At 52.4% G+C, this 68,600-nt stretch overlaps 2 protein-coding genes across 2 annotated transcripts; both read left to right on the forward strand.

Annotated features, from left to right (window-relative positions):
• The first annotated feature begins 7,052 nt into the window (after positions 1-7,052).
• IFNAR2 (interferon alpha and beta receptor subunit 2) lies at positions 7,053-48,633 on the forward strand. Its single transcript, XM_055126145.1, has 9 exons — positions 7,053-7,388; positions 24,834-24,921; positions 26,334-26,375; positions 27,387-27,510; positions 29,947-30,119; positions 32,592-32,746; positions 35,648-35,807; positions 41,605-41,735; positions 45,890-48,633. The coding sequence occupies exons 2-9, from the start codon at positions 24,867-24,869 to the stop codon at positions 46,589-46,591; spliced, it is 1,542 nt and encodes a 513-aa protein (XP_054982120.1). The 5' UTR covers positions 7,053-7,388; positions 24,834-24,866; the 3' UTR covers positions 46,592-48,633.
• A 948-nt stretch (positions 48,634-49,581) lies between these two features.
• On the forward strand, positions 49,582-66,056 carry IL10RB (interleukin 10 receptor subunit beta). Its single transcript, XM_055126146.1, has 5 exons — positions 49,582-49,803; positions 51,010-51,133; positions 59,061-59,221; positions 61,539-61,705; positions 65,916-66,056. The coding sequence occupies exons 1-5, from the start codon at positions 49,755-49,757 to the stop codon at positions 66,009-66,011; spliced, it is 597 nt and encodes a 198-aa protein (XP_054982121.1). The 5' UTR covers positions 49,582-49,754; the 3' UTR covers positions 66,012-66,056.
• Positions 66,057-68,600: the final 2,544 nt, after the last annotated feature.

Raw genomic sequence — 68,600 nt, forward strand, 5'->3', positions numbered from 1 at the left:
CCCTTCAGGACCGTTATCCCTAAGGATGAGTGGTCCCTAATAGGGTCCAGGACCTCGGGCTGAATCCAGGCACCTTGATGGACTTTGGCCTGCCTGCCCTCAGGTCGACTCTGGGGAAACACAGCCCCTGACGGTCTGTGAACGGGGGGTGCACGTAGCTCTCTCCACAGAAGGCTGCCAGTGTAACTCAGGCTGTCCGAGAAAGCCGTGACGGTGACGTTCCAGCTTCAATGCATCTACTTCTCAGTGGTAATTCACTGGACGATGTTCTTTCTCGAGGAGGTGCAGGATTAATTCAGAGCCACAGGCACCGTCTCCGATGGTGTAACGGAAGCACGTCATCTGTGAGCGAGCGGGTTCCTATTCTTTCACTTCCTTTTTTTCTTCTTCAAGCCCAGGTGGCACTTGTCCCTCAGGCAAGCTTGAAACAGGACCTGTGTGGCACGTGACTCCATCAGCCTGGGAGCCGTCATGGGGCGAGGTGGTGGTGGCGACACACGTGGTCTTGAGCAAAGTCAAGCTTGAGTGCGTAAAGGTTTAAAAAGGGGGAAAGGAACAGTTTCCACGGATCTTTCCTCCGTCCTAATCGGAAGCCACATTTTCCATCGGCGTTGGATATATCTTTCGGGTTTGGGTAGCACTCAGGGATCACTCCTGGTGGTGCTCAGGGGCCACATGTGGATCTGGGGATTCAACTGGGGTCAGCTGTGTGCCAGACAAGTGTCTGGACACTTGCCCCCTGGATTACCTCTCTGGCCCTGATCTCAGTTTTTTCCCCCCTTATATCCTGACATCGTTGATCTCAGGTTGTGAGTCTATTACATCACCTTTCTTTACAGGGTGTTGATTTTCATTTTGGTAGAAATAAAATAATAATGATTTGGGGTATGGTTAAAAAAAAAGCAAAAAGGAGGGTGTAAAGAAAAGAAGGCTGAAAGAGGGAGGAAGTGAGTCATTCTGAGAGGAGGTTCGGGGGAAGAGGGTCACATGCAGATGGTCTGGCCAGGGCTGTGGTTGGGTGGTGTTTCGGGGATTACTGCTTCTTTGTCCAGAACAAAAGTTCCCAAACAATCTTGGCCTACTGCCCCTTTTCAGGGGGTGGAGGGAATAACTACGCAGCGTCCCCCTTGATGCACCTTATTTAAGCAAACAAACTGAGAGCATCCCACAGTGGTCCCCAAGGCCACCTTCTCTCTGAATTATTCCAGTGCTCAAGGCGGAAGGTGGGGGATGGGGAGGGGGTGGTGGGCAGGTATCACCCACACTAGGAACCCAGAGTGAATCTCTAGCCTAAAGACAGAAGATATCTGTAGGATAACATTGGTTTGTCTTTTCTGCCTTGCCACAGGGAGCAAAGGTTTATTGGCTTACTCCCATCACAGTGCTCCCATTCTTCTATGTTTATCTGTAACGTTTTTCTTTGTGCTCTGCTTCTCCAATCAATCACCTTTATCTCTTAATCAGTCTCGTAAATGTTATAAAACTTATAAATCTTGTAAAACTTAATTTTTAAATATTAAATATTATAAAATGTTGTAAATATTGTAACTTATTATAAAACTTGTAAAACTCATAAAACTTGTAAATATTGCTTTCCCTTCTCCTTAAGTCTTCTCCTTAAGTTCTTTGCATAGTTAATTCAGAGCAATGTCCTTTTTTGTATAGACACAGGAGGACAATTAATTCTATGCTTTTGTAACTTGGGAGTTAATTGACTCCGAATAATATTGATTCCTAGGTATCTGTTTTCTCAATTGAAACCTCAATTGCCCTTACTTTCTAGAACCCCAAAAGCAGGGTCTCCATGAGGGACCGGGGGCAAGCAGTGAGCTACCCTCACATCGAATTGGGCCAGGCCAGAGTGCCATAATACTCAAGTATACGTTAAGAGCATGGTCATGGATAAATTCTGTCATGATCCAAAAAGTAACAGGTGGATTGGGACGCTGCTAAGGTTAGGAAAGATTAATCTGGCCTGAGCACTGTAGTCTGAGATCTACGGATGTCCCCAGGAGAGACACCCTACAAGCTTAATGTATCTCTTACTGTGTCCATACAAAATAACTAATATTAAGAAGTAGAATTAAGATGTTGATTAAGATGTTAATGGGGCCGGAGCGATAGCACAGCGGGTAGGGCGTTTGCCTTGCACGCAGCCAACCCGGGTTCGATCCCCGGCATCCCATATGGTCCCCCAAGCACCGCCAGGAGTAATTCCTGAGTGCAAAGCCAGGAGTAACCCCTGAGCATCGCTGGGTGTGACCCAAAAAGCAAAAAAAAAAAAAGATGTTAATGAAGTCATTGGACTAAGGAGAGGAGAAACACCCCTAAGTGGTATTTTACTCTTGAGTGAAGAAGGATTTTGATGTGCCGATTGTGCTTCCCCCAATGCAGGGGAGTTGGGGAGAGACTAGGGGGAGACCAAGGCAGCGAGTGGGAGCACAGAGAGATGAGCAGGAGAGACAGGAGGAGGGAGAGACAAGAGACAGGAAGGTGAGACTAGAATGAGGGGCTTACTGAGACTGGAACAGGCCCGTGGGGAGAATGGAATAAATGGCAGCTGACCACCAACCAGCCTGGCCCTTGTTTCCTCCTTTGTCCACCCATGGCATCAGCTGTCCTGGGTGGGGGAACGGCGCGAGACCACTGAACGCAGGTGGCAAGAGAGAGAGCCGGGGTCCCCGGTGATTACACAGACATCCAGGCCAAGTGTCCTACTGACAGAAACCCAAGGGGATCAGCTAGAGAGGAAAAAAACAGGTAACTAACCCCTCCCTGTACTCTCTCCTGGGCCTGGGCCCCGACTGAACACAGAAGCAAGCACAGCTCGCCCGGGCAGAGCTCCCAAACAAAAACAGCCGCAAAGATGCAGTCAGCTTGGGCCCGAGAGAGCTGCAGAGCACAGGCTTTGCATGCGGGAGGCCTGACTTGAACTCCCAGGATCCCAGGGTCCCTGGAGCACTGCCAGGAGCAACCCCCACGTCCAGAGCCGGAAGCCGCTGCTTGACGAAAAACCAAGCATGGAGCAAACACAGATGTCTTGGACGGGGCTGGAAGAAACACCTGTCGCTGGCGGCATCTCCCCGCTGTCCTGTGTGCTGACGAGGGCCCTCAGGGCGGGAGGGTGTAAGGGCAGATTCTGCTTTGGGGTTTCTCCAGCAGATACTCAGAAGGAAATGGCACCTCCCCCTCCCACGCACTTCCTCCTACTGGGCATGTCCACTGGGGTGAGAATTTGTGACTTCTCATGGGCGTCGGAACTCCCCCCACCACCTGCCAAGGGCAATCTCGAACTGGACATTCTCCCGCATAAGTCATCTTGACCCAGGACTCTCGATGCCCGAGTTGAGAACAGATGCAATTCTCTGAACGTCCCACTGCCCCGACCCCCACAAATAACCCAGGAAAGAAGATGATATTAGAGCGTGACAATAAAAGTCAACCTGTACCAGCCTTCGCTCCAGCCTCTTGAATGCCTCCGCTAGGCCAGCTCCCATCATGAACATGTTGAAAAATAAAAATGTTCTTTGTCTACAAACCTTTCTGTATGCCTCAGCAGCAGCAGAAAACTTTGTCACATATTTTCTGCAAAAAAAAAAAAAAAAAAAAAGTTACCAAACTTTCTACTTCTAAATCTTCCCACATTTTAAGACCTCCTTTCTCCTGTGACAAAAGACTTAAGTTCTAGTGGGGCCCTAAAACCAGCCCTGGTTGCTCGTCCAGCCCTCTGTGCATCTCAACAACTTTGCATCATCTCGGACCACTTAGCAATTGGTCCGTCTCTGCAGGATCCTTCCAGTACAGTGATCAACATGCCCGACTGAGCTCCCATCTTAAAAGGATCCACCCCTGGGACAGGAGTGTTTGCACAGAGGCAGATCACTTGCCTTGACCCAGGTTCAATCCCTGGCACTCCATATGGTTCCCTAATTTGGCCAGAAGCAGTCCCTGAACACAGATCCAGGAGGAAGCCCTAAGTGCTGCTGGATATGGCCCCCAAACAAAGAAACAAAATCCCATCCTGTGAAACAGTAGCCATTGCCCAACCCTGAGAATGGCCCAAAGGCAAAAGTAGGACAGCGCCAGACACTGCAGAGGCTAAGCGGTGGTAAGAACTCTCATTTATGGGTGGTGGGGATGCACAGTGGTGCAGCTTCTTCAGAAGAGGGGCTGGCAGTTGCTTATGAGACAAAATCTGCTCTCGGAATAAGCCAGCTATTCCATTCCTTGGTACTTACCCAGATGAACTGAGAACAGTTTCCCATAAAAGTTTGTAGTGACTTGTGTACACTTGCAAAATTGCAACAATAGCCAAGATGTATGTGGGAGGGGGAGGGGGCGGCGTTGTAAACGGATAAACTCATGGTGGTCTATCCCTAGGCAAAATATTGTTTAATACAAAAAAGCTAAGAGCTTAAATGTCATGAAAGGGTTTGTGGAAACTTCTTTTGTGGTTGTTTTTGGGTCACCCTTGGTGGTGCTCAGGACTTACTTCTGGCTCAGGAATCCACTCCCAGTGGGCTTGGGGTACCATATGGGGTGCCGGGGATCGAACCTGAGTCAGCCACATGTAAGACAAGATCTCTACCCCCTGCTCTATCCCTCCAGCCTCAAGGGAAACTTCCATGATGTGAGCTCTCAGTAGAGCGAAAGACAGTCAAGCAGAAAAGGCTGGACTCTTCCACCCTTAATTTCCCCAATTTTCCCAACATTCTGAGTCCAACTCCTTCAGACAAGATGGAAATCACAGAATGGAGATCAATGGTCCCCAAGGAGGGCTGAATTGGTGGAACCCGGGGCATATTCTATGCAGTGATGCTATAATGACACAGGCCATTCCCCTGTGTGGGAAGGCATACCATGTCTGACGCCCTGCTACATTCTACAGACTTGGCTAGTGAAATTGGATCAACATTAGCTCATCAGTTGCGGCAAAGGTTGCCATGCACTTGTGAATGCCCCATTCAATTCCTTTTTTAAAAAGTTTTTAGGGTTTTGGACTACATCAGCAGTGCTCGGGGTTTACTCCTAGTCCTGTGCTCACAGGTCACTCCTACCTGGGTTTGGGGGACCATATGTAGTGCTGAGGATTGATCCTGGGTCAGCCGCATGCAAGGCAAATGCCTCAGCCACTGTACTATATCTCTGACCCTCAATTCCATTTTTTTCTGGATGCTCTAGGCTTACTCCTGGTGGTGTTTGACAACTGAGGTCAGCCATGGGCAAAACAAGTGCCTTAACCCTTGGCTATTTCTCCAGCCCTATTTGTATGTTTTCTATTTACCAAACTTGTTCTTCACTTTTTTTTTATCCTCATGTCCCCTTCTGCTTCAATCTTATGTGACTCCATTGTATCTCTTCCATCATTATATCAATTATTTATTTATTATTATATCAATTATATATTTAAACCTACCCTTAGTGATAACACAAGAGTTTTCAATGCACATTTACAAGTGACTTAAATCCACTTTGAGTAACACTATGCCACTTCATGCTCTGGGCAAGCACCTTACCCCTCCTGTCTCTATAACAATACTATCGCTCATTTCACTTATCCTTAAGCTATATGCACCCACTATATTGCTGAAGCTGTTGGGGTTGTGTGTGTGTGTTATTATGGGGGAGGGGAAGGGCTTTTGTTGTTGATTTAGTTTGGAGGCCATGCCCAGTGGTGATCAGGGATAGAAGTTTTTTCTAGCTCTGTGCCCAAGGATCCTGGCTATTGCTGAAGGACCATTCGTGGTGCCAGGGATCAGACTGGGTTTACCACCAGCAAGGCAAGCGCATTAATTCCTTTACTGTCTCTCTCATCCAACTGTTATTTTGAGCAATAATCTATTAAATTCTTTTGAAAATTCCCACCAAAAGCCAACAACAACAAAGCAAGCAGCATAGCAAAAACACTGTTTTAATTATGCAAATGGACCTTGTTGAGCTCATGCCCCAGAACTGGGTCCAGAACAAAGATGAGAGCTCTGTTTTATGGACTATCTGGTGGGAGAGGAGCATTTGAGGCAGCTGCAGAAACTAAATCAGTGAAGCAGAAATTACTATGCAGGTTATTCTGCAAAGCAGGGTCTGGATCCCCTCAAGGACATAAGCATATTGGAAGGACATTCCAAAGTGACAAAGCAAGACTGTGACCATCTCAAGGCCATCCCGGATGCACTCCATGGTTTTGTCATGGCCCCAGACTCAGCTGCCCCTTGGCTGCTCTTGTTCGCTGGTATTATTAGCCTTCTTGAATTGAGCCTGTTAGAAATGTGGGTGAGCATCTACTTTCCTCATCAAGATCAATTCTGAATCAAAAGTTAAATTTCATATGGCTTCTATCGATTTTTTTTTCTCTAGTGGTCTTCCTTTCGTGTAAATGCCATTTTCCGACCTAAATTGCTTTTCCTTTTCTGTGGAACTCCTTGGAACAGCATTTTTCTTTAACACTTAAAGTGTTAAAGAAAAATCTTTAACACTTCTTACAAGGACGAGCGATTGGCAATGCATTCTTTCCATTCCATTTGACGGAATAAACCTTCGCTTCTCCTCACTTGTAAGGATGCTTAAGAGGGAGACTCGTAAATGGGAATACTCATTTATTCAGTACCTTGTTTGTTTGTTTGTTTGTTTGTTTGTTTGTTTGTTTGTTTGTTTGGGGGCCACACCCAGAACTTACTTCTTGCTGAGAGAACACTCCTGCGTGCTCAGCGGACTACAAGTGGTGCCGGGAATCGAACTCAGTTTATTTCAGTGCAAGGCAAGCGCCCTACACGCTGTACTCTCTTCCGGCCCTTTATACAATACAATTTTTTTAAGCCGGTTCTAAAATACAGTTCTGGCCCTGCATTCAAATTAGTCTTTCTTCTGCCAAAAAAAAATTGAGCTGGGAGCGGGTGTTGGTAGGAGGAAAACATCCTGAATCTGCAGATTAGGTGATTCCCGTCTGCTCTATCCAGGCCCCGCCCCAGCCCCGCCCTTACACCCTAGGACCCGTCCCGCCTCGCCCCTTTCCCCTTAAAGACACGCCCAGGCCCCGCCCCACCCCGCTCAGGACACGCCCCGGTCCTACCCACTTCTCCCGGGCCAGTGCCCGCTTTGCCCGGGAGCCCCGGGGCCTACGCTCTGGGCACGCGGGGGCACCCGGGGCTTTGTCCGCTGCTCGGGGAGGAGGACGCCGCGGTGCGCCCGGGCCGCCGTTCGCTGCACTCCCCCGCGCTGGCCCCGCGGAGGTGGGGACGGGCCTCCGCTGCCGGAGACCTGCCAACCCGCTCGCAGCCCCGGGTGCGGAGAGAGGCGACAGCGGAGCCCCCCGCCCCGCTGCCAGCGGCGCGGGGTGCGTTTGAGCCCGAGGCGAGCACCCCGAAGGGGAGCGGCGAGACGAAACTGCCAAGGTACGTGGGGCTGACGGGGGCTGGGAGGTCGCCAGTAGGGGGTGACGGCCGGGTCAACGCCGCCTCCCGGCGGCCGCTTCCCGGAATCCCTGAAGCCTTCCCGCCCTGCTCCGGTCATCTGGCGTGTATGTGGGGCGTCGGGGGGGTCCCCGAAGCCCGCGCCAACGATGCGCGGGGCCGTGGGGCGCCACGATCTGCCTCCCGGGCCCCCCTAACCCTGCATCAAGGACCTGCGGGCCGTGGGGCGGCGCGATCTGCCTCCCGGGCCCCCCTAACCCTGCATCAAGGACCTGCGGGCCGCGGGGCGCCGCGATCTGCCTCCCGGGCCCCCCTAACCCTGCATCAAGGACCTGCGGGGCCGTGGGGCGCCGCGATCTGCCTCCCGGGCCCCCCTAACCCTGCATCAAGGACCTGCGGGCCGCGGGGCGGCGCGATCTGCCTCCCGGGCTCCCCTAACCCTGCATCAAGGACCTGCGGGCCGCGGGGCGCCGCGATCTGCCTCCCGGGCTCCCCTAACCCTGCATCAAGGACCTGCGGGGCCGCGGGGCGCCGCGATCTGCCTCCCGGGCTCCCCTAACCCTGCATCAAGGACCTGCGGGGCCGTGGGGCGCCGCGATCTGCCTCCCGGGCCCCCCTAACCCTGCATCAAGGACCTGCGGGGCCGTGGGGCGCCGCGATCTGCCTCCCGGGCTCCCCTAACCCTGCATCAAGGACCTGCGGGGCCGTGGGGCGCCGCGATCTGCCTCCCGGGCTCCCCTAACCCTGCATCAAGGACCTGCGGGGCCGTGGGGCGCCGCGATCTGCCTCCCTGGCCCCCCTAACCCTGCATCAAGGACCTGCGGGCCGCGGGGCGCCGCGATCTGCCTCCCGGGCCCCCCTAACCCTGCATCAAGGACCTGCGGGCCGCGGGGCGTCGCGATCTGCCTCCCGGGCTCCCCTAACCCTGCATCAAGGACCTGCGGGGCCGTGGGGCGCCGCATGCCTCCCGGGCCCCCCTAACCCTGCATCAAGGACCTGCGGGCCGCGGGGCGGTGCGATCTGCCTCCCGGGCTCCCCTAACCCTGCATTAAGGACCTGCGGGCCGTGGGGCGGCGCGATCTGCCTCCCGAGCCCCCCTAACCCTGCATCAAGGACCTGTGGGGCCGTGGGGCGCCGCGATCCGCCTTCCAGGCTCCCTCAACCCTGCAGCAAAGGACTCTCCGGACACCCGGACTCTTGGGGCTGCGGAGATGAGCCCCAAACTCAGACCCTCTCCGCCTTGCAAAATTCTCTGGCATCAGGTCCGGGTCGGGAGTCTCAGGCCCGCCTGCACCTGGCTTGAGCGGCCCTTTGCTTCCCTAGGGAGCCGGCCACGCCTGCTACACCTGCTGGCTGGGGCCGTGGAAAGTTCTGACTCACCCTGGCCAGAGCTGACCTGGACCATAGGGAGGTACTGGAGGGGCGAGGGGGGAGGGGGCTGACACACTGAGAACCAGGGGCCTCGGCAAGGACCCTGTCACCGACCCTTTCAGTACTCTCCCCCTATCTCCCCACCCCCCATCTTATTGGCTTTGGCAGAAAAGGGACAAGAATGAGACTGCACCTTGACCAACTTTTTGGTATTTTTATTATTATTATTATCATTATTATTATTATTAAGACACCGTGTTTTGCAAAGCTATTGATTGCTGAGTTTTAGACTACAATGTTCCAGCACCCATCTCCCACCAAGTCAACTTCCCCCACCAGTGTTCCCAGGTCCCCTCCCACCCCCAACCCCCCCAGTCTGCCTCCTGGACAGGCACATTTTTTTAAAAGTTTTGTTGCTGTGGTTTGGATCTCCCGCTTTCGGTGTTGTTGGTCCTGGGTTTGGATAGATGGCTATAGCACCCTCCTACACCATGGATAGGACACCCCCTGCCCCACCCCCCATGCCCCATCCCCCTTTACATTCTGGGAAGGGAAGATAGTACAGCCTGTAGGTAGGGCACTTGCCTTGCATGTGGCCAACCTGGACTCACGCCCAGCAACACATATGGTCCCTGAGCTTCATCAGGAGTGATCCCTGAGTGCAGAATTAGAAATAAGCCTTGAGCACAGCTGGATGTGTCCCGTCCCTTACCCCCGAACCCCCCCAATAAAAAACCCAAAACGAAACAAAAACAATAGGCCAACTTTAAAGGGAAACACTTCAGAAACTTGACTAGATTCTAGACAAATTAGGATTTGACGGTTAGTCTCAGGAAGTGACTCGAACTTTTCAGTTCTGTGGTTGCCAGTTTTTTTTTCTATTTTAAATTAGAAAGCTCCATCATCTTTTTGGGGGGGCTGACGGGGTAGCCACACCTGGTGGTGCTCAGGCCTTACTCCCAGCTCTGTGATCAAGGATCTCTCTAGGTGATCCTGGCAGCGGGGCTGGGGAGGGGGGTCTCTGTGGTGTCAAGGATCAAACCTTGGTCAGCTGTGGGCAAGGCAAGCACCTTAACCCCTGGACTAGCTACCAGGCCCGATCTATTTTATTTCCATTTGCATTTCCTTTCAAGTTTTTCCTGTATTTTAAAGTAAAAGATGTCTGTCTGAGATTTGGTTCCTGTTATTTGATGGTAATTTTTCGAAAGGAAAATAAAAAAGTGGGAAAAGAATTCTAACCCCAGAGATTCTCTCTTAGAAGTCAAACTTGTGTTTAAAATTTTTTTCAAGTAAAATGGAACAAAATTAAGAGAACACATATGAATGGATTATAGCTTAGTTCACAGTCTAGAGACATTTCTGCAAGGAGCTGCTGATACCAAACGTAGTCTAGCTGGCCTCCAGATTGTGGTCAGTCCATAGCAGAGCGGGCTGCACACACATGCGACCACCCGGATTGCATCTCGGCTGAGAGCAGGCCAGTATCATCCCCGTCCCACGCGTCCTGCTGTTGCAAGTTCGTACCTTTTTTTTTTCTTCCCGCACCTCCAAGTTCGTACCTCCATAATGGTCCTTATAAGATGGCAGACGTCACGCCATCTTTCCTCGAAAGAGGAAAAAAAGCCGAGAGAGAAAGACCTTTCCCCTCCTTGGCCAGCGTGGGGCTATGGCTTAGTTCACAGTCTGGAGACATTTCTGCAAGGAGCTGCTGGTACCAAAAGTAGTCTAGCTGACGTCCGGATCGTGGTCAGTCAGCAGCAAAGTGGCTGCACACACATACGACCACCTGGGTTGCATCTCTGCGGAGCAGGAATGGATTATAAAGGGACACAGTTGAACATGGGTTGAAAAAGTTGCTGGACTTGGTGTATCTCTGACTTAGTATCATACGCTTAGGATATGCTAAGCACTTGACCTAATTTTTCATGCTGGCAATTGACAATAACTTTACTATGACTTTACATTATTTTGAAGATTTGCTGAGACTAAGTCAGGGCATTATAAATTATTTGCACTGTAGCACTGTCATCCTGTTGTCCATCGATTTGCTCGAGCAGGAACCAGTAACATTTCCATTGTGAGACTTGTTACTGTTTTTGGCATATCGAATACGCCATGGTTAGCTTGCCAGGCTCTCCTGTAAGAGCTGGATGCTCTCGATAGCTTGCCGGGTTCTCCGAGAGGGATGGAGGAATTGAACCCGAGTCAGCCACGTGCAAGACAAATGTCCTACCCACTGTGCTATCGCTCCAGCCCTATAAACTATTATCTCTGAATAAATGTAAAAATAGTTGAACAAAAATAAATATTTTTTCAGTCTTCCCATAAGCATACAGAGCCTTAATAGACTCCTTTTCCTCTTTAATTTATAAACTTTAAAGGTATTAAAGAATCTGTGACATATATATTCTTTGATATCAGTTATCTTTATTAATTAATTTATTTATTTTGCTTACACTCAGTGGTATGCAGGACTTACTCTGGCTCTATGCTCAACACCCCTCCTGGCAGTGCTCAGGGGACTGTAGGTAGTGCCAGGGATCAAACCAGGCATGACTGCATACAAGGCAAGCACCTGTAACTCTAGCCTATCTCTCTGGCCCTCAGTCCTTAGACTTTATCAAAAGTAAAGCTGGAGGTTGTATAAGGAGGACTTAAAATGTATGGGAACAGGTGAGAAAAAACACTATCCATTGTGTTCTGCCACTCCCATGGGCGAAATGTTTCTAGTCTAGTGATGCCACGGAAGGAATGTTTGTTTTCTAGTTGGTGCTTAGAATTCTAGATCCTTTCCTTTATCAGATTTTCATCAGTGATCATTGATGAAATGATCTGAGCCCAAGCAGGGCTTGAGGGGACTTTTTCCTGGTGGTTTACTGTTTCTTCCAAGAAAGCATTGGGATTGAACTCAGGGAAGCATTCCAAGAAAAGTCTTGGGGAAACATGTTGACTGAAGGCAGGATGGTGAGCAGTGGAGAAAAGAGAAAATGAAAGAGGAAGGGAGAGGGGTAGGGGTGAGGGGCATGTAAGAAGGGAAGTAGTTCAGAGCTGCTGCAGATTATTTTCTGGAGCCAGCGAAAGAATGAGAACTCGCCTTTCTCCCGACCCCAGCCCGGCTCTCACAAACCAGGCGAGTGATCTTGAAGTATGCTGCTGGTTATTGGCATTCTGAAGTTTTTTTCCCCAAAAAATAAATTTAAAAGTCTAGTGTGTTCTGCTACCATAAACTCTATTGGTAGGTCAACCAAATTATTGAAAAGGCTTCTTTTATTAACCAGAAAGAAGAAAAACCGCATCTAGAAGTAGCACAGCGGTTGGGCTTTTGCCTTGCACACAGCCGACCCGTGTTCGATTCCTCTGCCCCTCTCGAAGAGCCCGGCAAGCTTCCGAGAGTATGGAGCCCGCACGGCAGAGCCTGGCAAGCTACCCATGCGTATTGGTTATGCCAAACACAGTAACAATAAGTCTCTCAATGAGAGACGTTACTGGTGCCCGCTCGAACAAATCGATGAGTGATGGGATGAGAGTGACAGTGACAGTGACAGAGGTTTCTGTAGTTATTGTTCTCTGACATAAGGCCATGTGTCCTGGTGCCAGAAGTGAGCTGGGAAGAGGGAATGCACCCCAATCGCCACCCCGACCCTCCTACCCTCCCTGGAGGCAGTGAACTTGCAATGGGACCCCAAAATCTCCCGCTGGGGCTGACCGGACTCTGGCCAAAGGCCAGCGATGTGGTATGGTGGTCAGCGCAGACCTTCCATGCATGAGACCTGGGTTCGATCCCCAACACTGCCAAAAACATAAACCTCAGATCAAACCCAAAAAGCTCTTGGCAGACAATAACAAGGAAATGCAACAAAATATTTAAGAACGAGGGCTGGAGTGATAGCACAGCGGGTAGGGCATTTGCCTTGCACGCGGCTGACCCGGGTTCGATCCCCAGCATCCCATATGGTCCCCTGAGCACCGCCAGGAGTAACTCCTGAGTGCAAAGCCAGGAGTAACCCCTGTGCATCGCCGGGTGAGACCCATAAAGAAAAAAAATATTTAAGAACGAGACATGCAGAGAGTGGCACGCCCTGGGCTCAGTACCCACATGCCAGCACCCATCCCTTCTGCTCCAGCCCCGTCTGTATGGACCAAACTGGAAAGGCGTCTAGTCGGGGGCCAGGGAGGGGGTGGAATTATTTCCACCACATCCTCGCAACAGGCAAGGTGAACAGAAAAGGTGTGGAAAAGAGGAAAGAAAGGAAGAGAAGGGACATGGCTTGAGAGGAATCTTGCTAGAACAACCTCTTCTTCCTGGAGCAGGAGGGCATCGCTCACAGCCTCTCCCCCTGCTGAACTGATCAGAACACGGATTCAGTGGCTAGGGAGCTGCCTCTGAGGGTGGGAATGTGGATTTCGAAGGCTGAAGCTTCAGGTCTTCAGAACAAGGGCTGGCGGCAGTGTCCAGGGGCTTACTGAGCCTGGTCTGATCCTGGCACCGCAAGGTGTCCCTGTCCTGGCATTGCTGGTTGTAGCTCTGGGTCTGAGAAACATCACATCCTCAGGTCCAGCCCAGCGCGGCCCCTGGACCTCCTGAGCACTTCTCAGGAGCCCCCACCCCTGGGGGAAAAATTAGTAAAATCAAGTCAACGATGAGAAAATTGGGGGGGGGGGGGCGGTGGCGAGAAAGATAGCACAGTGGGTAAGGCACTTCCTTGCAAGTGGCTGGCCCCAGTTCTACTCCCAGCACCCCATTTGGTTCTCTGAACCCCGCCAGGAGTGATCCCTGAGCACAGAACCAGGAGTAAGTCCTGAACACACCATCTGCGTGCCTGCCCCTCCCCCTACCCCCAAAGCAAAACAAAAAGATGAGAAAATTTTGAAATCAAGAGGTAAAGTGAGTTTGGACACCCACCTACCGGACGACGGGGGACAACATTCAGCTTGTCCCGTGGGGCCACCACTCAGAAGAGAGCAAATGCTGGGCAGGCAAATGCTGCCCAGAGCTTGGGACATTGCTGGGGTGTCATGCAGGGGTCTAGCGGACAGTTCACGGCGCACCCGCCTTCTGCAGGCATGTCCTGGGCTTGACAGGCGATCTTAGAGAAGCCAGTGCAAATAAAGGCAAGAAAAGAAGAAATTTTCACAAACTAATCATTGTCATTCCATTGCTCATCGATTTGCTCGAGCGGGCCTCCATTGTGAGACTTACTGTTACTATTTTTGGCATATCAAATACGTCACAGGTAGCTTACCAGACTTTGCCGAGTGGGTAGGATACTCTTGGTAGCTTGCCAGGCTCTACGAGAGAGATGGACTAAAGAAAAATCAAAGATGTGATGGCCCAAAAAACAGGACGTGTTCCTGGGTAAAACAAGTCTGTCGGGGTTGGAGCGATAGCACAGCGGGTAGGGCATTTGCCTTGCACACGGCCGACCTGGGTTCAATTCCCAGCATCGCATATGGTTCCCTGAGCACCACCAAGAGTAATTCCTGAGTGCAGAGCCAGGAGTAACCCCTGAGCATCGCCAGGTGTAACCCAAAAAACAAAAAAGGAAAAACAAAAACACAAGCCTGTCTTGTGGTCTACCCCAAGGTATATCTTAAATGTTTTCAATTCAAAGAGGAATTAGGAATCCAAGAAAATAAAACAACTGAAGGAGCAGAAGAAACCAAATGAAGCGACCTCAGGCTTCTGCAGTGCCCCATGAAATTCCAGAATATTAGGGTTCTGAGGTAAGGTGCAAAAAGGGAAAGAAACTTTTCAACCCAGGGTATTGTATGAAGCTCGGCTGTTGTTCAAATTGAAAGCTTTTCAAGGGATTGGTGTTGGAACATTGTATCAGCAAAACCCAGTCATAATTAACCTTGTAACTGTATATCATGGGGAGTCAATAAAAAATAAAAATAAAAGAATTTTTAAAAATAATAAAATTGCAAATTACTTCCCAAATAATGTAGCACTGTAGCACTGTTGTAGCACTGTCATCCTGTTGTTCATCGATTTGCTCCAGCAGGCACCAGTAACATCTCCATTGTGAGACTTGTTGTTACTGTTTTTGGCATATCGAATATGCCACAGGGAGGCATATTCCCGTGCGGGTGGGATACTCTAGGTAGCTTGCCGGGCTCTCCAAGAGGGACGGAGGAATCGAACCCAGGTCTGCTGCATGCAAGGCAAACACCCTACCTGCTGTGCTGTCGCTCCAGCCCAAATAATGTAAAATTTTAATTTTAATAGTATTTTAATACAATTTAATATATATATAAAGGAAAGTTCTCAAATATGAGTAAGAGAAAAGGAATGCAGTAAGTCAACTTTGAGTGAACCCTTCTGGGAAAAAGAATCAAATGTTAGATAATAAAGTTCAGCAAACAGTAAATCAAGAGAGAGAAATCAAAGAACACAAGGAAAGAGAATTTGAGAATTCTGAAATTGTGGAAAGGAAGATTGGTGAGTAAGTGTAGAAGTAATAACATCTTTGGAAGCTGCAGTGGGGTAAGATGTGATTGTTATCTAATCCCAGACAGCAATAAATAAATAAATAAAAGGAAGCAGAGGGGAGAAAATGGAAAGAAATAGGAGTTTGAGCGTTCTACAAAAGCATGGCTATCTCTGTAAAAGCATTGGCAGCTACTCTCCAAGTGCAGAAACTTTCATTCTGAAGGACATATGCACCCCTCATCCATGGCAGTGCTCAATACAATAGCAAGGATTATGGGAAGCACCCAGATGTCCAAGGACAGACCAAGGTTAAGAAAGTGCCATCCAGATACTCAATGAACTACTATACAGCTGCAACAAATGATGAAATCGTGCAATTTGCCACAACTTGGATGGCACTGGAGATCATATTAAATGCCGTAAGTCGGAGAAGGAAAAAATACTGGGTGACCTCACTCCTCTCTGGTCTACAGGGATAACAACAACGCACTAGATAGAATTAAACAAGGACAAACCATTGGCCTTGGATTTCAAAATAGGTTACCAGGCAGGGGGAGGGGAGGAAGAGGCAGAGTAGAAGTAATGGACTGTGGTGGAGGGTTGTGGGCACTTTGCTGGTGGCGTGCAGTAACTGTCTCTGTCCAAATAAACAGGAGCACTACTGTAACTGCGTTATCTAACAACATCTGCCTTTTCAAATAAATGAATTAAAGAGGTCTTTAAGTCACCAGTAGGGTCAGAAGAAAATGAAAGCACAGATCAGCAAACCAGTTTAAAGATGATTATATGAGCATACTATACTCCAGCTTCCTGATATCTGGGGGGGCTGGGGGAGTGGGAGGGGGCCCCAAGTGGTGCCTGGGAGGCCTAGGGCAGTGATGTTTTAAGGCCCTGTGTTACCCGGACCTCAAATAGGCTGTGTGCAAGACGAACGCCTCAGCTCCTTACTGCCTCAGGCTCCTTCTTTCCTTTTTAAAGGAAACTGTAAGGAATGTTTTAGGAACTAATGTTTTGTTATGGGGAGAAATAATTTAAATTTCAACAATACCTTTAGCATTTAGTTCATCTTTTATCCCTAGCAAAATTATATTCAGGGCTGGAGCGATACCACAGTGGGTAGGGCATTTGCTTTGCACGCGGCCAACCCGGGTTCAATCCCCAGCATCCCATATGGTCCCCTGAGCACCACCAGGGTAATTCCTGAGTGCAAAGCCAGGAGTAACCCCTGTGCATTGCTGGGTGTGACGCAAAAAGCAAAAAGAAATTATATTCAGACAGAAACACTGTGTATTTGTGTGTGTGTGAGTGAGAGAGAGAAAGAGAGATAGAGAGAGAGGAGAGGGGATGGGGAGGGAGAGAGATTTGAATACCTAGAATTATGTTTACCTCATGTTAATGAGGAAATACTTGGGTACCAGGATTTTCACCTCTCTCTCTCTCTCTCTTTCTCTCTCTCTCTCCCCCTCCCTCTCTCCCTCCCCCTCTCTCTCTTAAATGTGATGGTTTGGGGGCCACCTCTGGCTATGCTCAGGGCTTACTCCTGATACAGATTACTCCTGGCAGAGCTTAGGGAACTATCTAGGATGCCAGGGATCAAATCTCTAAGGCCAGTTGGGTCAAACTGGTCACAGGGATCAGCCACATGCGAGGTGACATCCTGCCTGCTATACGCTGTATGACTTCTCAGACCCCAGTATTTCATTTTTGTGCCCATGGAAGAAATGTGACAATATAAGAAAGCAGTTGGAAAAACCCTGGAGACAGCTAGGCAAGATGTTAACAGAAGCTGATTGGGAGAAACAAGGATGATTATCGCTTTCTTCTTTGTACTGTGTGTGTGTGTGTGTGTGTGTGTGTGTGTGTGTGTGATAAATGACTCATTGTATTTATGTCATCATTGTGAACTGGATCCTTTCATCATTCATTGCTTGCTAGACATGTGCCAGGCGTTTGAGGGTGCTGGAGAGAAGAGACATAGCTGTGTTTTCTAAGGGAGTTTCCGAGGGCTGTCTGTCTGTCTGATTGTCTGTCTGCAGGAGCTGACTTCAGAGAAGAAGCAAGTCTGCAGGGTGCAATCCTCATGGGTCAGCCTTGCCCTTAGTCATTTGGGGCTGGAGAGATAGTCACTGTCATTCCCGTTGCTCATCGATTTTCTTGAGCGGACACCAGTGATGTCTCCATTGTGAGACTCATTGTTACTGTTTTTTGGCAAATGGAATATGCCACGGGTAACTTACCAGGCTCTGTCGTGTGGGCGGGATACTCTCGGTTGATTGCCGGGCTCTCCAAGAGGGCAGAGGAATCGAACCCGGGTCGGCCGCAAGCAAGGCCAACACCCTACCCTCTGCCCTACTGCTCCAGTCGTAGAGAGATAGTACAGGGGATAAAGCACTTGCCTTGCTTCCCACCTGACTCCCTTGATCCCTGACGCCGGATAAGATCCCCCAAGCACCGCCAGGGGTCACTCCTTACTCCTGAGCACAGGGCCAGAATTAGCCCTCAAGCGTGGTCAGGTTTAGCCCAATCAGCCTCCCCCCAAGAAAGTCAGTTGTGTTCATTTGGGTATAGGGGAGAGTTTGATGCTTTGGCATTTGGGCCAGTAATTCCTGGGAAAACAGCCCTGAATCCCCCTGAGTCCCGGGCGAGCTAAGGGCAGGAAGGAGAATCCCCCAGGCTTCTGACGTCGAATCCTTTTCCCTTTTTGCCACAGTCTCCATCCTTCCCATTGCCACTTGTCTTTTTTTTTTTTTTCAATTCCCCTTTGATGGCATTGTCAGCAGCAGCCTGACCTGTTGGTATGACTTTGGCGATTCCCCTGTGAATCAAGCAAAGCTAGACACCAATGCAAACTCTCTGCTCAGGAAACAAAACAGGAATTTCTTTTTTTATTGAATCACTCTGAGATATAGTTACAAAGCATTCATATTTGAATTTCAGCCAGACAATGATCAAACATCCATCCCTCCACCAGTGCACATTCTCCACCATCTAATGTCCCCAGTATAACCTCCCTTTCCCACCCTACCCCTGCCTCCATGGCAGACAGTCTCCCCCATACTCTCTCTCTCCTTTTGGGCATTATGGTTTGCAGTACAGATACTGAGAGGCCATCACGTTTGGTCCTTTATCTACTTTCAGCACTCATCTCCCATCCCAAATGATTCTTCCAACCATCATTGTCTTAGTGGTCCCGTCTCTATCCCAGCTGCCTTCTCCCCAGCTCATGAGGCAGGCTGCCAACCATGGCCCTTGTGTCTACTGTCCTTGGGTGTCAGTCTCCTATTATATTATTTTATATTTTATATTTTATATTCTCCAAATGAGTGCAGTCCTTCTATGTCTGTCCCTCTCTTTCTGACTCATTTCACTTAGCATGGTATTCCCCATGACCATTCACTTATAAGCAAATTTCATGACTTTCTCTTTCCTGACAGCTGCATAGTATTCCATTGTGTAGATGTACCAAAGTTTCTTTAACCAGTCTATTCTCGGGCACTCGGGTTGTTTCCAGATTCTGGCTATTGTGAACAGGGCTGCAATGAACATACAGGTGCAGATGTCATTTCTACTCTGCTTTTTTTGCACCCTCGGGATATATTCCCAGAAGTGGTATTGCGGGGTAATATGGAAGCTCAGTTTCTAGTTTTTGAAGGACTGTCCATATTGTCAGGGATGCTTTCATGCGCAAACAGGGCGACCTCCACACCTCAAATTGGCCCAACGGCTCTGAAACAGCCACTTCAGGCCAGCTCGGGAAGGCTGCAGGAAGGAGGGTCCAGACTTAACCCCAGGGGTGACCCCTGTGTCAGGGTGGCAACCCACTGGCTATGTCTGTGCCCTGCACAATCAGTGCCTTACTCTGCAGGACCCCCAGATCCTGGCCCTGCCCTGAGCTCGGGGAGCAGCACGGCCGCCCCTGAGAGTCTGGCTCCCCGCCCACACCCTGCTGTGGCCACATCCCAGTTTCTGCATCAAGGTTGATCTAAATGTCCACCCCCAGCCTTCTGCTCGCTGCCTCCAGGGTGAGTCGGGGGCATTACTGGGACCCCCAATTCCTGCACATACACCAGAGAAGCCTGCGTGCATCACGGCGCTCTCTCCCAGACGCGTCCCCCACCCCCGTGACCCCATGCAAAACATCAGTAGTTGCCAAGGCACAGAAAAGGCCAGGCAGGGCCCAGACACCGCATCCGGCTGGGGAGGGGGGCTGGAGGGGGTGGCTCGAGGCCCAGTCGAGCTGTGACAGCCGTTGTTCCCTCAGACTTTCGGAGCAAGCCAGGCCGGCAGAGATGCAGTGGCAAGCAGTGAGTACGGCCAGCGGGGGGCCTCCCGGTCCCTGCTGCCAGGACGCCAGGGCCCAGAGCAGAGAGGAACCAGAGCGAGGCTGGGGGAGAGTTGTGTGCACCCACAGAGCGTTTGCAGGCGCATTCGTGATGCAGGCAGAGCACCAAGAAGAAACTGCAGGAAGCAGGAATCCTGAGAAAGCAGGAATCTAGCCATCTGGCATCTGGCTGGAAGGGGAGTCTGGATCCCCGAAACAAAAGAAGGGAAGGATGCTGCTCCCTTTCCCGGAAGCAGGAGGCGGGGTACATAAACATGAAGTTGTGTCGTTGTGGGCGCACACTTGTGTGACAGTGTGCGCCTGCGCGCCTGCGTATGCATGTGTGTGTGAGTTGTGTGCAGGTGCATGTGTGCCTGTGAGCGTTTGTATGTGTGCATGTGTGTACATGTGTGTTTCAGTGGGCACCCATGTGTCTGAGAGCTTGTGGGTGTGCATGTTGGTGTGCATGCATGTGTCAGTATGTGCATGTCATTGCACCCGTGCATGTGTGAGTGTATGTACGCATGTGAGTGCCTGTGTGTCGGTATGCATGTGTGTGTTTGTGCATGTATGTCCGTGTGTGCATGACTGTGTATGAAAGTGTCTGTGTGCTTGCATGTGGTGTACATGTGCTTACATGTGTATCAGCATGTATGTGAGTATTTGTGCATGTATGCCCTTGTGTATGTGACTGTGTATGAAAGTGTGTGCTTGCATATGTTCGTGTTTGAGGGCACGTGTGTGCGGAAGGGCAGGGCAGGATGAAGGTGGAGCTGGCTGGTCTGGGGGAACTTCAGGGCAATCTCTAGCATAAGGTCCGTCACCCACTGTGGCCTCTGACCTCTGACCCTCCAGAAGGAGTGTCCCCACACCAGTGAGTCCCATCCAGGAGTCCTAGGGTCCAGGGGAGGACAGAGGCTCCTGGACACTCGCAGGCGTTCATTGGGCCACGGGGAGGGCATCTCTGAGATTTCTCTAGAATGCCCTGCATGGGACCAGGTGACGCTCACGAGAACTGTTTTTGTTTTGTTTTGTTTGGGGGCCACACCCAGCAATGCTCAGAGCTTACTCCCAATCTGCACTCAGGCATTACTCCTGATGAGCTCTGCGAACCACATGGGCTTCCAGGGATCCATTTGGGTAGGCCACATGCTGGTGCCCTCCCCGCTGTCCTTTCAGTCAAGAGAGCTCTGAAATGGGTTTTTAGCTCAAATGTAGGCGGGCTCCTGGGAGACCATTTCTCCACTTGCACTTGGGGCTTGACCGGTCCCAGTACTGGAGCACCATGAGCCAGTGTCCCACAGCTCGGCCACTCGGAAGGGAACAGAGGCTCTGAGGGAGAGAGACCAGGACGGTGAAGGGCCCCTCAACATTCCGGAGGAATTCTTTCCTCACCTTGGAGTGGGCAGGGCTGAGTGGAACGGCTGAGGCGGAAGAGGGGGAAGAACACCCCTGCAGCCAGAACCTTCTGTGTGGTGAAAAACAGGAGCTTGTTTGGGGGACAAGAGGGGGCGGGGTTTAAATGTTACGTAGCCAGCCAAGAGTTAGTTTCCCTCAGACCTAAAATCTGCAGCCTGCGGGGAATGAGGGGAAGGGCTCGGCCAGCAGGGCGGCCACAGGGCCTATGCACGCAGGAGCCCCGGGCTTAATCCCTGGCCCAGCTGGTCCTGCAAGTGCCACCAGGGGCACACCCCCCAAAAAAAATACAACCCCCCCTGCAAATCCACAGGAAAAATTAAGCGTTTGTTAGCAAAGGACAGCAAGAAAGGAAATGAACTTAGCCCTTACAAAGATGGCATTTAAGAAACCTGCTCAGTCTCTCTCCCAGTAAGAGAAATACAAAATCCGTCTGAATCTGGGGGCAGTTTTTGTCATTGTTGTTTTTGGGCCACACCCAGCTGCGCTAAGGGCTTAATTCTCTGTCTCTGTGTCTCTTTCTGTCTGTCTCTCTTTCTCTCTCTGTCTCTCTGTCTCTCTGTCTCTGTCTCTGTCTGTCTCTCTGTCTCTCTGTCTCTGTCTCTCTCTGTCTCTGTCTCTTTATCTCTGTCTCTCTCTGTCTCTGTCTCACTCTCTCTCTCTCTGTCTCTCTCTCTCTGTCTCTCTTTCTCTCCCCAAGGACATTTTTACCTGGGCACCCAGCAGTGATCAGGGATCAGTCCTGGCTCTGTGCCAGGACTGTGTCAGACCACAGGGGTGCCAGGGATCTAACCCCTGTCAGTCGCGTGCAAGGCGCGCGCCCACCCACTGTACTGTTGCTCTGGCCCCCCAGGACAGTTTTTTTGTTGACGAAACGGAGTCTTCAAATTCCAGGGTCCGGAGAGATAGCACAGGAAGTCAGGGGCTTGCCTGACATGCAGCTGGTCCCAGTTCATCCCTAGCACACAAATATGGTCCCCCAAAACACCCCCAGGAGCGACCCACAACACAGTGCTCCGATCACTGCCGGCTGCAGACAAATCCTGCCCACCTTCAGCCCACGAGCTTGATGGTCACCTCTGAAGGACCACAGGGAAGCCCACATGCTACGCAGTCACAGGCACCTGTGAAACTGGTACAGACTTGCCCACCGAGAGAAACTCAGTCATCTGTGGTTTCTATCAAAATTACAGGGACAATGGGGCTGGAGCGATAGCACAGTGGGTAGTGCATTTGCCTTGCATGTGGCCGACCCGGGTTCAATTCCCAGCATCCCATATGGTCCCCTGAGCACCGTCAGGGGTAATTCCTGATTGCAGAGCCAGGAGTAACCTCTGAGCATCACCAGCTGTGACCCAAAAAGCTCAAAAAAAAAAAGGTACAGTGACAAAATATTTTTTCCTTATATGTAATAGTGACTTACAGTTTTTGATGCATAATAAATTACATTATATTAAATTATGTATAATTCATTATTCCTGGGTACTTGATTTGGGGCATGCAGTTGTAAATAAGATGGGATTTATTTTTTAAATGCTTTTAGTGTTGGGTCAGGGCAATAGTACAGCAGATAGGGTATTTGCCTTGCATGTGGCCAGCCCAGTTTTGGTCCCATATGCCCTCCACCCATTCATGCCAGGAGTGATCCCAGAGTACAGAACCAGGAGTAAGCCCTGAGCACCACCAGATGTGGCCCAAAAGCCAAAAGGAAATTTTTTAAAGTTTGTAATTAGTTTTTAGACTTCTCAGAGCCCCTAATCAGTCCATCAGTCAATAAAAAGTAAGCATTTATTACATTTGTTACCAAAGAGAAGAGGAGGAGGAGGAGGAGGGGGAGGAGGAGGAGGAGGAGGAGGAGGAGGAGGAGGAGGAGGAGGAGGAGGAGAAGGAGAAGGAGAAGGAGGAGAGGAGGAGGAGGAGGAAGAGGAGTAAATGAGGAAGGAAGGAAAGGAAGGAAGAAGCAAGGATTGCAGAGATGGGGTAACACCCAGTCATCAGCGGTGCTCAGCGCTTCCTCCTGACTCTGCATTTGGGAATGGCTCCTGGTGGGGCTCAGGGACTGTGCTTGCAAGGCAAGCACCCTGCCCACTATACTCTCCACCCCCACCCCCACCCCAAAGAGAGACTTAAAGACAATAATCAAAGAGTGTAGCACCAGCACCCGGGGGTTTGCTGTGCCCCTCCAAACCCAGCCCCTGCCTTCCCCATCCGTTTCTGTCCCGGGATCTCTCCTGCGTCCTGTAGCTTCAGGTCGGGTCAACCCAGAGAGGGACCAATGAAGAGAAGGGAGGGACCAAAGGGAGCGTCTCTGACCCTCAGCCCCACCCCTGGATCTCACTGCCTGACCGCTGCGTCCCTGTCCTCGCTCCAGGGCGAGCACAGCGCTCCCTGTCGTTCCGTCCTGGTACTACACTCTCCTCCGCAGGTTGCTCCACACTGCGGGGGGCGGGGGGGGGGGGCGAGGGGAAGGATGCATTCAGGATTTTCTCCCAAGCATTGAGCCTGCCGGAGCCCTGACTGATCTGCCCTTTCACCTAGCCATCTCCCTTCTAGAATGTCCTCCTGGCACGGAACTGGCACACGTGACCCGCTGGGGGGGGGGGGGACGGGGGGGGGGGGGGAATCAAGGAGGAGGCACCCATGAGAGAGAGCGAGAGAGCCCTAAAGGATGACGTGGCCAGAGGACGCAATGCAGCTGCCTTTTAAAAAAGTGTGGGGGGTGGACGCAATGCAGCTGCCTTTTAAAAAGGTGGGGGGCGGGGGGTGGAGAGACAGTACAGGGCTTCAGGCTGTTGGCCGCTGCCCAGCAGATCCCCAGCACCCATACCGCACTCCCCCCAGCACCCCCCGGAGCCATCCCTGAGTGCAGAGCCAGGACTAAGCCCAGGGTACTGCTGGATGTGCCCCCCAAGCCCCACCAAAAAAATTAAAAATGAAATAAACCAAAGGTGTGTGTCGTGGAGTGGGGGAGGGGTTAAATCCTCTTTGGGACCGATATAGAAAGATTTTCCCGGTGATACCTTGACGTGGACAAAGCGGCCCAGGAGAAGCAGATCTGGAGAAATACAAAAACAACTTGCTTTTGCCGGGGCCTGAGCATAACCTGAGTCTTCAGAGTGTTGCCAGCAGGCCCTTGGCAACAGACTCCAGGCTGTGTCTTAGACATGCCCCCTCCCCCCCGGTGCACACCCTCCCCTCCCCCGCCCCCTCCCGGGAGTCTCCCTTCAGCTTCCCCTGTGTTTTACTCATCAAGATTGGGAGAAAGCCATGCCGAAGATGCGATGTGACTTGGGAGCCTGCTGCAGTAGAATGCATACATACGTACACGTACACACATGCATGCACGCTCCTACACGCACGCACACTCCTGTATGCTCATGCATGCACACATTCACGCATGCTCCTGCATGCATGCACTCCTGCATGCACATATGCACACTCCTGCACACACACTCCTGTGTGTTCCTTCATGCACACACACATACTCCTACACAGTTCTGCACATATGCACGCTCAGGTATGCTCCCACACGCACATATGCACTCACGCACACTCGTGCAAGTTTCTACATGTACACACCGTGCATGCACCCTCATGCATATTACTGCATACATGCACCAGAATAAAAGCAGCCTTCGGGAGGGAGGGTCAACTTTGGTCTTACTGGCCCCGGGTGACTGCTGTCTGGCTTACATTGAACGTTCCTGCCTATGAGTTGGAAGTGTTGGTTCCAGAAGCCAAAGGGAGGCCCAACAGAGGGACGCAGTTCCTCCTGGGGTGCAAGCCACAGGGAGCAGGTGCTGGGCATTTCCTGCTGGTGGCGTGCGTCTCATCTTTCAGTTAGACATTGGGCATTTTTGATCGCCTGGTACCCATTTCCTTCCAGATGTGAAAGTGAAGCTTAGCACGAACTGCAAAGATGCTCTGGAATCCAACTACCTCAGCCCTGAGACCCTTTCCTTGGAGTCTGCTGGGTGAGTGTTACCTGTTACTGTCGTCCAGTGGGACAAAGCCCATGTGGGCCCCGGGGGCGGCCCCCGCCTCAGCCCCCCCCCCCCCCCGCCATGGTCCAGGGGCATGTCCCCCAGTATTCAGAGCCTTGTGGGGGATTGATTAGCAAGCAGATTCCCTTCCCTACCTGGAGGTCCTGAATCAGCGTGGCTGGGTCACGGGCACTGTAGTGAGTCCAGGAAGCCCGGGTGCCCTTGGGATTCAGACTGGGAGCTTGGGTCCCGCCTTGCTGAGAGCTTCAGGAAACACAAACAAACAGGGATACTTCTGTCCTGTGGGGACCCGAAAGAGGTCTCCAGAAGACTCCTGCTCTCTGTCCTCCGCTGGTGGCATTTTTTGCTCCTCTCTTCGGGGGGTGTTGTAGAGGGGCAGCCCTGATCTTTGCCTTCTATTCCCTTTACTCGTGGTCCTTTTCCCTGGAAGCTTCTTCATGCATGCCTTGTGTCGACCTGCCTTTGCTTTCTCCTTCTGTCTTGTGGTGGCCTGGTTTGCAGTTCATCAGTGTGTGTGTGTGGGGGGGGGGTGTTCCTCGGGGGGACAAGGGTCCCACTGTGCCATGCTGGGAAACTTCTTGGTCTCCATTTGCCCCCCCCAGCCCGAGATACTCCTGGACACCCCGCTTCTGCCTTCCGGTCCCCAGGACCTCCAGAAACGAATCCCCAGTGAACAAATCCCCATCCCCCACCACCCCTGGCCATTCGTCTTTTAAAAGTGATTCCGTACTGGTGGCTGGAGAGATAGTATAGCGGGGAAGGCATGTGCCTAAGATGCAGACAGCCTAGGTTCAATTCCCCGGCACTCCATGGTTCCCTGAGCACCACCAGGAGTGACCCCTGAGCCAGGAGTAAGCCCTGAGCACTGCCAGGTGTGGCCAGTAATAATAATAATAGTAATAATTATAATAGTGATAAAAGAAAAGTGATTTGGGACCGGAGAGAGAGCACAGGGACCAGGACACTAGCCTTACACATTGCTGCCCACAATTTGATCCCTGGCATCATATAGGGTCCGCCTGAGCCCACTAGGAATGACCCCCCTGAACACAGAACCAGGAGTAAGCCCTGAGCATCACCAGGCATGACCCAACTCACCCCCTTTCCCCCTACCCCGCTCCCAAAACAAGCAATTCATTAGTGAACCTGCATTTTCATAGCCAGAGAATATTTCGGGCAGTTGTTTCTCAGAGCACATCCACATCCACGGCCACACCCCAGGGGGATCCTAGTTTGGATTTGCGGGGGACCAGAAATCCTTGGGCCTTATTGGTTGGTTCTCTCCAAGCTCCGTTGCCTTGAGCTCCGTCTCACACTCAAAGTAAGTCTCAATCTAGTGGCCTGTGAAGCACCGCGGCTCATCCGTGTTTGTCTTCTTCCAGGGCTCGTCAGCCTCCTGCTCAGGATCGCCTGGGTGCTGCCGGGTAAGAGATTCCCCTCGGGGGTCAGATAAAGATCAGGGTCACTGTGCGCACACAAGCCTACCACTCGGACATTCGATGTCCGCTCCCACATCTTTGCCATCTTGTCGGAACCATTTTTTTTTCTCCCTCAAATCATTTCTCTGGAAGGAAAGAAAGCAAGCAGAATGAGCCCATGTGTCTCCCTTATAATAGTGAGGAATCTGCCTGCCGGAGTCAGAGAAGCCAGTACAAGGGTTCAGGCGCTTGCTCTGGTAGCAGCTGAGCCTGGTTCCATCCCTGGCAAAGGGCCGGGAATATTCCCCCGAGTACCACTGAGTGAGGCTCGAGCCCCCTTGCCTCCCACAAAAAGAAATGAACACACTTTAAACTCCGGTAACAGTCTTCAACTCCAAACCTGCTCGCCCGGTAGAATGAGGACCAGAGAGAAATACAAAGGGTTTAGGTGCGTGCCTCGCACCAGGCCAACCTGGATTCCATCCCTGGCACCACATATGGTACGTGGGGCCCCGCCAGCAGTGAGATCCCTGAGCACAGAGCCAGAATCAAGTCCAGAGCATCACTGAGCATGACCCCCAAACCCAGAACAAAAAGTGCAGCAGGAATCCTCGGGATGGGAGTAAGTTGCTAGGGGCTGAGCCGCTTCTCAAGGGCTATCGGCTGAGGCGGGGTCCAAGCGGAGAGCAGGGCATGGCTGAAGGCCATCTGGGTATTTCGATCCATCGAGAGTCAATACCACGCTGGCCAAGTCCAGGTCTGTTGGCCTGGTGCTGTGTTTCCGTGCCTTGGTTTTGCACAGTGTGGAAACGGGCTCCCGGTCCTAAATTATTTGAGCCCCTTGGTTGGTGCCCCTCGAACCCTTCCTTTCTGCTGATGTCCAGGCTGCAGCCTCAGTGGGGTAGAGGGGGAGGGGCCAGGCCTGGTGGTCCCAAGCATGCGTGGCACTGTACCTGCCACCCAGCCCAGGTCCCCAAGATTATTGCTTGTCTTTCTTTTCTTTCTCATTCTATCCAGAATCTTCCGAAAAGGCTTGCACATTTAAGATGAACTTGCGTGACTTCCGGCTGATCTTATCGTGGGAGTTTAAGGGCCACGAGCTCGCACCCACCCACTACACGCTGTGGTACACCATCATGAGGTGGGTTTGCCGGCGCCGTGGTCTCTTGCTAAATATGTTGGCTCTCTTTGATGCGGGGCGTGGGGATGCTGGGAATTGTGAGAGAATGCCTGAGCGTGTGTGTGTGTGTGTGTGTGTGTGTGTGTGTGTGTGTGTGTGATTCAACGCTCTGAAAGTCTAGAGACAAAACGCCCTTCCAGGGCCTGAGTGATAGTACAGCAGGGAGGGCGTTTGCCTTGCATGCTGCCAATCTGGGTTCAATCCCCAGCATTCCATTGGGTCCCCCAAGCACTGCCAGGAGTAATTTCTGAGTGCAGAGCCAGGAGGAACCCCTGAGCATCGCTGGGTGTGACCCAAAAAGCAAAAAAGAAAACAACAACAACAACAAAAAAAAAAAAAAACGAACAAAAAAACCCCCGATCTTCTGTTTCCATTCACTTGAACTCACCACAGTTATTTTGACCAAGCCCTGGTGGTCCCCATTGGAGGGTCATGGCCTCAGCAATCAGAGTGATGCAAAGGGGTGGGGGCAGAGTGATAGCACAGCAGGTAGGGCGTTTGCCTTGCATGCAGCTGACCGGGTTCGATCCCCAATATCCCATATGGTCCCCCAAGCACTGCCAGGAGTGATTCCTGAGGTCACAGCCAGGAGTAACCCCTGAGCATCGCTGGGTGTGAACCCCCCCCAAAAAAAAGAGTGATGCGGGCTGTTTGCCACCACTGTCCCTAGTGCAGGCCTTCGAGGACTGTGTTTTCTGAGGCTGAGAGTCCAGGGAGCTGGCCACCCCATTGGCTCAGCTGCCCATCAAGAACCCACCCGTTCCGAATCAGGACAGGGAGACCCAAGCCTGGCGGGGGTCTGTGCACAGCTCTGAGCTCCAGGCACGAACCTTGGCCTCTGTCAGAACCTTCCTCTGGGCCACTGCTGCCCAGGTCGGGCCGAGCGGAAGGAGCCTTCAGCCCCTTCTTCCACGGCCCGCACCTCAGTCCCTCCTTCACCCCAGCAGTGGCTGACTGGGCTTCTAGCCGAGAGTGAAGGGCCCTCGGGAGCTACCCCTGGTCCCCGGTGGTTTCTCTCTGGTGCTGGCCTGGTGTGTGGCCCTCCTGTGTCTCGGACCTCAGCTGTCAGACAGCTGTGGGGTGGTTCTACAGTGGAGGTGACGCAGGACTCCGAGAGAGAGAGAGAGAGAGAGAGAGAGAGAGAGACAGACAGACAGACAGACAGACAGACAGAAACAGAGAGACAGAGACAGAGAGACAGAGAGAAGAGAGAGGCAGAGACAGAGAGAGAAAGAGAGACAGAGAGAGACAGAGAAAGAGAAAGAGAGTGGCTGGGGTCTCAGGGCATGGAGGGTGGCCAGGGGTTGGCAGGGGAGACAGGCCCATCTAGAGACGTGGCCACGGGCACTCAGGCTCGTTCATTTCCTCATGACACAAATATTTACTGAGCCTCTGTCCCCCACATCTGGGGTCCAGCCTTGAGCCCAATCCCTGCCCCCCAGGAAGCAGGCATTATAAAAGGAGACGGAGACCCCGGAAAACAGAGACATAAGGGACAGCAGGTCTGCGGTATGAAATGGAAGGGCTGAGAAGGAAGCCTGGGACGAGCGTGGACAGGTGGGCAGGGGCAGGGGTGGGCCACGCCTGCCAATGCTCAGAGCTGTTCCGGCCCTGTGCGCCAGGGACCTGAGGGGTGCAGGGTCAGTGGCACGGTGAGTGCCCTTGGACTAGCTCTCTGACCGGATGTTGCATTTTATTTTTCAATTTATTATTGTTGTTATTATTGTTTTGTTGGGGAGCGGGGACTACACTTGGGAGCGGTGCTCAGGGCTTACTCCTGGCTCTGAGCTCAGGGATCACCATTTGCCTTGCACATGGCCGACCTGGGCTCATTCGCCGGCATCCCATAGGGTCCCCCAAGCACTGCTGCCAGCAGTGATTCCTGAGTGCAGAGTCAGGAGTAACCCCTGAGCATCACTGGGTGTGACCCAAAAAGAAAAAAAACAAAGAAAAAGACAAACAGTGCTCGGGGGATCATACAGGGTGCCGGGTTACTCCTGGCTCCGCACTCGGAATTATTCCTGGTGGTGCTCGGGGGACCATATGGGATTCTGGGAATCGAACCCAGGTTGGTCTCATGCAAGGCAAATGCCTTACCCGCTGTGCCATCGCTCCAGCCCCATGATGTTTTTCTTTTATGGTTTTGGGGACATACCTGGCAGTGCTCAGGGCTTACTCCCAGCTCTGTGCTCAGGGATCACTCCTAGTCGTGCTCAGGGGACCCTCTGGGGTGCCGGGGATCAAACCAACAAGCACCCTACCCATACATCGTACTCTCTCCGCGGCCCCTGATGTCTGTAAAGAAGGTAGTTACGGACCCCCGGAGAGAGTGGAGAAGTGGGGTGCTCAGCACGGCCACGCCCAACCCCCTCTCTCCCATTTCTTTTCCTTTCAAAGCAAAAAGAAGACCATGACGCTGGTGGAGGACTGTGCGCACATCACCAGGGCGTTCTGTGACCTCACAGACGTGTGGCGAGTCATGGGCGAGACCTACATCCCCATGGTGTCCCGGTTCCACGGGAACAGGACGCTGGACAGCTGCATGGGGGACATCTGGCTGACCACCAACAGTGAGCACCCCCGCCCCGCCCCGCCCCACCCCTGCTCTCTCTTCTTCCCCATCCACATCACCCACCTCCGTCTCACCTCCTCGCTATAAAGCAGGAGTTTCGTTGGGTTGGTGGGTTTGGGGCTGGAGCCTAGCTCGGGCTCACTCCTGGCAGAACTCGGGACCCCCGATGCAGTACCAGGGGTCTCACCAAGGGTCAGCAAGCGCCCTGTCCGCCACTCCCTGAAATAACAAAGGGTACCCTGGCATTTCCTACTCAAGAGCTTGGGCTCTTGCCCCTTCCTGGCTCGGGAGCACTGTGCTTCTCGGAGGGTCTGCTGTTTTGGCCCAGGAGGTAGAGGACAGGCCTTCAGAGCGTCTCCCTCGGTGCCCCCCAGGGCGGCAGAAAGCCCCGTGAGCTTTGTTTCGTAGCCAGCGGGGAAGCGGGGAGCGGGGTTCCGAGGCAGACATGGAGTTGCCACGGCCATTTGGGTCAGTGCTCCCTTGGATCCTGAGGGCGCCCTCCAGGGTCAGAACTCAGCAACCCTCTCTCTCACGAGACCCTCGGTGGGACTCCCAGCAGCCGGGGTCCTCTGCCAACCCCTCACTGCGATATCTCATGACTGTTTCCCAGAGGACGGTTTGGTTGCAAACTCCCTGCTAAAAGCAACTGGGTTGACTCTGCAAATGTGATTGGAAGAGCTGGAGAGGTGGAGTATGTGCTTTATGTCCTCAGCATGGCACGGTGCCTGGAGCACCACCCGCCGTGACTTCCTCTGAGCACTGAGCCAGGAGTAGCCCCTGAGCACTGGGCCAGGAATAGCCCCTGAGCACTGAGCCAGGAGTAGCCCCTAAGCACCACAAGGTGTGATCCACCAGCCCCACCAAAACAAAAGTGATTATAGCTACCGGATCCCCTGCAGTAGACTAAACCTGAGTGCCCCTGAATTGGGAGCCCCGTTAGGGGTGTGGGGAAATAGACCAGTAAGGATGGCCACAGAGCAAGGAAGGAATATACAGCTTAGAGACGGAGACATGCAACCGTGCAAGAAATCACTGACATAATCTGGGGCCAAAGAGATAGGACAGTGGGGAGGGTGTTTGCCTTGCATGCAGCTGACCCAGGTTCGATCCCCGGCACCCCATATGTTTCCCTGAGCACTTCCAGGAGTAATTATTGAGCACAGAGCCAGGAATAAGCCCTGAGAACCCCCAGATGTGGGCCAGAAACCTAAAGGAAAAAATAAAAATGGATTGAAGTAATTCATTTTTTCAAGACTCAAAAATGGTAAATGGTGCCACTATATATACCCAAGTTTAGGGGCCAGAGAGATGGTGCAGTGGTTAGGGCATTTGTCTTGCTTGCAGCCAACCCCAGTTTAATTCCTGGCACCACATATGGTCTCCTGAGCACAGATCCAGGAGTAGCCCCCAAGCACTGTTGGGTGTGACCTAACCCCCATTCCCCCAACCCCACTACCACCACCACAAAAATAAAGACCGGAATTTAACAGAAATGTTGGGAATGTGCTTAGGCACCAGATTTTTTAATCGGTATCTGGCAGTAGGTGTTAAAAATGTCTTAGCAGGCTCCCCTTCTGATCCAGATTTCTTCTTCAGTAAATTGTCCTAAGGAAGTTTACTGAAGTTTATGAACCAGTGCAAAGGTTATTTTTCTTAGCCTACCCATTAGTATGTCCGTTTGATCCGGAAAAATTAGGAGACAATCAAGGTGTTCGAAACAATGAAACCGTTAGATGCTGATATGGACACTTTGTGAAATAGAACTCACTGTGGCAACGATGGTGAGCAGAAATCAGACGGCTGTCCATAAAAAGGTGGAAAGAAGCCCTTTAAATTTTACGGGCCCAGTTGGGGTTGGAAGCTTGCTACAAGTTAGGGGTTAGGGGTGGGGCAATTAGGACAGAGAGGGGACAATGATAGTTGGAAATGATCACTCTGGACAAGAACTGAGTGCTGAGAGGAGGTAAAGGGATAGACATGATAAGCTTTAAGTGACAGTATTGCAAATCATAATGCCCAAAAGGAAAGAGAGAGAGAAAGAGGCAGAGAGAGAGACAGAGAGAGAGACAGAGAGAGAGAGAAGGTGCCTGTCATTGAGGCAGCTGCTGGGATGGACGTGACAGGAGGGAAACTGGGGACACTGGTGGTGGGAAGTCCACCAGTGGTGGAGGGATGGGTGTTGGAACATTATATGACTGAAACCCAATCTTGAACAACTTTGCAACTGTGTATTTCACGGTGATTCAATAAAAAAGAGAAAAATATTTTGTGGGCCACGGGAGAAACTGGAGCTATAGTACAGAGAGCTGGGAGGGCACTTGCCTTGCACACAGCCGACCCGGCTTGGATCCCCAGCATCCCGTACGGTTCCCTGAGCACCACCAGGAGTGATTCCTGAGCACAGAGCCAGGAGTGACCCCCGAGTATTGCTGGGTGTGACCCCAAACTTCTGACTTTGTTTTCTGAACAGTGGTTTTGGAATCACCCAAGTTTGAGATTGTGGGTTTCACTGACCACCTTAAGGTCACCATACACATCCCGCTGGGCGTCTCTGGCATTGTAGAGGACTTACTGTTCAGCGCGCCCCTGGTCATCGAGGAGTGGTCGGAGATGGTTGTGAAGAAGGTATGTGGTCACCAGTCCCCTGGGCCTTTTGGTTGCTTTTAGGGACAGTTTGAGAATTTGTGCAGTGGAAACAAAGGGGTCTTGGTCCGCGTGATCTGACTTGAGAAGAAAAGTCTCCAGCCCTGAGTTATTTTCTCTCAAAGAGTAAAACACGGGGCTAGGGACAGAGGGAGAGAGAAGAGGGACATGTGGTATAGACAGGGTGGAAGGGCAGATTCTAGCATGCCAGGGTGAGATTTTATTTTTCCCAAAGGGGTTCAAGGTGATCTCACCCAGAGGGGACATCTGGGGAGAACGTTTTCAAGTACAGATTCCCGGAAGGTTCCAGAATGTGGAGATCCCGCAATTGAGGAGGAAACAAGTAATCAACCAGATGGAGGAGGAGCAGCCAGAGGGGTAGGAGGAGAAGTAGGTGGACGTGATGTTCTGGTAGCTGTGAGAAGGTTCCAGAGTGCAGAGCAGCCGATGGGGCCAGCGGGGAGAGGGCAGTGGACAGCGGCGGGGCCGGTGCTGGCTGCACGGGTCTGGGCATGGTGACAGGAGAGGCCTGGTCACCTGGATTCCGGAAAGCCGAGGGCGGCCTGGGCCTAGCTCCATGGCTGTTAGGACCCGCCTTGCGAGGTTCAGGTGGCAGGTTCAATGCCGGCTGCGCACACCACCGGGCGTGGGATACTGGTAGCTCTGCTGTCCGCCATCCCGGCACTGCCAGCCCTTTCCTGCCACTCGGCAGCCAGGCGTGTGGGAGCCCCGCAGCCCAGCCGCCTCACCCCTGCTGAGCACCTCTGAGAGATGGACGGGCACCATGGCCAGGAAGACTGGGCCCGGGCAAATGGCACAACTGAGCAAGCAGACACCCCCCACTGAGGAGGGCCCCCCCCCGCCACCCCAGAACCCCACAAGTGAAAGACCAAGCACCCAAGCACCAGAGTCCGGTGTGAAGGTGACCACTGGGTATCCTAGTGACCATAGTCAAAGGAAGTGGCAGGTAGAAGGAAAATGAAGAAATTGGAGACAGGGAGGAGAGCTAATTCTAAGGAATCTTCCTTATTTCCTTCCTTTTTTCCTTCCTTCCTTATTTCCTTCCTTCCTTCCTTCCTTCCTTCCTTCCTTCCTTCCTTCCTTCCTTCTTTCCTTCTTTCCTCCCTCCCTCCCTCCTTCCTTGCTTCCTTCCTTCCTTTCCTTCCAATCCTTTCTTCCTTTCCTCTTTCCCTCCCTTTCTTTTATTTCTTCCCTCCTTCCCTTCCTCCTTCCTTCCCTCCCTTCCCTCCTTCCTTCCTTCCTTCCTTCCTTCCTTCCTTCCTTCCTTCCTTCCTTCCTTCCTTCCTCCCTCCCTCTCTTCCTTCCTTCCTTCCTCCCTTCCTTCTTTCTTTCCTTCCTTCCTTCTTTCCTTCCTTCCTTCCTTCTTTCCTTCCTTCCTTCCTTCCTTCCTCTCTTCTTTCCTTCCTTTCTTTCTTTCCTTCCTTCCTTCCTTCTTTCCTTCCTTCCTTCCTTCCTTCCTTCCTTCCTTCCTTCCTTCCTTCCTTCCTCCCTCCCTGCCCCCTCCCTCCCTCCCTCCCTCCCTCCCTTCCTTCCTTCCTTCCTTCCTTCCTTCCTTCCTTCCTTCCTTCCTTCCTTCCTTCCTCCCTCCCTCTCTTCCTTCCTTCCTTCCTTCCCCCCTCCCTGCCCCCTCCCTCCCTCCCTCCCTCCCTTCCTCCCTTCCTTCCTTCCTTCCTTCCTTCCTTCCTTCCTTCCTTCTTTCCTTCCTCCCTCCCTCCCTCCCTCCCTCCCTCCCTCCCTTCCTTCCTTCCTTCCTTCCTTCCTTCCTTCCTTCCTTCCTTCCTTCCTTCCTTCCTTCCTTCCTTTCTTCCTTCCTCCCTCATGTTTCATAAAAACATGAAACAGAAGATCTTTTCCATGAGAGAGTCCTCATGCTGGATCTTTGATTCCCACATGGAACAGGGCAACCACAAAGAAGCGGCCAGGTGTTTGGAGGGGAAGGCAGGGACAGGACATTGGTCTCAGTTCAAACACAGACCAGCCCCTCTGAGCTCCGGGCTGCTCCCCTGGGGATGGGAGGAATGGTTTCTTTGCAGATCGTTTTGATCATAAAACAGGTGATCGCCCAGGAGGCATGATGCAAGATATAAGGAAGAAATATGTTAATAAAATAAAATGATCTTATTTTTGCAAGATGCTCTTCTGAAGGGAGAGGGACCTGCCAGCAACTCTTGGCCAAGCCAGCCCGCGGTTCCATGCGAGGGCCTTGGCATGAGGTGCCAGGTTTACTCCCGACACCCAGCGCTCTCCAGGGGGGCCACATGCTGCTGCCAGTCAAGCTTGGATCAGTACTTGCTAAACATGTGTTCTGGCTGCTGTACTTCTCCTGGCCCCTGCAGGATGAAACCGTGACAAGATTATCTTCTGAAAGACAATCTTGCAAAAATGACATCAGAGAGACATTTTTTTCTCTCACTGCTACTTTTTCTCTTCCTTGGTAAAATGAATTTGCTAGACCAGATTTCATGGCTTAAAACTGCAGGGTGTGTGTGTGTGTGTGTGTGTGTGTGTGTGTGTGTGTGTGTGTGTGTGTGTGTATACACATACCTGTGGTTTGTGGTAAATGACTTGTTCCCAATCAGCCTACAGTGGTTTTCTTCCCAAGCCTGTGATACTGTTTATTTGTATTTGGGGGCCGCAGTGCTCAGGGCTCACCCTGGCAGAGCTTGGGGAACAATATCTGGTACGAGGGCTCGAACCCGGATCGGGTGAGTGCATGGCAAATGCCTTTACCCACTGTACTCTTTCTTTGACCTTCCCATGATAGTTCTACGCCTATTTAAGATTTGAAGACAGGCTCCCAAAGAGACTGCCACTGAATGAAATTCTCACCCTGTCTTACTGATTTATGCTTATTTTTCACAGCATAAGCCCAAAGTAAGTGGGAACATGACTGGAGATTTCTCTTACGTCATCGACAAGTTAATTCCGAACACGAACCACTGCGTATCAGTGTATTTTGGTCACAAAAATCCAGATGTAATACCAGCAATTAAGTGCACCCTCCTGCCTGCAGAGAATCCAGGTAAGGCCGCTCGCTCTTGCTCAGGGAACATGTAAAGAATCTGAAAGTTGGTGAATTGGGAGAGGCGAGGCCCTGGGTTTGCTTGTGGCCCACCCTGATGTGATGCCAACAGGCACTGCCAAGGAATGACCTCCCGAGCACCACCAGATGCGCCCCCCATCAAAGGCCTTTTTTAAAAAAATCTTGGCAGAACATACACTGTGAGTGCAAGGCTCAGGTTCCATCCCCAACTCTCAACACCAAACTAAGAGTAGCCCCTGAACACTAGGTGTGCCCCAAAAAAAGAACCACAGAAGTTCCAACTGTCTAATGTCACGGTTGGGTTTTGTGGTGTCTGTCCCGTCCTGGGCCTCACCAGCACTGCTCTCATTATCTCATCCCAGAGATACGTCTATCACTCAGGAAATGTCAAGGGCTTGGGAAGCGTGCCAAGAACCCATGCTTTGGAGCTGGAGAGATAGCGCACGGCTAGGGCGTTTGCCTTGCACACGGCCGACCTGGGTTTGATTCCCAGCATCCCATATGGTCCCCTGAGCACCGCCAGGGGTGGTTCCTGAGTGTAGAGCCAGGAGGAACCCCTGAACATCGCTGGGTGTGACCCAAATAGCCAAAAAAAAAAAAAAGAACTGGTGCTTCCAGTCACTGGTTACCATGATCTACCACGGCCCTTCCCCCCACCCCATGGTGGTCTCCTTCCCGCCCCCGACTTATCTCCCCCACCCCCGCCCCGTGCCACACTTCCCACTGAAGACCAGTTCTCCTGCCCTGCATTTCTATTGCCATTGTTCATTTAGCATTCCCCTATGAGGGTTTTTTTACATCCCACAGATGAGAGACTTCATTCTGAGTCTGCCCCTCTTCCTCTCACTGACTTTACCCTCCAGATCCATCCACGCTGCAGCAAATTGCATGACTTTATCTTTTCTGATGGCTGAATAGTATTCCACGGTGTGTGTGTGTGTGTGTGTGTTCGTGTGTGTATGTGTGTGTGCGCCAGAGTTTTCTGTATCCAGTCATCTGTTCTTGGACACTTGGGTTGTTTCCATCTGTTGGCAGTTGCGAATAGTGCTGTAGTAAACAGAGAAGTGCAGGTGGCATTTCTGCCTTGTGCCCTTGAGCCCTCGGGGTATATTCTCAGGAGTGGAATTGTTGGGTCATATGGAAGCTCAGTTCTCAGTTTTGTGAGCAATGTCCATATTGCCTTACAAAAGAGGCTGGATTTTTGGACATTCCCACCAGCAGTGAAAAGTGCCGGTCACCGAGACAGCCTGAGGGTGGAAGGGAAACTGAGGACATTGGTGGGGGATAGTGGGCACCTGTGAAGGGATTGGTGTTAGAGCAACATACGCCTGAAACGCAATCATAAATATCCTTGTAACTTTATCATTCATGGTGATTCCATTAAAAAAAAAATCAGAAAAAAATTTTTAAAGACCCCACCGATTGGATGAAAAGGAAACTATTGTTTAGAGATTAAAGGTTGCTCCAAACTCTAGAACTTAGGTCTAGCCGCAACTGTAGCAGATCATGCTCAATAGAAGGAAGCGTTATATTTGAAATAATAGGAGGAAATAAAGCACTCGTCTTTGGATTAGCCTGTGGAAAGACCCAACATTCTGGCTGAATATGAAAAACATATTTATTTGAATGTTGAAATTTTATTTTTCTTTTTGGGTCACACCCAGCGTTGCTCAGGGGTTACTCATGGCTCATGCACTCGAGAATTACCCCTGGTGGTGCTCAGGGGACCATATATGATGCTGGGAATCGAGCCCGGGTTGGTTGCATGCAAAGCAAATGCCCTACCCGCTGTGCTATCACTCCAGCCCCTTGAATGTTGACGTTTTTATTTCTTATTATTGTTTTTATTTTACCCACACCTCAGTGCTCAGGGGCTACTCCTGGCCCTGTGCTTATGGTCAGGGGTCATTCTTAGCAGTGCCAGGGACTGAAATGGCACCTCCTGTATACAAAGCATATACTCAATCCTGTAAACTCTCTCACCCATGAACTTTGAGGTCCTGATCTGAAGCCGGAGACATTCTGGGGGTGAGAATGCAAACTGAGAGGTATTACTGCTCAGAATGAACTGGTCTGGTCTGGTCTATAAGCTGAGAGTCAGCCAGCCTACCCGGTGGTTTTGGTGAGGGGATAGAGTGTGGATGGGCGGGGCTGCTGCAGCCATTACTGCCACAAGAGGGAAGGGCATGCTTTATCTGTGTCTCACTGGAAGCCTCTATAACATTAATCTCTGTACCCATGTTTCATTCCTCCTACAAGAAAACAGTCCAAAGGAGGGGGGTAGAACTCTATAATTTTTTCTCTGTCTTCAGAGAATCCGTCTGGACTCCAAATGGGTGGGTTCTCTTCCCCACGTCAAACAATTCTCCCACTCGGGCTGGGTGTCCCAGAGCTTTAACTCAGCTCTGACACTCGGTCCCTGACAAATGCTTCCACCCCATCCTCCAGGTTCAGGGCTCAGAACCACAGGAAGGCCCCTCACGTCCATGTCAAATGCCAGTGACACTTTCATGTGACCTCTGGGCTTCCATGGGACCAGCTGTTGATGGAGATTCTCACGACCTCCTCTTCAAATTTGACCATGTATGAGGGTGATTCACGGAGAATGGTTTGCTTACTGGAGCGTCCTTGTCACTCTGAAAGGAGATGGGGCTGGAGAGATAGTGTAGTGGGTAGGGCGTTTGCCTTGCATGAGACCAACCCAGGTTCAATTGGCACCCCATAGGGTCCCCTGAGCCCACCAGGAATAATTCCTGAGTGCAGAGCCAGGAGTAAACCCAGGTGTGGCCCAATAACCAAAAATGTAGATGGATGAAAGAAAGAAAGAAAGAAAGAAAAAAAGAAAGAAAGAAAGAAAGAAAGAAAGAAAGAAAGAAAGAAAGAAAGAAAGAAAGAAAGAAAGAAAGAAAAGGGGAAGGAAAGAAAGAAAGAAAGAAAGAAAGAAAGAAAGAAAGAAAGAAAGAAAGAAAGAAAGAAAGAAAGAAAGAAAGAAAGAAAGAAAGAGAGAGGGAAGGAAAGAAAGAAAGAAAGAAAGAAAGAGAGAGAGAGAGAGAGAAAGAAAGAAAGAAAGAAAGAAAGAAAGAAGGAAAGAAAGAAAGAAAGAAAGAAAGAAAGAAAGAAAGAAAGAAAGAAAGAAAGAAAGAAAGAAAGAAAGAAAGAAAGAAAGAAAGAAAGAAAGAAAGAAAGAAAGAATATAATGCCTGGGGCGGCTGGAGCAATAGCACAGTGGGCAGGGTGTTTGCCTTGCATGCAGCTGACCCGGGTTCATCTCTGGCAAGCACTGCCAGGAGTAATTCCTGAGTGCAGAGCCAGAAGTAACCCCTGTTATTGCCGAGTGTGACCCAAAAAGAAAAAAAAAATAGACTATAACGCTGGGTGGAAGAGATGAAAGAGGGAGGATGCGAAGTGTTCTCCCCACTCTGGCCACTCCACCCTCCCCAGCACCTCCATGCACCCACCACCCCAGAAGCCCCCCGCACCCTGTCCTTGACGGGCTCTACCCGGGCTGCCTTGCCTAGGCCAAACTAACACAAGCCTTGTCCACTGCTAATTGAGTCCATCCCTCGTCCCTCTCCGCAGCACCAGCAAGTAGGGGTGGGGTGGAAAGTGAAAGTAGTTACTTGCTTGGTTGCCCTGGCAACCAACCCACAACTCAAGGGTGGCGGGAGGGGCTGGTGAGTAACGCAGGACTGGGCTTGGCTGGGTTCAGAAGGTGAATTCTCGGGATCTGGAGAACAGAGACCAAGCCCCTCTTAGCCCGAGTTGCAGTTATCAGCCCTAAAAGCCCGCATCCCCCACCCATCCCCTAGAGACGGGTCAGCGGACTGAACTTCAGGTCCTTCTTGGGGAGGCCCAGGTGGCCGCAGCACCCCCATGGAGTCGTCTTACTCTGGGCTGCTTCGGCCAAGCGGTGGTCACGTGACCACGCTCAGCCCCGCCCCTTTCTGCTCCTTTCTGGGAACGCAGGGATGGGCGCCCGGGCTGAGACCCCGTGCGTGCAGGTGCCCTTGCTCTCCGCACACGCCGTGCCCTGCGTTATGCCATCTACCGCCCCGGGGGCCGGGTTCACGGCATGTTCCCTCTTGTAATCCAGACTTGTTAGCCAGACTTGGGGAACACGCAGGTTTGGGGTGTGGGAGAGCCCTTGGGAGACAGAGGCGAGCACTACTCGACCTCCGTGGGGAGCCCCCATAAGGGGGACTTTAGCCCGGGGTCTGGAGACAGCCTTCCCGCTGGTCAAGCCCTGAATGAAAGAAAGAATGAATGAATGAATGAATGAATGAATGAATGAATGAATGAATGAATGAATGAATGAATGGGGCAGTTCTTCCCACCAGACCTGGGAGGGGCCGTGAATTCACACACTCACGCTCTGGGGCGCCTAGAGCATGTGTGATCTGTGATGTCTTCTGGGCAGTGGGGACCCAGCAGGCCCTGCTCTGCTCACAGCAGGGGACGGACAAACAAGCCGAGAGCAAGTGCAGGTGACGTCTGCCAGCGGGAATAAGGACCGCGGAGCTGGATGGAGCAGGAGATGGTGTGAGGGGTGGGGGGGCTTCCAGGAGAGGGTGCCAGGGCGCAATTTTAAATAAGGAAGGCAAGCGTTTTGGTTTAGATTTTCTAGAAGCAGAACCAGAAACAGGAACTCAGGGTCAGCGGGGGGGGTGGGGGGGGGGGTGGGGGGGGGGTGGGGGGGGTGTTGGTGAACAGGTCAGGGAGACACCAGTCAGGTCCCATAACGTCACTGAAGCTCCAGATACATTTCAGGGGCAGGGGAATGAGACCCATCACTGTTACTGGTTTTGGCATATGAATACGCAATGGGGAGTTTGCCAGGCTCTGCCATGCGGGCATAGTAAATGTGGCTATTAAATATTCAAGGTGGGCTTCTGTTTTTTTTTTTTTTTTTTGGAGGGGGCGACATCTGACTATGCACAAGGCTTACTCCTGGCTCTGCACTCAGAGTGAGCCCCTGGTGGGCTCAGGGGCCCCTGTGGGGTGCTGGGCATCAAACCCAGGTCAGCCGCCTTAAAGGCAAGAGTCCTACCCACTGTACTCTCACTCCAGCCCCCTGACGGTGGGATTTGGCTGGGAGGGGTGTGTGCAGGGAGGGGGGCGTGTAGTTAAGGGGTTAAGGCACTCTCTTGAATGCAGCGAACCCCAATTCTGTCCTGGCTTCCTGAGCACAGTCAGGAATACTGCAGGGTGTGGCCCAAACACCCACCCCTACAAATACTAATCATCATTTTTTTTTTTTTCGGTGCTCACATGTGGAGGAAGGCTCCCATACCGGCCAGTGTGTCCTAGGATATAATGATATAACTGGAAGGCATTTCGCTTTAGGCTATGCAATTTGGTGCAGGGCTGGAGCCCAGTGGGAGGGCACTGGGCATGTATATAACTGGGGCCCTGGGTTTAATCCCAGCACAGGTTGGGGCGGGGGAAGAAATTTATGATGTTTGTTAAGGTGGTGTGTGTGTGGTGTGTGTGTGTGTGTGTGTGTGTGTGTGTGTGTGTGTGTGTTTGCAGGTGGGGAGCATACAGGGATCGAACCAGGGTCGGCCACGTGCCAGGCAAGCGCCTTCACCCAGGTGACGAGACTCTGGTGTTTTACAGTGTCTTGGGAATGCTCGCCAGCCTTTTCCCTCCAACTCTAGTTTCTCCCCACGCTTTGGCTTGCTGTCTTCTTCTGACATCTGACTGTACTTTTGTTCCCATCTGCACCTCATTTACTGGACTCGTTTTGAAATAAACTCACTTAATTTTCCATCCACAGAGTCATCGGTATATGGCAAGATAGGAGTACTTGGTTTTTCAGCTTTAATGTTGTCTGCCATCTTCAGCGTGCTGACTATTATGAGACGAACGGGTTATATTTGTTTAAGTAACGAGTCCCCCAAAGTTTTGGTATGTTGTTTTTGTTTTCATTTCCAACCTTTGATTTTTACTGTAGCTAAGGAATTTTCATTATCTACTTCAGTATTTTCACAAAGGAAATTCCACTCTCTAAAAAACACTGGGTATTTTTGTTTTTCCCTCCCGAGGTTCCCGGCTGTCCCCATAAACAGATACAAGGCATTCTGTGTTTTCTTTCCACACCACACTTTCCCCTCCTAATTTGAATGATCTTGTACCATATTGTTGTATCCATGCCTCACTTTTTCCTTTTCTTCATTTCCCAGGGAAAATGCGTTTAGATGGTGGCTTTTTCTTCCTTTCTCCTCTCTACGGCCATATTTAATAATGCTCTGTATACAAAAAAAAAAAAAGAGAGAGAGGCTGGAGCAGTAGTAGAGTGGGGAGGGCATCTGCCTTGCACTCGGCCAACCTGAGTTCGATCCCCGGCATCCCATATGGTCTCTGGAGCACCACCAGGAGTGATTCCTGAGTGCAGAGCCAGGAGTAACCCCTGAGCATTGCTGGGTGTGACACGCCTCGCCCCCAAAAAAGCAAAAAAAAAAAAAAAAAAAAAACCAGAAACGTCAAAAGACTAAAGAACTAATTTATAATGCCACAGGTAACATAAAGCCTCTACACGACTTCAAAGCTTAATCGCGTTGGTTTGTTCACATATATGTAGAATGGAGATCCCCAGAGGTGCTGTTCTTCGTGTGGTTTAATTGCTAGTGAAGCTAGGGATGGAGAGAGAGGCAGGTGAGGCTCTTGCCTCGTATGCTACCGACATGGATTTGATCTCTGGAACCCCATGGGATCCCCAAGCACGACCAGGAGTGACTTACTATTATAATAAGTACTATCATATTTAGAGATAATGTATTAGAATACAAAATTAAAATCAATATCTGTAATAAATACCTAGGATAGCTATCATTATTAATTATTATTAACAATAAGTATTCGTGAACTCAGCTACTTTGCTTATTTTCATTTTCACGCCGGGCTGGTAGGTGACTCCCATAGTTACAGATCACGCAAATTTCCGCGGCCCCCTTCAATGCATCCTGTGACATCGTCTCTCTGTTTGAGCTCATTTGCCTTATTCTTTTGTGTTTTTTTTCCCTTCTGCAGTGCCAGGGATTGAACCCAGGTCCTCACAAATACAAGGCAAGTGCTCTACTGCTGAGCTGCATATCTGGCCTCTATCCTAATTTTTTTTAACAGTCACTATAATTTTGGAGGGAGGGGCCTTTTGGGGCAACATCCAGAGGTGCTCAAGGTTTACTCCTGGTTCTGCACTCAGAAGATCACTCCTGGCAGGCTTGGGACCATATTTGATGCCCAGGGATCGAACTGGGGTGGGCCACAGGCAAGGCTAATGCCTTATCTGCTGTACTATTGCTCCAATCCCTACAGCCACTATTTTAAATATCCCCTCCACAGTTGATAAAATTATTCTCTGGGTTTTCTGGCTTTGATTCATGCAGATTGAGTGGGGTGGGGGGGAGGATTTTTAATGGAGAGAGTGTACTTTGAGGGACTTTCATTACAATTTGTTGTTTTGTTTGAGGGCCTTACCTAGTGATGCAGGGGTTATTCCCGGCTCTGCACTCAGGGATCTCTCATGACGGTACTCAGGGGACCCTATAGGATACCGGGATCAAACTCGGGTTGACTTCGATCAAGGCAAATGCCCTACTCGCTGTGCTGTCACCCCGGCCCACAATTTTTTTCTTTTTGGGTCACACCTGGCAATGCACAGGGGTTACTCATGGCTCTGCACTCAGGAATTACTCCTGGCGGTGCTCAGGGGACCATATGGGATGCCGGGGATTGACCCTGCTGTGCTATCACTCTAGCCCCCACAATTCATTTTTTAACTGAGCTGGCATGTGGGTGACTCAGGAGACGTAGTTGGCCTTGTGTTGCCTTTTGCTCACTCTGTGATCACAGGAATGGATGTCTGTGATCTCAGCAAGCCCCAGCTTCCACTGTCATTTATATTCATATTCACTCAGCTTTACTTGCAGTTGCATTTGACTCTGCCCACCTGCCAGCCATTGCTTTGGCCTTGAGGCCTTGGGTAAACACTTTTCCAACTCATTTCTTATGCAGCCTTAAGGTATTAAGCCCTTAAGCCTTAAGCCCTTAGCACTACCTCCATTCCACTGAGATAAAATTTCTGCCTGGAATGCCTCAACTGGCTCCTAGCCTTCCTCCCAGATACCCTGGCATTCCACTGGTCCCTAAAATGGATCTGAATGATACACCTGTTACAGCTATTCCTGTTACTGCGTTAACTCCAAGCCATGACAGAAGGCACTGTCATCTTGTCGGTATGGTGTTTCTCTACTAAGAACTGTTATCCACAGAGCACTCAGATGATCAGCCAAGTTGTCACAGATAAAAATAGCCCGTGTGAAAGTGCTTTTGTCAGTTGGAGAGTAAATGGGAATCTGCTTTCAACACCCAAGAACTTGAGCACCCAGGTAGCCTAAGGCTCTGTGAATTTTTACACCAGCTCATCCATGTAACTCATTCACAGACTAGTGAGGGTGTGGCCAGCCGTACTCCACATACAGCCCCAAAAATCTCTCTCCCGGTACCTCGAATCATTAGCCCCACTGGACTACTCAACATCTGCTTACTAACAGTATAGATTAATTACTCAGTTTTGAACTTGAAACCAGACAGTTAAATGGAACCATACAGTGAAAACAAATAAACCAACCATGATGATAATAATGATAATTATTTTTAAGGCACCCAAGAAGAAATCTAACAGGAAGTATTGTACAACTGGGGGCAGGAGGATCAAAGCTGGGGTCAGAGAAATAGTTTGAGGGTCCAGGATCCTGTCCTGCATGCAACTGACCCCTGTTTGATCTCCAGTACTACAAATCCCCAAGCACCGCCGGAGTGATCCCTGAGCACAGAGTCTGAACACCAGTGGGTGTGGCCAACCCCCCCCCAACACACATAGATCTGTAGCACTGTACTGTAGCACTCCCCTTGTTCATTGATTTGCTCGAGCGGGCACCAGTAACGTCTCCATTGTGAGACTTGTTACTGTTTTTGGCATATCGAATATGCCACAGGTAGCTTGCCAGGCTCTGCCATGTGGGCAGGATACTCTCGGTAGCTTGCCGGGCTCTCCAAGAGGAACAGAGGAATCAAACTTGGGTCAGCCACGTGCAAGGCAAATGCCCTACCCGCTGTGCTATCGCTCCAGCCCATACCAAGATATAGTCAAATGAACCGGAAATAGGGATCTGAGAGATAGTACAGCAGGTTAGAAGCTAATCTTGCCCACGGCCAACCTGGGTTCAATTTCTGGCACCACAGGGAGTCACCCAAGCCCTGCCAGGAGTGATCCCTAAGCAGAGAACAAGGAGTAAGCCCTGAGCACTACTGAGTATGACCCCCCACCCCAAACAAACAAAAAGAGCACAGAAATAAAAATCAGGATGAATGACAAGTAGGAATTACAGCTGGGGAGAGGATTAGCTGATCAGATAGTGAAATTGATATGGGGCCTCGCACCATACACGGACATTTCCAGGTGAAAAAGGCAGTATGGGGGTGGGGGTGGGGACAGAAATCAATGAGTTGAGCATTTGCTTTGCATGCAGGAGCCCTGAATTATGTCCCTGGAACCATACAGTCCCCTGAGTATTACCAAGAACCACCTGCCTCTCCCCACCCAACCCTAAGATCACTGTCACTGTCACTGTCATCCCATTGCTCATCGATTTTGCTTGAGTGGGCACCAGTAACGTCTGCATTGTGAGACTTGTTACTGTTTTTGGCATATCAAATACACAATGGGTAGCTTGCCAGGCTCTGCTGTGCGGGCGAGATACTCTCGGTAGCTTGCCGGGCTCTCCGAGAGGGGCGGAGGAATCGAACCCGGGTCAGCCGTGTGCAAGGCAAATGCCCTACCCGCTGTTCTATCGCTCCAGCCCTAAGATCAAATAAGCAAATAAAAGTGAGGGGCCAAGATCAGGGGCCAGGGTGTAGCTTACCAGCATAGCAGAGAGAGGAGGTCCTGGTTGGATCCTCTGAACCCTTCTACCCCTCCCCCTCCCAAAAAAAAGACGAGAGTAATAAATAATGAAGTCTAATCACTGGATTGACACACACTCTCTTTCTCTCTCTTAAAGAAATTTATTAATAAGTCAGCCTATGTATTTCTGGAGCTGTCGCCACTGGAAAAGATAGATCTAGTGGAAGTCATCCTTGTCAACAAAAAGAGAAAAGTGGAGCACAATAACGTGGATGATGATCACAACGATGACGAAAGTGACAGCCAGGATGAGGCAGCCGCTGGGACCAGCCCTGGCGGCTACACCATGCACGACCTGGGCCGGCTGCTGTCTCTGGCCTCCTCCTCCTCCTCCAGGACCGCGGACGGCCCTGAGTACCGGGGCTCTGAGGAGGCTGACTCAGTGGCGCCTGAGGCTGACAGGGAGCCCCTGGAAGTGGCCGGGCCTGGCCCCCTGCAGAGGGCCAGTGCAGCCTCGGAGGGGAGCCAGGATCTGCCACCCGGCTCCTTTGCGGAGGAGGACGTCAGCTCCACAGAGGGCTCTGGGGGCAGAATGCTCTTCAACGTGGACCTGAACTCTGTGTGTGTCAGGAGCCTGGAGGACGAGGATTCGGGCCAGTCCCTCATGCTGCAGATCCCAGGAGGGACCGTGGACCTCGAGGGCCCTGATGGAACGGACTCGGGCCCGGTGGAGGCCAGCATAGCAGGAGCATGGCTGCCCTCCGCTGAGGGCCTGTGGCTGGACACTGCCCCGTCTGAGGAAAGTGACTCTTCGTCGGAGTCAAACTTTAGCTTCGGGGATGGTTATATAGCCCGATGATTGCCGCACCCGTGGCCTCAGAGATGAACAGATAACCTCCAGGGCTCCCCACAACCCCCTAAACACACACACACACACACACACACACACACACACACACACACACAGAGTCCTGACTCTACTCAGGGTCCCTGGGGAGAGAGACCCTAGATCTCCTCCTTGGGCCATGGGGTGGGAAACGGCGCTGTCACATCTCCCTACTGATGCAGGGGATGGAGCAGTGACCGCCCAGCCTCTGACTGGCAGAGGCGGCGACTAGGGTGCCTGCCAGGGTTGCCAAGGGCTGGTCCAGGCCCTTGTAAGATTTCTGGGAAATCATTTCTTCAGGCCTGTGTAGCGACGCCTGATGGGCTTTCTGGCAGGAACCCTCAGCAGAGTGGTCGGGAAGGAGCAGGAGAAGAGGCGGGAAGACAGCCGGAGCAATGACCCGATGAGGGGGGCGGAGAGGTCATCTTGGTGTTATTCCGCCACCTCTGCTCTGAAAACAACTCTTCTGCCCTCCTCAGTTCCAGCGGGTGAGATGGGGCACATGAACTGACTCTAGGAACTAGCCGTGACAAAAGGAGTCACTTGCTGAGAAACACGGTGCCATCTTTTAAAGGAAAGAAGGGAAAGGACAAGGAGAGGGGAAGAAAGACAGGAAAAGAAAAAAAGAGGGGCTGGAACCATGGTACAGTGGGGAGGGCATCTGCCTTGAATGCAGCCGACCCCAGTTCCATCCCCCGCATCCCACATGGTCGGCCCAAATGGTGTAAGGAGTCATTCCTAAGTGCATAGCCAGGAGTGACCCCTAAGCATCGCCGGGTATGGCCCCAAAACAAACAAACAAATTTTTTAAAAAAATAAGAAAAAGGGAAAAAAAAAAAAGGGCTGGATCCCATTGTACAGCAGGTAGGGCACTTGCCTTCCACGTGGCTGACCTGGTTCAATCAACCAGATGGACTCAGGTTCCATCGCCTGCAGCCCATATGGTCCTCGAGTACCTGAGCACAGAGCCAGGAGGAACCCCTGAGCAGCGCCACCTGTGGCCACCCTCAACAGAAACAACCCAAAAAAAAAAGTTTATGCAAAAATATTTCTGGGTTTGGGAATAAATAAGCCATTAAAATCTTAGCCCTGCAGCTTAACCCTTGAAGAAGGGCTATTTGGAGCACTTCCTGTAGAAGGGGGAGAGAGTGCAGGGGAGTTCTAGAATGCTGTATAGCAATCAGTACAAGAGCACACGGGCCAGGGACTGTCTGGCTCCGTTTGCTTTCCCTGCATTTCCTCTCTGAGCCAGATTTCTTCCATTTTTGAAGTAGGGTTGCACTGGAGGAAATTCAAGAGCCTGCACTGCTCTGAGAAATATCAAGAAATACTCAGGAATAAAGATTCCCCTGGCGGTATGACACTGCACACACACAAGGGGTGTACAGGGGAGAGATGGAAATGTACGAATCCATCTGTGCTGAGGGTTTCCTCCGGCTCTGCTGAGGGATCCCTCCTGGGGACCAATGATGGGGATGAAACTGTAGTGGGCTGTGTGCAAGGCCAGCACCTGAACCTCTGTTCTCTCTCTCTCCCTCTCTCTCTCTCTCTCTCATCTCTCCCTCTCTCTCCCTCTCTCTCTCTCTCTCTCTCTCTCTCTCTCTCTCTCTCTCTCTCTCTCTCTCTCTCTCTCTCTCTCTCTCTCAGATTATTTTTATAGCTGCTCTAAAAGGAGAGAGCGAAGACAGGGGAACCATCACCTCAACCACGTGGCCAGCACCACAATTTGTGTTGCTTAAATCACCTTCAAGTGTGAGCCACCAGCGCTATGCGCTTGCATCACACTTTAATAATCTAATAACGTCCGGGGGGGAGGGGGACAAACCATAGCCACAGGCTATTTCTGATCCTTTGGATGCATCTATTTAAGAGATTTCCAGCACCTCCTGGGATAGTCTCTTGATGTTTGCACTTGATACCTTGTATACACGTTTTTAAATATATATATTTTTTAATTTTGTAATTATCCAAGGGATGTTGGAAAAAGAGAATACAAATATACTTTTTAATACAGATCTGGTCGTGCGTGCAGTTTTTTCTGAGGTTGGTGCATGCGCAAAGCTCTGTGTGCGCAGGCGCCGTCGCCACCCCTCGGCCAGCAGGTCCAGCCCACACCAGGCCACTGTTACATCACCCGAGGCTTCCTTTGCTTTCATCCGGTGATAAGGTTTAAAACCGGAAATCAGGCCTCGTGAGAGGCGCTGAGTTACTACCTGATCAACCACTTGGCTTTGGACTGCTGGCGGGGGAGAGAATGACAGAGGGCCAGGGGTGGGGAGACGCCCTCCCGAACGTGCTCGAGGGGCGTTTGCGTTTTAAAAATCAGACTTCTGGGTGACAGAGGAGGTCGCAGGGGGCAGGCTGGAGGAAACGTGAAGGGAGACCGAACCGTGTCCGGAAACACCCCCTGCCCCCCTCCCAGCCCCCCAACCGCTCACCCAGAGAGAACCAATCTCTGCGCTGGCAGTTTTAGTTTAATTTCCCCTACCTCGTTAACATCATAATATGCCTATTGTCAGGGACTCTTTGGCGGTGCCCGGAGTTCGCACCCGGGCTCTCGGGGAGCTCAAACCCGGGGCCAGTCGGGGGGCGGGGGGTGGCAGCCGCATGCCAGCAAGGCAAGCGCTGAGCTCCTGTCCTCTCTCTCTGGCCCCTTCGTTTGTAAGCTTTAAATGCAGGACTTAGCTATTGCGGGTGCCCCCCCGATAGGGGCTTACCGTGCCTACCATTTCACAGCCTGCTTTAGGCCCGGTTTTCCTCTCGAGGAAAGGACCCGAAAGATCCAAGAAGCTGCAGCTTCTTAGCTGTACCCACCCACCCCAGCTACGCCTGGGACCTTCGCGGCAAAGGGCGCGGGTGGAGCCGCCGGGGGTGTGGCCTGCGCGGGGCGTGGCCTGCGAGGGGGCGGGCGTGGTCTACGGGCGGAGTTCATGCGGGGGCGTGGCCCTTAGGGGTGTGTCTATGTGGGGCGTGGCCCTACAAGCCCCGCCCCCGCCTGTTTCCGGAAGCGGCTGCGAGCGCGGCCCAGGCAGCGCGCCCGGGCGCGGGAGTGGGGTCGGGGGGTGTGTGCCGGTGGCTGCCCGCGGACCCCACCCCCACCCCGCCCCAGCCCCCGGAGCATCTTCCCGGCGCGGCCATGGCGTGGAGACTCGGGACCTGGCTGGGGGTCTGTCTCCTGGTGTCAGGTGAGGGCCTTGCGGGGACGGCCGGCCCGGCGGACTCCCGGCGCAGAGTGACCCGCGCCCCGCGCGCCTCCCCGTCCCGGGCCGCGGGCGCTCGGACCCGGAGCCGCCGCGCACCAGGCTTTGATCTCCCCTCCTCCTTCCCGACTCCCATTTGTATCTGTTGGCAGGAGGTGGGTGTTGGGCAGTTGGTGGGGTGTTTAACGGGGCCGGGGGGGGTGGACATCGGGGCCACATTTGGGGGGCTTCTCCAGGCTCTGCGCTCGGGGGTCACTCCTGATGGCTCTCGGGTGATGATGCCGAGGATTGAACGGGTGTCAGCTGCCTGCAGAGCACATGTCCTAACACACCCCCCCCCCCCCCCCCGTCCGGTCTGCCCGGGCCAAGTTGGTGGGTCGTTTATGCTCTTGGCTCTACACGTGGCATGTGTTTGACGTTTGCTGCTAAGAAGGATTTCTCTCCCTGGCCCTTACATCGCGCCTTGCAAGTCCCCTTAGGAGATCAGACCTAATGCAGCTGCACTGGAGGCTCTGGATTCACTGCCAGCCACCCCCACCTCTCAGTCGCTGCACCTGGGTATGAATATTGTCCAGATGGCATAATTTCCATGGATATTCTCCAGGCTGCAGGAGCGGCTATTAATGCATCTCTCCTTCTGCACCCCACATGCCTGGGGAAATCGAACCGATTTTAGCTCCATTTCAAGAAATGGAGCTAAAATCCATGTACCCTCTCCCTTTCCCCTCTCCGCCTCCACATAACCCCCCACCCTCCCTGCTTCCCATGGCCCTTCTGGGAGATAGGTCTAGTAGATAAAACTCAGATTTCTTTTGGCTGTAACAACTGAATACAACTGAAAAATGTATCTTTTCTCTAAATGGATTACAGACTTGACATTTTGTAAAGACATTTAAATGTGTATAGCTAGATTAAGCAAAATGAAGAAGTTTGTTATTCCTGTATGCAAATTTAAAAATAATAGAACATGGGGGGGGGCGGAATCCAGATCTACCTTCCAGCCCCCTGAGCAGCTTCAACCACCATCAGTCAGCCTCTTTGAAGACCAGGGGACTGAGCTGGTGGGGGGATGGTGAGGTAAGTGGGCCTTGGCTGGATCCTGGTGGCGGCTGGGTGGGGCACATTGACTGGATCCTGGTTCATAGCAGCTGCTGGGTCAGAAGTTCCCACTTCGCCCCCTTGTTTTCACAGCCTCAGCAGTGGTGCCACCCCCTGAAAATCTCCACATGCATTCACTTAACTTCAAGAACATTCTCCGGTGGAAGTCACCTGCTTTTCCCAGAGGGAACCTCACTTTCACAGTTCAGTACCACAGGTGGGTCTGGGGCGCACTGGGCAGGAAGGCTTCAGAGGCGGAGGGTCCCCTGACTCCAGCCCATCACCCGTGCGATTGTGACAGGCCTCAGGGACCTGCCCTCCTGGCCCTTATTTGTTCACTTGGGGGCCACATTCGGCGGTGCTCAGGGCCGACTCCGGGCTCAGCACTCAGGGATCACTCCTGGTGGTGCTCGGGGGACCATGTGGGGTGGCCAGGGCTGGAACCCGGGTCAGTCGTGTGCAAGGCGGGCAGCGGAGCGGCCATGCTCTCTCTCCAGCCCCCCTCTTGGCTTTCCCTTGCCGTCTGGGTGAGTCTTGGGAAGGGCCCGCTGTCCTCAAATCCTTCTCACTTTCTCTTGTGCCGGTTCATGGCGATGGCAGGGCCCCCGTCGATTCTTCTATCAAGGCGGATGTCTGAAAATGTTACCTAGGGGCTGAGGAGAGCTTATTTGCATGAGCCTCCCCACCTCAGTGAGACCCCAGCCCTATGGGGTCCCACCCCTCCCCCACCCACCATCTCTGGATGTGGTGCAGGAGGGCCTCGGGGATCCCTGGTACCACAGGGCTCAGTCGGCGCTGCATCTTGGCCCCGGCACCGACCCGCCAGCCTGGTTGGCTAGGAATTGTCAGGAGGGGTTCTTCGGGCCCCGGGAGCACTGCTGAAAGTAGTTTCCCCCCTCCTCATAAAATAGCCCCAATCTCGTCCCTGGTTTCTCTACTTATATCACTGGAACTCAGCAGCTGCCGAGTGGACACTCTCCAAGAAGGGGCGGGGCACAAGGCACCCCCAACGCACCCTCCAGAAGGTGGGAGCAGCCTCAGTGCAGTCGGGTACACACAGTTGGCAGAGTGGGGGGTGACCCCCTGAGGTGGAAAATGAGACCACTAGGAGCTTTCTCAGTAAGGCGCTTCCTGCGCTTGGGAAGCAGTGGAGGCTTAATGAAGAGGGGGGTGGGGTGGGGGTCTTATCCCAAGCTGTGCTCTCCTGCAGCCCCTGGACCTGCCCTGCCCGGCAGTTTCCCCCTTGGCAGCCTGCCGCCGACAGCACAGGTTGACTGCAGGTGACAGGCCTTGAGGCCAGGTGCTGATGGGGTAGCAGGCCAAAGGCTGAGGAGCCAGCCCGTGACTCAGACACCAAACACAGACGCGCCCCGTGGCTCCCAGACCCCATAAGCAACACTGCTCAGCCCGGCTGTCGCTCCGCACGCATCTCCAAGGCCTCCTAAGTCCTGGGGGTTGGAATCACGAGAGTCAGTGGTTTGCTTCTCACTCCGTAGTTCGGAATTAGTTCAGGCTGACAGGTCGTTTTCAGAGGCTTGACTCCATGGCCTGGGAGCTAGTGCCGGGGTAAGAACACATGTCAGGCATGTGCCTGAACCCTGGGCTCCATCCCCAGTACTCCGTGGTCTTCCAAGTATTGTGGGGGCAGCCGTGGAGGCCCCCCAAGAATTTCTGCTAGAGCCCTAGAGTCCCTGGGCTGGCCGCTGGGAGTCCTGGCTCTGCCCCGGGGAGCCTATGCAGCACCATTTCCTTGGACTCTGGCATTGAATCACAGGCCTGGTTGCTTGGCCGAGCATCACCAGGAATGACCCTGGGGTCTTCTGAGGACCACTTGGCAGGCCCCAAACAAGTGTCAAATACTGGACAAAGAACTTGCAAATAGGGGCTGCAATAGTACAGCGGGTCGAGTGTTTGTCTTGCACACGGCCAACCCGGGTTCGGTCCCTGACATTCTATATGGTCCTCCGAGCACCGCCAGGAGTGATTCCTGAGTGCAGAGGCAGGACTAACCCCTGAGCTCCCAAAATAGCCTATGTGAAAAGTCCGCATAACGAGCAGTACTGAGCGGGTCCGGAGCTGACCCTGGGGAAACACTTCCTTGCCCTTTGCCGCTGCAGTGTGTGTTAGTTGAGCCACAGCAAAGAGTGGCTCCTACCAGCGTCAGTGTCTCAAACTGAGCCACACTGCCCCCCTTCCACGAAGCCAGCAGTCAGGAGAGCAGCAGCCAAGGACGAGCACAGCGTCCTGTCACCGCTTTCCCCTGGAGACCTCTGCCTGTCCCCACCACCCCACCCTTCTCTGGGTGAAAACCCCCTGTCTTCCTGCTCAGAGACACTGTTAGGTTTCTACCCAGAACAGCCCTCCCCACATTGCAGTTCTTGATCCCAAATTAAAAATACTTTCTTTAGGGGCTGGAGCGATAGCACAGCGGGTAGGGAGTTTGCCTTGCACGCGGCCGACCCGTGTTCAATTCCCAGCATCCCATATGGTCCCCTGTGCACCGCCAGGGGAAATTTCTGAGTGCAGAGCCAGGAGTGACCCCTGTGCATCGCCAGGTGTGACCCAAAAAGAAAAAAAAAATCTTTGTTTAGAATGACTTGATTTTTTAAAAATTTATTTATATTTTGGTTTGGGGCCACATCTGGAAGTGCTCAAGTCTTTGCTCCGAGGCTCAAACCAGGGTCAGCTGCACGCACGGCAAACACGCCCTACCCTGTCGTATCTCTCTGGCCCGGGCTGGCCGAATGTGCAGACCACACCTGTACCTACAGTCGCCCAGTTCACTGGCTTTGCCTCCGGTTCTCTCCCCGCCCTCCCCTCCCCGCCCCCTCACACACTGTACTTCGTGCCCTTTACCCCGTCATATTCATCATCTGTTTCATAAGAGAAGGGACAATCTTTTACAACTCCTGGGGAACAGTTATCGAGATCAGAACCTCAGAGAGCAAAACAGTACTTTTCAGTTTTTTCCAAAACAGTATTGGTCCGTTTTCCCAGGGGCTCAGAAAAGGTCATTCTGAGACTTCCTTTCTTCCTGCAGTGACTTTTCCAGCATAATTTGATCTATAATTTTATCTTATTTTATTGCTGGGGAATGAGGGGTCCACACCCAGGGATGCCCAGGGATTACTCCTGGTTCTGTGCTCAGGGATTGCTCCTGGCAGGCCTGGGGGGCCGTTTGGGGTGTCGGGGATCAAACCCACATCAACTGTGTGCAAGGCAAGTGCCCTACATACTGTACTATCTTTCCAGATACAATGATTTTATTTTTAGGCTTATTTTTGTTTATGGGGGCCATACCCAGCCGTGCTCCAGAGCTACTGGCCCGGTGCTCAGAGATCATTCCTGGTGGTGCTCAGGGGACCAATGTGGTGCCAGGGATTAAACCAGAGTCACCTACAGACAAAATGCCTTATCCCTATTCATTTCTCCGGCCTTTGAGTCTGTGTTTTGACCTTTGTGTTATGTCCACCGGCTCTAGATAGCTCTGGAGGTTTTCACTGTAGCAATGAACCTTTTGTCTCATCTCCCTGTGGGTTCTGCTATTGTTCTACTGGTTGCTTCTTGTATCCTGGAATGGAAGCATTTGGTTGGGGGTGTTGTCTTCAGGAGAAAATTTCCAGGGATATGCTAGGAGCCAGAAGCCAAGAGCCAGGACCTGGGAACCTGCTTTCCTAAACATAGGCAAGCAGAACCAGCAGTGTGTACCAGGGAAATCAGCCTTGTGCTGGGTATGCCCTTGAACAGGAAATTTGATCTGAACAAATCTGATTAGTTAGTCTCTGTGGCTCTGCAGAAAGCTTAGCCTGAGCTGTCGCACTGCACAAACTCTCCACTGCCATATGCTAGGGCCGAGTGGCCAGGGAAGACTCCCCAAAGCATGAGGCTGGACTGGTGATTTGCACATAGAAACCTCCAGAACCATGAGCTGAGATGGAAGTGGCTGCAGTAATTACACTAACCTAGATTTTAGGGAGAAGAAGCTAGCTCCCTGCAGGCAAATGACCTAGGGAAAGAAAAGATATTGTACAATCACCTTCAAAACTAACTGTATTTTAGCCAGTGACGGCTTTTTATTTATTTTATTTATTTATGTATTTTTTACTGTTACTGTTACTGTTTTTGGCATATCAAATATGCCACGGGTAGGTAGCTCGCCAGGCTCTGCCGTGCAGGTGAGGTACTCGGTGGCTTGCCGGGCTCTCCAAGACGGACAGAGAAATCAAAGCCGGGTCGCCTGCTGTGTGTTCACAAAAAGGGAGGGGGGCAGCAGGGCTCTATTTCTCCCGCTGCCCCTGTTCGGTAGTCACTTCCCCCACCCCGGGGAGGCTGATGGAGATGGGCAGGCAAAGGAAGGACCGAGTGCCAGGCTGGTCCTATCAGTTGCAGTTTATTCCAATCTCCGTTCCCATTCTGCTTCTCTCTCTCCCAAGCCCCGCTCACTCTCACTTCTTTCGCCTTGTGCTCTGCTTCTGTGTCTTCTCCAGTACTCTGTGTGTTCCCCCCTACTTCTCCTACAGTCAGTTTATATAGCAATCACATAGGTTGGTAACACAAAGGTGGGTGGGAACATTAACACATCAACAAAGAGAGGTAAGACCACTCCTCAAGGACAAAATCTTATCTAAGGAGATTACTCCAGATTACTAGGAGATCTGCTCAAGGGTGGGATCCAAATAAGGGTGTGTCGCTTTCTTCTTTCCTCAGCTAGTAATCCATTTAAATAGTTGTAAATCTACTTCTGATATTTCTAGCAATGTCATTCTGTATGAGCACAGTAAGAGATACAAACTTAAAGTTTGGTTCTTCCTGAGGACATCTCACTATACATTCCAGATGACTGTCCTCAGGCCAGGTTAATCTTCCTAACCCCAGCAGGGTCCTAGTCTCGTCGTCGTTACTTTTGGATCATGACAGCATTTGTCTATGACCATGCTCTCAACTTATAGTTGAGTATTGTGGCTTTGGCCTGGCCCATTTCGATGCCAGGATAGCTCACAGCTTGCCGTGGGTCTATTCCATCCCTCGTCGGGACCCTGCTTTTGGGGTGTTAGGAACTAAGGGCAACTGAGTTGAGAAAGCAGATGCCCAGGAGTAAATATTATTGGAGTCAATCAACTCCCAAGTTACAAAGCATAATATTAACTGTCTGCCTGTGTCCATACAGAAAGGACATTGCTTTAAGGTTAACTATGCAAAAGACATTAACTTACAAGTTCAGAGTCCTTAGAAGGATCTGATCTTACAAGACAACAGAATCTGATTAGGGAAAAGGTTATTAACTGGTTGGAGAGGAGCATGCAGAGAAGAGTTTACAGATAAACAAAGGAATGGGAGTGTCTTGGGAGCACTGTGATGGGAGCTCCAATAAACCTAAGTTCCAGGCAGCAAGGCTGACAGGACTAGCCCTCTGTTCTCCTACAGGCCGTGAACGCCCTACCCGCTGTGCTATTGCTCCAGCAAATCAATGAGCAATGGGATGACAGTGATACAGTGATAGTAATTTATTCTTTCGAGAAAATGACTACATAAAAGAAAAGATTGTATATGTGTATCACTCCACATCTGCCCTCTGGGGCCGTTACTGTGTCTTACCTTCACCTCCATTTTCACCTCCAAGAAAGAAAGGTGGATCAGGGAACTGTGAGTCAGAAGCCTCCCCATTTCACAGGCCAAGAGCTGGGCTTCCCCTTGGTTGGGTGGGAACAAGAGCCCTTCCCCTGGTTCTCAGGAGGTGCCATCACTGGTGGATGGGCCCAGACATCTCTCTTCTCTCCTACCCTGATCCAGGGCTTAGTGTTAGGACTCCAGTTCTGAGGTCAACAAGTTGTATACCGTTTTTCCAGTGCAGGAACAGAAAACTGTCAGCTGGGGCTCCTCCAGGTCAGTTTCACAGGTCACGCCCACCTCATCTGCCAATTCCTCGGGCCACGCCCACTGCCCCATACAGTTCCACTGGCCACGCCCACCTGCCTGGCAGTTCTGCAGGCCACGCCCATTGTTTCCAGAAACACATTTTCAGAACTGGAAACCCCAGGGTTGTTTTTTTTTATTTGTTTGTTTTTTGAATCACCATAAAAAAAGTCACAAGGCTTTCGGGTTTAAGTCTCAGTCATACAATGATCAAACACCCATCCCTCCTTCACCAGTGCACATGTTCCACCCAGTATACCTCCCATCCATTCCCCGCCCTTCGTGACTGATGATTTTCTTTTTACTCTCTCTTTACTTTGATACATTCAGTATTTCGACAGAAAATTCACTATTATTATTTGGAATTTTCCCCCAACAATCAGACCTACCGAAACGGTCTGTTGCTGAGAATGAAGAGCATGTGAGGTTTTGGATTTTTGGTTTTTTAGTAATTAAGTCCAGAGGAATTTCTGCCAGCAGTCACGTCACTGCAAGTTCTTACCTCTGGTTAGTGGGCGCTATAAGATGGTGATCACCACGCCGCCGCAGCCACCGCCAAAAGGAAAGGCCGAGAGAGAAAAACCTTTCCCCTCCTGGGGCAGCATGGGGCTGTAGCTCAGTTCATGGTGTTGAGGCATTTCTGCAAGAAGCCGCTGGGTGCGAAAAGTAGTTAGTGGGCCTCCGGGGTCATGGTCTTTTAGGAGTGGAGGAACTGTTCGTGTGCGGCCGCTCGGGGTCTCATCTGGGCCGAAATCCCAGTTCTTGCCTGCAATCTAGGGAGGCTTCTGACTCCCGGTTCCCTGATCCACCTAGGAAGGGAGGCCTCCCTGCCCCACAGGTTGAATACTCAGTCTGCAGGCCACGGGCTGATGCCGACCTGAAATTCCCCAATCTGAGATTAGCGAGTGGCCCTAATCGTTGGACCGAGACACGGGTCGTTTCTGAACTACGTAGTGCTAACCGATCAGTAAGATCCTGTGGAACGCAGTTTGGAAAAGGCTAATGTGAATTGTGTGTGCACACTCTTCATCAGAGCTGATGAGTAAGAATTGGCTGCTGGCAAGGCCGGGAGCCAGCTCAGAAAGGGCACGCCTCGTCTGCGCCAGCCCTGACTTTGTTCCTGGCACTGCCTGGCAGAATCCCCACTGGGCTTGAGCACAGGATTGCCAGGCTGAGCCAAGTCTGATTAGGGAGACCCCCCTGAGAGTTGCTGCTTGAGAGAACTTCTTCCCCCCAGAGTTCTAAGGAATTTGCTGTTTTCCCCCTCGCATTAACTATCTTCCGTTAGCCTTTGGTAGCAAGGGAAGTAAAGGTGAAATTTTACCTTTCGCAGCAAAATGGAAGGCACTAAAGGGAATTCCGTAAGGAGAATTAGGACAGAAAGGAAAAGACAAACGTTGGGTGATTCACTCAGGTGCAGCCCAACGAGAGAAAACTGATAAGCAGATAAAACAGAATATAAAGGCAAAAAGCAGACAGACTAGAACTAAGGAGGTCTGGGGGTGTGTCTCAGTACAATAGCACTTGCCTTGGTCATGTGAGATCCTGGTTTTGATCCCCAGTACTGCAAAATAATAATAATAATAATAATAATAACAACAACAACTAAGGTTAATTAAGGTTATGCAGAGAGTCTCTTGTCCGCATGCCTGGCTGTCTTCCCTGGGGCCCCTCGGAGGGGATGGGCTCCCGCTTCCCTCCCCACCCCGAGCAGAGCTCCCGGCAGCCGAAGACCACTGGAACCTAGCTATAGCCATGCTCCAGGCCCCTCTCCACACGTTTGGACAGGCCTCACGCATAAAGGTACCGGCAGAGGAACCCAGGTGTGTGTAATCCCATCAATGGCCAACATCCAGAGACTTAAAAGCAAGCTCCAAGAAGCACGTAGCCGCGCAATATCTTGTAGACTACTTCTCCCTCTGGGAGAAACTGGCAAGCTTCTGAGAGCTTCATGCCCACATGGGACAGCCTTGCAAGCTTCCCATGGTGTATTCATATGCTAAATCCAGTAACAAGCTGGATCCCATTCCCCTGACCCTGAAAGAGCCTCCACTGCGACATCATTGGGAAGGCTGAGTGGAGAGAGAGACTTCTAAGATCTCAGGGGAAGGACAAATGGAGAGGTTACTGAGCCCGCTCAAGAAATCGATTAACAGGATTTCGTGATTCGTGAGTCGTGAAGGTTACCCAAAGGGTGGGGCATTCCTAATTTTTTTTTTCAATTTTTGCAGCTATCACAAGTCCTTTCAAGACCAGTGCAGTCATATTAACTTGACAGAGTGTGATTTCTCGAACCTTTCCAAGTACGGCAACTACACGTTGAGAGTCCAAGCGGAGTTCCAGGCTGAGCACTCAGAATGGGTCACCACCGTCTTCTGTCCCGTGGATGACAGTAAGCCTTCCCTTCTCCTCACACCTTCCTCCTGCAGGTCTGCCCCCCTCGGCTGGCACATAAGCAAGAATTCTTTCCTATTGTTTGTTTTTAAGGGTGGGGGCGTGGATATTCCTGGTTCTGCACTCAGGAGTTAACTCCTAGCCATATGGGATGCTGGAGAGGATGTGGCTCAAATGACTGGAGCACGCGCTTTACATGCTGGTGACCCGGGTTCCATCCCTTGCACCACCTGGGCCACCAAACATCACCAGGAGCAGTTCCCAAGCACCAGGCCACGAGCAGCCCCTGAACACCACTTGGCGTGACCACAAAAGCCAGAATTATAACTCAATGGATGACATCACGTATTGTACAATTACGATAAATGAAAATGCTAAATTTACATGTGAACAAAACAGCGCTTTATAATAAAAGGCCAGAAGTTTCTCCTGGCCTGGGTTTTCCAATCACCAGCATGTGAGATGCGGGGGGTTGAGACAGTGACACTCAGAGACCCCAAGAGGCTCAGCGGGCAGCAATTACATGACGAAACTCCACGTGGTGGTTTCAGAGCCCTTGCTTACTCTACAACAATTGGGCACCAGCCATATGCCAGGTTCTTCGTGTTAAAAAGCCAACAGCGAGCCCAGCAAAGCCCTGTTCTCTCGGAGCTCCCGTTCCACAGGGGCGGGGGGGAGACAGAACAGGCAGGTCATCTTGAAACAAGAAGATGCCCCTTCTGCCAGGTCGGAATCAGCTCCCAGAAAGCAAAGCAAGAACCGAGCCAGGGACTGGGAGGAATGGCCCTTGACAGAGGCGAGGAGGCGATAATCTCTCTGCGGGTGGGGGTGTGTTATTTTATTTTATTTTTGGGTTGGGGGCCATACCTGGCAATGTTCAGGGCTTACTCCTGGCTCTGTGCCCCGGAATCACTCCTGGGGGTGATCAGGGGACCATATAGAATCTGGGGAATCAAACCCGGGTGGGCTGCATGCAAGGTTAGCGCTACCTGCTCTACTATCACTCCGGCCCCCAGAGTGGGCATTTTAAAGTCCTCTATGAAGTGAAGGGACCAAGAACCTGAATATCTAGCAGACGAGCATTCGAGAGGGAGCAGCTTTGCATTTCACTGGGAAAAGATATCTGGTTAATTGTATACGCTCAACACCAAAAAGAAGAGAATTGTTGTTTATGGCTTGCAACCCGACAGAGAGAACAAAGAGATTCATCCAAAGAAAGGGGCGAAAAAGAAAGGAACTACAGCCCCACTCCCCAAAGGTAGCTTCTGTAGAAGACACAAAACCACGTAGTTAGAATGACTCCAGATGCATCCGATGTTACACTACATAGAAATGACCAAAGCCTGTGTCACCGAGTCCAAGGTGTTCAGATTTCACTGAGAATTTTGTTCTTGTGGGAGCATGCTAGGAATCAAAGTCAGGGCTCACAGGAAAACATGAGCTCCTCAGCCAACCTGCATCCCCAGACAATCAGATTTTGTTTTTAAAGAAACAAAAATTCAGGGGCTGGAGCAATAGTACAGGGAAAGGGCGTTTGCCTTGCACACAGCTGACCCGGGTTCAGGTTTAATCCCCGGCATCCCATATGGTCCCCTGAACACTGCCAGGAGTAAGTCCTGAGCCCCGCCCATTGGGTGTGCCCCCCCCCCAAAAAAAACAAGTAAAACATCCAGGCCAGAGAGATGGTACAGAAAGACACTTGCCTTGTACACAGCCAACCTCAGCTTGATCTACAACATCACACGGGGTTCCCCGAGCATCACCAACAGTGAGACATGAGTCAGGAGTTAGAACTGAGCATAGCCTGGTGTGACCCAATCCTACCCCACCCACAAAAATAATTTGAAAGGAAGTATGCTACCAGGCTCTAAGTATACTGACTTGGCTTAGTCCCTCGGCCTCCAGATGGAAGAGGTTTTCGGATTACAGAGGCCCCCGTGGACCACTGGGCCTGGGGAATTGGGAAAAAGAAACGTTGCTGATTGTCAAATTTGAGTTTTAATCACCTTTTTTTTTTTTTGAAAAAAAAATTTTTTAATTGAATCACCATGAGATACACAGTCACAAGCTGTTCATGACTGGGTTTCAGTCAGACAATGTTCCAGCACCCATTCCCTTCACCAGTGTAATCTCCTTCCACCCATGTCCCCAGTTTCCCATCCCCTAGAACCCATAGCCTGCCTCTGTGGCAGACACTTCTCTCTCTCGCTCTCTCTCTCTCTCACTCGCTCAGTCCCTCCCTCTCCCTTTCTCCCTCCCTCCCTCTCTCCCTCTCTCTCCCCCCTTTTGTAATTGCCTCTTTGTTTTCCTCTCAGCTGTTATCGGGCCTCCTGGATTGAAATTAAAGGCCCTGGGCAATTCCTTGCATGTGCTCTTCTTAGTCCCCCAAGTTGAGAACGAGCCAGACTCATGGAGCATGAAAAACTTTTACAACGACTGGGCTTACAACTTGGAGTACTGGAGGAACGGCTCGGATGAGAAGGTAAGCCCGGCTGGAGCGTGTGCACTGCGGGCCGAGTTCCCGCCTCTGGGCTCCGTGTTGCTCTGAGACGAGGCCTCGCGAGCACATCTGTCTCACTTAGTCGATGCTTAGTTGGTCTTGGGACCTGAGGCAGGGTCACTGAGTGCCAGAAGCTCCCCAGGGAGACTCTGCAACCCCCACCCCACACCCCCAACCCCCGGCAGGGAAGGTACTGGAAGCTGAGAGGAACATTTTGGCTGGGGGTGCGAGGGACTTGGAGCCAGCTGACCCAGTGAATGACTTTCTTGTCATGGGCCCCTTACCCCGTGTACTCCCTGCCCCACATCCCAGTCGTGGCCACAGGCACCTCATCTCTGTGGACACCGGATGAGTCACTTCTTGTCTGTCTGATCCCATCCCCGCCATATCCTCTTTCCTCTGGGGGAATGAGTCCTTTTTTATTTATTTTGGGGGACCGAGGTGGGTTTGGGGCCACACCTGGCAGTGCTCAGGGGCTGCTCCTGGCTCTGTGCTCAGGAGTAACCCCCAGCAGGGCTTTGGGGACCCCGTGTGGTTCTGCAGATGTGGTCGCTGCTGCTGCAGACAGGGCAAGCGCCTTAAGGCCGGGCTCCAGAGACCCTTGGAACACTCGGGCTGTTGGCGCGCTCTGACAGCCTGCCGTGCTTCTGTGGGGCTGGAGAGACAGTACCGCAGGGAAGGTGTTTGCCTTGCATGTGGCTGGCCGGGGTTCGATCCCCAGCATCCCGTATGGTCCCCTGAGCACTACCGGGAGTAATTCCTGAGTGTGCCCAGTCCTGACCCCAAAACAAAACAATGAAACACAGCCCTGTGGTCCTGTTTGGGGCGTCACCTTCCTTGTCTCTGCCAATGGGGCCCCATCACCCACTTCGTGCAGAAGAGGGGGGTGGCTGGGGAATTTGCGGGCAACTTCACAGAATTGTTGGGGGATTTCTGGATGTGATGGAAGCAGCGAGCCTGTCCCCTGGCCTCTGCCTGGGTGCCCCGCGCGGTCCCCTTTCCCTTCTGCGGATACGCCAGAGTTCCTTTTCCTCATCCTTGCTCAGGTTTACTCTCCCACGCAGTGCTCCCGAGTCGAGCACCCTTTGTGGCCCTACTGTGACTTTATGGACATGAGCTCTAAGGTCTTCCACGTCCTCCGGAGTTCAGGAAGAGGGCCAAAGCCATAGGACAGTGGTCAAGGCACTTGTCTGGACATGGCCGACCCAATTCAGTCCCGGGCATCTCATAGGGACCCCCGAGCCCAGCCAGGAGTGATCCCTGAGCACAGAGCCAGGAGTAAGCCCTGAGCACTGCAGGTGTGGGCACTCCCCCGCTACCCACACGCACACACAAAAGAGTTCAGGAAGAAGTGATCCCCCATGTTTATCACCTTAGGGATCAGTTTATGGGACAGATGGTGGTGCCCAACACATCAAACAGACAACCTCAGGAAGCGCACGGTAATATCTCCCCCCCAAACACGCCATGGTCTGTGGCTCATGGCACATTCTGGCTTTCGGCTGAGCCATTGGGCGCAGAAGTGAGACAGGCTTGGCCTGGGGAGGAGTGAGCTGTGGGGCCCCCCCACACTGCCCGCTCCCTAGTGCCCCCTGGCCCATGGGTAAAAGCACAGGACTCAATTTCCCTTTCACTGCTTCCCTAAGCTGTGGCCCCAATCCAGGCATGGGGCCGCCCACTGGCCCTCCCGCCCCAGCCTGTCCTGTGGGCGTCTCGGGCCGACTTGCCAAGAGCCACCAGAGCTGGCCTCTCCCCAGTCCTTTCTCCTGGGTGTCCACCATCTCCTGCATATGCCCCTCCCCCCATGTCCATGGCCCTGGTGTCGGAAGGTGGTACCCGGGGAAGGAGTTGGCCTGGGGGGTTGGGGCCCTGGTGAATGGAGTTGGTGGCCGTCATCAAGAAGGCCCAGACTGGTGGCAGGGGACAGAGGAAGGAGGGGGGGATGGGGTCTGCTGTCGCCGAGATTCTCTGTCCTATGTCCACTGGGGTGGAAATAAATGCATGTGGGTCTATAAAGATAGATAGATAGATAGATAGATAGATAGATAGATAGATAGATAGATAGATAGATAGATAGATAGATAGATAGATAAAGGAGGCCCAGAAAGTTCCTCAGCCCCCCGCTGCTGTGGGCAGAGGTCATCGAGAAGCAGGACAGGCCCTCGCCAAGTCTACCAGTGCCTCCGACTGGAGTGTCCCGGGTTCGAATGCGGAGAAGGAAGCTTAGGTCATTCATTATCCCAGAGTTAGAGCAGCCTGAAGGAACTAAGGCCCAGCTTCTCCCTTGAGGGTCTGTGTTGCTGAGAGGGTGTCTTTCGGAGCTGACAGATTATAAAGGGCTTTCAAATTTGTTCTTTCTTTCTGATGAGCCATAGAAACCCACAGAGCCGAGGACCCCAGGGGAAGTCGGACCCCACCCTCTACCCTCTCTGTTCACGGCTGGGTCAGCCCCTGAGCTGGGAAGCCAGTGGCAGAAGGTCTTGGGGTCTTAGGGTCTGCAGAAGTGAAAGCCGGGAGTTTTGTTCTGTTTACGAGTCATACCATCTGGGACCAGGCGGGAGTCCAGCGGGTCAGGCACTTGCCCTGCACGCAGCCGACCCGGGTTCAGTCTCCGTATCATCCCTCAAGTCCCAGCAGGATGATTCCTGAGTGGAGAGCCAGGAGTCCGCTCTGAGCACTGCCAGGTGTGGCCCCTCCAAAACAAAACAAAACAAAACAAACAACCAGGTCATGCCATTTTATTCAGCCTCTCCTACAGTCTGGACATGATGTCAGCTGCCCCAGGACCCGAAGGAAAACAGCCAGTGGGGCTGGCATATGACTCGGTGGCAGGAGGGGTGGCTTCAAGTGTGGGCACCACCCCCATTCAGGAAGAAGAAAAGACCCTGAGAAATAGCTCCGAGACCGGAGCACATGCTTTTCACGATCCCTCCAGTCCCAAGCCAGGAGTGAGCCCCAATCACTGCTGGGTGGGGTGTCCCCCCAGAAATAAACCCAGAGAGCCATCACCCCAGGGAAGGTTCAGCAGTCTTCATGGGAGTCCCCGTCCCCGTCCCATCATCCGCATCCCCGTCCTTCCTGGAAGGAAATGGGAACTGTCTTGGAAATGCTTTCTCCGTCTCCTCCTTTTTGCTGGACACTTGGTCGGTTTCTCCAGCTCAGGAAGATGCCCTCCGCGGGGGTCTCTGAGACTCAGAGGAAGCCCAAGTGAGCCAGGGAGCGGGGGAGGCTGCTGCGAGTGGCTCGGCTGGGGCCATTCGGGGGACAGAAGCAAAACTGGCTCTTTATTTTTATTTTTATTTTCATTTTTTATTTCTCCTGGGTCGGGGGGGGGGGACTGTGTAAAGGACAGTGGGCTGAGAGCCTAGTGCAGTATTTCTGCCAGGGATGTTCCAACAGGGCCACATATGAAAACTGTGTGAAAGGTGGCGGGAGTCGGGGGTGGCACAGCACAAGCCCAGGGTCCAGCCTCTAAGGGATGAACCAGAAGGGGGGGAAGCAAGTTCGGAGGGGGGGCTGCAGTTTGAGAGGTTTTTCGGTTTGGGTTTTGGGGCCACACTCAGGGGTGCTCAGGGCTCCGAGCTCAGGGATCACTGCCTGGCAGACTCCCTCCCTCCCTCCCTTCCTCCCTCTCCCCCTCTCTCACCCCTTCTCTCTCCCTCTCTCTCTCTCTCTCTCTCTCTCTCCCCCCTCCTACCTCCCTCCCCTCCCTCTCTCCCTCTCTCCTCCTGTCTGTCCCTCTCTCTCTCCCCCCTCTCCCTCTCTCCCTCCTTCCCTCCCTCTCACCCCCTCTCACCCCCTCTCCCTCCCTCTCTCTCTCTCTCTCTCTCTCTCTCTCTCTCTCTCTCTCTCTCTCTCTCTCTCTCTCTCTCTCTCTCTCTCTCTCTCTCTCTCCCCCCCCCCATCCATCCCCTCTTCTCCCAATTCCCAGTGTGCTACCAGAGGTCAAATCCAGGCCTCCGTGGGAAGTGCACACTCAGCCCTTTTCGTGCCGTCCTTGGTCCCCGGGTGGAGTGCGCTGGTGGCTTCCAGAAGAGGAAGCAGGAGAATTGCAGAACTGAGCCCTTTGTGGCCCCAGCCTGGGGGACAGCTGCTTCCCTCCTGGCCCCGCTCCGTGGGCTGCCGTGTGTGTTGGGTGGGGAGCGAGGCCCCCGCCTTCGTGGTGCAGCCAGCTCTTCCCCTTCCTCCCCAGTTTCTGGTGAAATGCGAGTACGACTCCGAGGTGCTGAAGGGTCTGGAGCCCTGGACCACGTACTGCGTTCGAGTTCAAGCGTTTCTTCCCGAATGAAAAAAACTGGGCTGTGGAGCCCGCCAGCCTGTGAGCAGACCAAGGACAAGAGTGAGTCCCACGCCCCCCCCCCCCCCCCCCCCGACCCCGACCCAGCTCAGGGTGGCCAGTCACACTGCCTGCTGGGAAGGAGGAATCCAAGGGTGAGGAACACAGAGCTTCCATTCCCCGCTTCTTCAAATGAAAATACCAGGGGACCCCGAGCCGTAGTGCACCAGGGAGGGCGCTTTGCCTCGCACCCAGGTTTGATCCCCACGGGCACCCCATACGGCCCCCCGAGCACCGCCAGGAACAATTCCTGAGTACAGAGCCAGGAGTAAGCCTTGAGCATCACCGGATGTGGCCCCCAAACAAACAACAATTAAAACTACCAGAGGACTAGAGAGCGAGTCCGGGGGTGGAGGCGCTGGCCTGGCATGTTGGAACCCCAGCACTGCAGCCTGTCCCCCCAAACCCGCGACCCCTACCCCCAAAAAATCCATCAGAGGATGGAAGAGAGCATGAGAGGCAGAAGCGGGTCTGGATACTGACAGAGGAGCCTCCGGGTGTCTCCGTGGCAGGGACCGGAGCTCAGCGCAGGGCACGTGACACACACATCCGCACGCAGGGGTCCCTTCCACCTGCGAAGTAAAGAGGAGCAAGATGAAGGTGCTAAGGGGGCCCGGCGGCTCAGAGCTCGGAAGGGGGCATTGAATCCCGGCACAATGCAAACCGTGCGTGCTGGGGGCCGAAGCCAGGGCATGGGGTCTCGCACCAAGCCACGGCCCCCGCAGCCCCCAAGCCTGTCCGGAAAGAAAGGTCTAGAAGGACTTGCTGAATCCTCACAGCAGCGGGGAAGGCACTTGCCTTATACGCAGCAGACCCAGGTGCGACCCTTGGCACTGTGTGGGTCCCCTGATCCCTAGCGGAGTGATCCCTGAGCACAGCCCAGTGTGGCCCCTAAACAAAAAATGCAGCACTGTAGCACTGTCGTCCCATTGTTCATCAATTGCTCAAGCGGGCACCAGTAACATCTCCATTGTGAGACTTGTTACTGTTTTTGGCATATCGAATACGCCAGGCTCTGCCGTGCAAGTGGGATACTCTCGGTAGCTTGCCAGGCTCTCTGAGAGGGATGGAGGAATCGAACCTGGGTCGGCCACGTGCAAGGCAAACGCCCTACCTGTGGTGCTATCGCTCCAGTCCAAACAAAAACAAACATCAGAATTAACCGAGAAATAAACGTCACGGCAGGTGTTGACCGAGCACGTGGCAGGGCGCTGCCCCTTGTACAGGCCCATTCAGTGATTGGAGTAACTCTCCCGAAGGTGCCCAGCTGGGAAATGACAGGGACGAAGCATTCCAGGCCCAGCTGAGCCCGGATTCTCTCCCCTCTAACGGATGCCCTGCGGCCCTGAGCACCGTGTCCCACATGGAAGCCGGGAGAGGTGCTCGGGCCAGCAGCATGGTCGGGGGGACCAGGAGGTTCTCCCCAAGGCCGCTGCTCACCTTCGGCTCCTGCCCAAATACCTGTCCTCGGCCAAGCAGTGTCTCCTCTCCTCGCCCCGGCCCATGGCCTCCGTGAAGGAGTGTCTTCTCTCCTTGCTCCATCTGTGGCCTCCGCGAAACATTGTCCTCTCCTCGCCCCGACCCGTGCCTCTGCAAAGCAGTGTTTTCTCTCACCCTGACCCGCAGCCTCTGTGAAGGAGTATCTTCTCCATCAGCTGTGGCCTCGGCCAAGCAGTGTCCCTCTCGCCTCGCCCCAACCCGTGGCCTCCGTGAAGGAGTGTCTTCTCCTCCCCAATTCGTGACTTCCGTGAAGTGTCTTCTTCCTCCATCAATCCGTGGCCCCCGTGCAGCGCTGTCTTCTTTCTGTCCCCGCCCCACACAGTCCATGGTCTCCACAAAGCAGTGTCTTCTCTCCTCACTCAATCCGTGGCTCCCGCCAAGCCGTGTGTTCTCTCGCCCCCCCATCCGTGACCCCGCCGCCCCAAGCCGTGGCTTCCGCAGTGTAGCATCGTCCCCTCTCCCACACCAGGCGATTCGGGCGCATCCTCTCAGTCTCCCCGCCACCCACCTTGCCTTGGACGCACCCAGGGCCCAGCCAGGGGCCACAGGAAACCCTGGTCCCCCGCAGAGGGGCCTCATATCAGTGCCAGCCACGCCAGGGAGGGCCCAGACACGGGCATTGAACACGTGTGTGCTGAGGGCTTCGGGTACGTGCCAGAGCAGACTGTGGTCGAACTAACACAGGAAGGAGCGTGAGGAGGCTGCAGGGTGGGACTGTGGAGGGGCCGCCCGGGGCAGGGGCTTCCCTCCAGCCAGCTCGCGTGGCCTGCACTCGCCAACAAACACCGGCAGACTTGAGCCCACCCGCCCCCGGGGTCCTCATCCATGAACCAATCTGCAGCCGGGTCAGAGGCCATAGGAAGCTTTTAATTTTTTTTTTTTTCTCCCCTGCATGGGGTACTTCCAGGTTGTGTTTCAGGGGCCACTCCCAGCGGAATGGCGGGGACTGTGGGCAGGCAGTGCCTGGAATTGAACTTTCGGCCTACTGCAGACACAACAGGCACAACACCCCCCCCACCCCGAACTACCTCCCCTGCCCTA

Source organism: Sorex araneus, chromosome 2 (assembly GCF_027595985.1).
Source record: "Sorex araneus isolate mSorAra2 chromosome 2, mSorAra2.pri, whole genome shotgun sequence".
NCBI lineage: Eukaryota > Metazoa > Chordata > Mammalia > Eulipotyphla > Soricidae > Sorex > Sorex araneus.

Excerpts from the sequence above, each read along its gene's own strand:
- IFNAR2 (XM_055126145.1), top strand. The coding sequence starts at position 24,867 with ATGCTCTGGAATCCAACTACCTCAGCCCTGAGACCCTTTCCTTGGAGT. Across the intron at positions 27,511-29,946 it reads CTGTGGTACACCATCATGAG|CAAAAAGAAGACCATGACGC; the intron begins GTGGGTTTGCCG and ends TTCCTTTCAAAG. Across the intron at positions 35,808-41,604 it reads CCTGCCTGCAGAGAATCCAG|AGTCATCGGTATATGGCAAG; the intron begins GTAAGGCCGCTC and ends TTCCATCCACAG.
- IL10RB (XM_055126146.1), top strand. The coding sequence starts at position 49,755 with ATGGCGTGGAGACTCGGGACCTGGCTGGGGGTCTGTCTCCTGGTGTCA. Across the intron at positions 51,134-59,060 it reads TTCACAGTTCAGTACCACAG|CTATCACAAGTCCTTTCAAG; the intron begins GTGGGTCTGGGG and ends CAATTTTTGCAG. Across the intron at positions 61,706-65,915 it reads GGAACGGCTCGGATGAGAAG|TTTCTGGTGAAATGCGAGTA; the intron begins GTAAGCCCGGCT and ends CTTCCTCCCCAG.